This window comes from Leptodactylus fuscus, chromosome 2 (genome assembly GCF_031893055.1).
Source record: "Leptodactylus fuscus isolate aLepFus1 chromosome 2, aLepFus1.hap2, whole genome shotgun sequence".
NCBI lineage: Eukaryota > Metazoa > Chordata > Amphibia > Anura > Leptodactylidae > Leptodactylus > Leptodactylus fuscus.
Window position 1 is genome coordinate 171,522,825 of NC_134266.1, and position 61,174 is coordinate 171,583,998.

General features: G+C 41.8%; 1 protein-coding gene across 1 annotated transcript; it reads left to right on the forward strand.

Annotated features, from left to right (window-relative positions):
* Window positions 1–13,193: 13,193 nt before the first annotated feature.
* Window positions 13,194–50,445, forward strand: LOC142195401 (interleukin-1 receptor type 1-like). The gene is made up of 12 exons (XM_075265159.1): window positions 13,194–13,323; window positions 25,713–25,777; window positions 29,930–30,008; window positions 31,884–32,127; window positions 39,302–39,485; window positions 40,866–41,028; window positions 42,025–42,090; window positions 44,190–44,313; window positions 45,414–45,562; window positions 47,876–48,019; window positions 48,781–48,948; window positions 49,323–50,445. Exons 3-12 carry the CDS (start codon window positions 29,939–29,941, stop codon window positions 49,682–49,684), a joined length of 1,674 nt encoding a protein of 557 aa, XP_075121260.1. The 5' UTR covers window positions 13,194–13,323; window positions 25,713–25,777; window positions 29,930–29,938; the 3' UTR covers window positions 49,685–50,445.
* Window positions 50,446–61,174: the final 10,729 nt, after the last annotated feature.

Sequence of the window (61,174 nt, forward strand, 5' to 3'; positions counted from 1 at the left end):
CATCCCTCTGAAACATAAGAAACGTATTGTTATTCTGCTAACAGCATCTACAGCACTATGGGAGTGGTTTAAAGTAGCTGGGGCAAGTGATAGACTTCCTATAAGAGCTGGCTGCATTGTGCAAACTGTAAATAAGAAGAGATAATGCTATGGGGTTGTTTTTCAGGGGTTGGCCTAGGGCACAAAGTTTCAGGAAAGGGAAATCTTAATACTTCAGCATATCAAAACTTTTTAGATAATTACAAGCTTCCAACTTCATGAGAACATATTTGGGAAGATGCTTTTCTGTTTGAGCATGAATGTGCTCCAGTGCATAAAGCCAGGTCTATAGAGGCATATTTGGGTGAGTTTGGTGTGGAAGAACTTGATTGGCCTGCAAAGAGTTCTGACCTCAGCCAAATGGGACTCCTTTGTGATCAACTAGAATGGAGTTGGCAAAAGAGGCCCACTCGTCCAGTATTAGTATCTGACTTCACAAATGTTCTTGAGGATGAATAGATAGAAATCTCCACCGACACACTTCAAAATCTTGTAGAATGTTTTTCCAGAAGAGTGAAAGGTGAAAGCTGTTTTAGCATCCTATGGATTTTGAATGGGATGCCATAATTAAGGCAGACAAGGCCGGCGGACCCGATGGGATAAGCGCAAGAGTTCTTAAAATGTGCAGTGACCAGCTGTGTGGTATTATTACGCACATGTACAATATGAGTCTGAAGCTGGGAGTGGTACCTCAACTGTGGAAAACATCTTGTGTGGTACCAGTCCCAAAGAAACCCAACCCGATGGACTACAATGACTACAGACCTGTAGCACTGACATCCCACCTGATGAAGGTCCTAGAGAGACTGGTCCTGACACACCTACGCCCCCTAGTGAGCTCCGCTCTGGACCCCCTCCAGTTTGCCTACCGGCCGGGCATTGGGGGTAGATGACGCCATCATCCACCTTCTTCATAGAGCTCTCTCTCACCTGGAGAAACCAGGGAACACTGTGAGAATAATGTTCTTTGATTTCTCCAGTGCGTTCAACGCCATTCAGCCAGGGCTACTGAGGGAGAAGCTGAACCTTGGTGGAGTGGACCACCACCTGTCCAACTGGATCCTAGACTACCTGACAAACCGCCCTCAGTATGTGAGAGCCCAGGACTGTGTGTCTGACACTGTGATCTGTAGTACGGGGGCACCACAAGGTACAGTTCTTGCCCCATTTCTCTTCACACTGTACACTGCTGACTTTAGGCACAACTCCTCCAGCTGTTACTTACAGAAGTACTCCGATGACTCTGCTATAGTCGGCCTTATCACTGATGGCGACGATAGGGAATACAGAGACTTAAATCGGGATTTTGTTGAATGGTGCCAGCAGAACCAGCTCAGGATTAATGCTGGGAAGACCAAGGAGATGGTGGTGGACTTTAGTAAACGGAGAGGTGCTCCGACCCTGGTGGAGATCCAGGGGACATGTATTGAGATAGTCAGGACCTATAAGTATCTGGGTGTGCTCCTCAATAATAAACTAGACTGGGCTGATCACCTGGAGGCGCTGCATAGAAAGGGCCACAGCAGACTCTACCTGCTCAGGAGGCTGAGGGCCTTCGGAGTCCAGGGGACACTTCTTAGGGCCTTCTTCAACTCTGTGGTTGCCTCAGCCATCTTTTTCGGTGTAGCCTGCTGGGGGAGCAGTATATCAACCAGGGACAGAAATAGACTTGACAGGCTTATCAGGAGGGCCAGCTCTGTGCTGGGGAGCCCCTTGGACCCAGTACAGGTGGTGGGTGACAGAAGGATACTGTCTGTGGTGACCTCCATGCGGGAGAACAAATCCCACCCCATGTATGGGACCCTGATGGGACTTGGCAGCACTGTAAGTTACCGTCTGCTTCACCCCAAGTGTGAGAAGGAGCGCTATCGCAAGTCCTTCCTTCCAACCGCGACCAGGCTGTATAATCTACATCAGACCAAGCAAAGATCACTCTGCACAGAGAACTAATGATTATGAATGTCCTCCTTCTTTCTTCTCTGTTCCTAAGCTGCTATGGACTCCTAGTATACAGCCCTATGAAAAAGTTTGGGCACCCCTATTAATCTTAATCATTTTTAGTTCTAAATATTTCGGTGTTTGCAACAGCCATTTCAGTTTGATATATCTAATAACTGATGGACACAGTAATATTTCAGGATTGAAATGAGGTTTATTGTACTAACAGAAAATGCGCAATATGCATTAAACCAAAATTTGACCGGTGCAAAAATATGGGCACCTCAACAGAAAAGTGACATTAATATTTAGTAGATCCTCCTTTTGCAAAGATAACAGCCTCTAGTCGCTTCCTGTAGCTTTTAATCAGTTCCTGGATCCTGGATGAAGGTATTTTGGACCATTTCTTTCTACAAAACAATTCAAGTTCAGTTAAGTTTGATGGTCGCCGAACATGGACAGCCCGCTCTCAAATGATCTGAAAACAAAGATTGTTCAACATAGTTGTTCAGGGGAAGGATACAAAACGTTGTCTCAGAGATTTAACCTGTCAGTTTCCACTGTGAGGACCATAGTAAGGAGATGGAAGACCACAGGGACAGTTCTTGTTAAGCCCAGAAGTGGCAGGCCAAGAAAAATATCAGAAAGGCAGAGAAGAAGAATGGTGAGAACAGTCAAGGACAATCCACAGACCACCTCCAAAGAGCTGCAGCATCATCTTGCTGCAGATGGTGTCACTGTGCATCGGTCAACAATACGGCGCACTTTGCACAAATAGAAGCTGTATGGGAGAGTGATGAGAAAGAAGCCGTTTCTGCACGTACGCCACAAATAGAGTTGCCTGAGGTATGCAAAAGCACATTTGGAGAAGCCAACTCCATTTTGGAAACAAAGATTGAGTTGTTTGGTTATAAAAAAGGCATTATGCATGGCGTCCAAAAAGAAACAGCATTCCAAGAAAAACACTTGCTACCCACTGTAAAATTTGGTGGAGGTTCCAACATGCTTTGGGGCTGTGTGGCCAATGCCGGCACCGGGAATCTTGTTAAAGTTGAGGGTCGCATGGATTCCACTCAGTATCAGCAGATTCTTGAGAATAATGTTCAAGAATCAGTGACGAAGTTGAAGTTACGCCGGGGATGGATATTTCAGCAAGACAATGATCCAAAACACTGCTCCAGATCGACTCAGGCATTCATGCAGAGGAACAATTACAATGTTCTGGAATGGCCATCCCAGTCCACAGACCTGAATATCATTGAACATCTGTGGGATGATTTGAAGCGGGCTGTCCATGCTCGGCGACCATCTAACTTAACTGAACTTGAATTGTTTGTCCAAAATACCTTTATCCAGGATCCAGGAACTGATTAAAAGCTACAGGAAGCGACTAGAGGCTGTTATCTTTGCAAAAGGAGGATCTACTAAATATTAATGTCACTTTTCTGTTGAGGTGCCCATACTTTTGCACCGGTCAAATTTTGGTTTAATGCATATTGCACATTTTCTGTTAGTACAATAAACCTCATTTCAATCCTGAAGTATTACTGTGTCCATCAGTTATTAGATATATCAAACTGAAATGGCTGTTGCAAATACCAAAATATTTAGAACTAAAAATGATTAAGATTAATAGGGGTGCCCAAACTTTTTCATAGGACTGTATCTTTCTCAGCATATGTGTGTCTAATTCTGTAATATATTACTGTGTATTATCCTGTATCTGTATTACTATGCAGCTGAAACATACTGAAATTTCCCCACTGTGGGACTATTAAAGGATTATCTTATCTTAAAATTTCCTGTAGGTGTAATGAGTAGGTGCCCCAATACTTTTGTCCATAGAGTATGTACACGGCAAAAACAATGTGCAGCTGTCTTAAAATCTTTTTGTTTTTGTAAATGAATAGTTCTAGTGAATATAAGAAGCTTTGTAATATATCTTGTCAGAGGTAAATGCTTCCATCTGCTACTATCAACTCCTCTCCTGCCTGCTAAACTGTTTAACTCACTGCTCAGTGCTGTCTTTACAGAAGAATCAGTGCCATTTATAGAACTCTTTGGAGAGAGGAGGAGGAAGTGCAGTGAGAAGCAGAGAGAAAGAGGCCCAGACCTCCTGAAAAAGATGCATCAAGGTTTCTATCCCACCAGAGCTGTATTCACATCTGTACTTCCTGATCTGTCTGTGAGTCTTTAGTTTAGATGGATTTCTCAGTGAATTGAGCAATTTTGCAGGAGATATTTTCCTCTGAAAATATATATTACAAAGATATATTATGGCTCCAACTTTCAAAGGACTGAAATAGGGACAGAATGTATCGTAAGACCACCCACTTCTGATACAGTATGCTCCCACATTATAATGTTACCCCTCAGTTGCCCCCACAATATATATATATATATATATATATATATATATATATATATATATATATATATATATATTAAAGGGATTCTACTAGAAATGAGCGAGTACTGTTTGGATCAGCCGATCCGAACAACACGCTCCATAGAAATGAATGGATGCACTTGGTACTTCCGCTTTGACGGCGGCTGGCCGCTTAACCCCCCGCGTGCTGGCTACGTCCATTCATTTCTATGCAAGCGTGCTGTTCGGATCAGCTGATCCGAACAGTACTCGCTCATCTCTAGATTCTACCATTAAACTACCTTTTTTTCTAATGAACACGTCGGAATAGCCTTAAGAAAGGCTATTCGTCTCCTACCTTTAGAAGTGGTCTCCGCCGCGCCGTTCCGTAGAAATACCGGTTTTAACCGGTATGCAAATGAGCTCTCCGCAGCAATGAGGGCGGGCCCCAGCGCTGAAACGCCGATGAGCGCGTCCCCATTGCTGCCCAGAGCTCTTTCCTGCGCTGCCTCCTTCTTCTGCAGCAACTCCGCCTTTTCTGGCTTCTCTTGCTCTTGTAGTTCTATACAAGAGCATAGAGAGGCCACCTCAAAATGGCTGCCGGCCAGCTCCTGTATTAAACTGCAAGAGCGGTTACCCCAAAATGGCCGGCGGAAACAGGAGTGGTCCCTTTAGATTGGAAAAGGGCAAATGTTGTCCCCATCTACAAAAAGGGGAAAAGGGATGATCCAGGAAATTACAGGCTGGTAAGTCTGACCTCGATAGCAGGAAAAATCTTTGAGCAAATTGTCAAGGAACATTTACTTCGGTACCTGGATGGGAAGGCATTAATTAACCAGAGCCAGCACGGCTTTAGGACCAATAAATCTTGTCAGACTAACCTGATTTCCTTCTACAACAAAATCACTGAATGGTTAGACCAAGGGAATGCCGTGGACATAGCATATCTTGACTTCAGTAAGGCATTTGATAAAGTATCACATAACCTTCTTATTGAAAAAATGATTAAGTATGGCTTTGACAAAAAATCAGTTAGGTGGATTCACAACTGGCTTAATGATCGGGCACAACGAGTAATACTAAATGGCTACACATCGAACTGGAAGAAAGTCAAAAGCGGGGTGCCGCAGGGCTCTATTTGGGCCCGGTACTTTTTAACATCTTTATAAATGATCTGGACGATGGAATTATTGGGGAACTCATAAAATTTGCAGATGATACGAAGATAGGCGGAATAGCCAACACTAGAGAGGAGAGAGAGTGTATTCAAAAGGACTTAGACACACTGGAACAATGGGCTGAGGCCAACAAAATGGTATTTAACAGGGACAAATGCAAAGTTCTACATCTGGGTAACAGAAATGTAAAAAACATATATAGTATGGGAGGAATAGAACTAAGTGATAGCATAGGGGAAAAGGACTTGGGCATAATAGTAGATCACAAATTCAACATGAGCCAACAGTTCGGTGCTGCTGCAAAAAAGGCTAATAAAATTCTGGGATGTATTAAGACAAGCATTGAATCTAGATCAAGAGAGGTCATTATTCCGCTGTACTCTTCCCTGGTCAGACCACACCTGGAATACTGTGTACAGTTCTGGGCGCCTCAATTCAAGAAAGACATCGATATATTGGAGCAAGTCCAGAGAAGAGCAACCAAAATGGTGGAAGGTCTGCAAACCATGTCCTATGAGGAGCGGCTAAAAGAACTGGGATTGTTTAGTTTGCAGAAGAGAAGACTGAGGGGAGATTTAATAGCAGTCTACAAATATCTGAAAGGTAGTCACAGTACAGAGGGATCTACCCTATTCTCATTAGCACAAGGAAGTACAAGAAGCAATGGGATGAAACTAAAGGGAAAGAGATACAGATTAGACATTAGGAAAAACTTTCTGACAGTGAGGGTAGTGAGAGAGTGGAATAGGCTGCCACGGGAGGTGGTGGGCGCTCCATCAATGGAAATCTTCAAGCGGAATCTGGATAAACATATAGCTGGGATGATTTAGGAAAACCTGCACTCGCAGAGGGTTGGACCCGATGGCCCTTGAGGTCCCTTCCAACTCTACCATAAGAATAAGAATAAGTAACAGAGATCCTGCTAGCCTGTTCTTGGGTAGGTCAGCATAAGAGGGACATAGAAGCATACCAACGTCATACAACCTGGTGGCATAGTTGATTGGTACCACAAATTTTACCCTTACATATGCATGATTGATGCATGATGATTAACATTAAGGCTTATACCTCGAATCATAAAATAACTTTTCATAAATGAATAAGACAAGTGAATACATGAAACTTTGCGATATATTTTATTAAAGAAAAGTGACTTTTTTCATTTATCAGGCTGCTTTTCTCTTCACTACCTGCCAGTGCACTAGTTTTCACTTGATATTTTCCAAGTTGTGGCGACCACTTGTGAAAATAAGTGCCCAAGCAGACACAACCAAGCCCTGTTTGGACCGAGCATCTCATTTGCATATGGATTAACCCCTACACGCACCAAGATGTACATGTACGTCCTGGTGCACTTTATTAAGTATGGCAGCCACTTTGCAGTAGAGCAGCTGCACTAACTTCTGGGTCTGTACAGTTTCATACAACAGGGATATGGTAGCATTGCCCATGATCAGAGATGACTGTAATAAAGGACATTTAACTACTCAGATGCTGTGGTCAAATACAACTACGGCATCTGACTGGTTATTTTCAATTTCAATTTCATGTTTGGTAACGGGACGGCCTTCCCACAGCGTAATTGTGGGAACCATTCCATTACCATGGCAGCAAGAAGCCTTATGAAGGCTCCCAGCCCTAGCCATAGTATTGTAACTACTACAGTAGTATTGCAGCCTATGGCACAGGTGATCGGAAGAACATATGTTCAAGCTCCTTAAAGGGGCTAAAAAAATAAGAAAACAGTTTTAAAAAAAATAAAATTAAAATAAAAAATATATTTTTTTTTTAAAATAAAAATGTAAATTACCCTCCTTTACCTAGATCACATATACATAAATAAAAGTAAACATAAACACGAGGCATCTCCAAGTCTGAAAATGTCCAAACTATTAAAATATGAAAACATTTGTTCCATACGGTAAATGCCGTAACAGGACAAAAAAATGAAAATAGCTGATTTAGCTTTTTTGGTCTATTTGCCTTCCTAAAAATGAAAACTACATATTGTCCTGGAAAAAAGACTCCATACACAGCTCCATACACTGAAATATAAAAAAAGTTACAGGTGTCAGAATATGGGGATTCTAAGGGGGCATTCACACGGACTAACACGGCACTGATTCTGGCACAATAACTTGTGTAAGAATCAGCACTGCAAAACAGAATCCCATTGAGTTCAATGGGTTCCGTTTAACGCATGTAACACATTGAAAGCAATGGGTTAAAAAGCCTCCCATTGATTTTAATGTGTTACGTGCATTAAACGGAACCCATTGAACTCGAGTTATCGTGCCAGAATCAGTGCCGCGTTAGTCCATGTGAATGCCCCCTAAGAATTTTTTTTCTTCAAAACCTAGAATTTTTGCAAAGCTAAAAAAAAACTATAGAAATTTGGTATCATTGTGATTGTACTGACCTCAAGAATAAAGCTAGCATAGCATTTTTACCGCAAAGTGGAAGATGTGAATAAAAAAACAAGAAAATGGTGGTACTGCGTTTTTGTCTCAGTTCCACCTCATTCTCAATTTTTTTTCCTGTTTCCCAATATATGGTAGAGAATAATAAATGATACTATTTTGAAGTACAACTTGTCACACAAAAATCAAGCCCTTGTGTGACTATGTAAACAGAAAAATGAGGAAGTTATGGCTTTTGGAATGTAGTCAGTAAAAAACAAAAACACAAACATGAAAAATGTCTTCATCATGTAAAGGTTAATGTTAAAAAAAAAAACCTACACTTTAACATCTGTCATAAGTCATCTGTCATTTTCAACAGACTCAAAATTCCTGCACCCCTTGTTATTATGTCTGGCAATATAACAGACGGATGATTTTGGTGAAATCGGACACTAATGGACAGATCAAATTCTATTGATATCAATGGGATTTTTGACAAATCTGTTAGGGTAAGTTCAGATGGGGTTTTTTGGTTCCGGTTCAAAAGCTGGGTAGCCGCGACTGAAAACCGGTGCACTGCAGTCCAGTCGCGCACTCCACTCCGAATTAAGCCCAATGAATGGGCCTAGTCCAGAGGAGGGCGTGTCTTCAGGCAGAATCGCGAGGTGACTCGGCCTGAAGAATGAGCACCTCACTTTTTCCGGGAGCCGGAAAAAACAGTTCCCGGAAAAAACTCCTGAGCGGCTCCCATTGATTTGATTTGACTTTTTTTTCATTCTCTTTTGTGTTTTTTCATTGCAAGCAAAATAAATGAAGATATTAATGCCAAAGAGTTTGTGCTTGCAATCATTTTCTGGAAGAAAATGAGTATTATCTGACAGAATTGCAGGGGTGCCAATACTTTTGGCCAACACTGTATATCCACAATAATAACAATAAAATGAAACAACACTTTAAGTGTAACAAACAATTAATAATTAACCCAGTGGCGTAACTAGGAATGGCGGGGCCCCGTGGCGAACTTTTGACATGGGGCCCCCCCGACACCGAAGATCTCGACCGAGTCCCTCCTACACATTCCTGCGCGCTCTATTATGTTCCATAGTGGCCCCTGCACACAGTATTATACAAAATAGTGGCCCCTGCACACAGTATTATGTCCCATAGTGGCCCCTGCACACAGTATTATACCCAATAGTGGCCCCTGCACACAGTATTATACCCAATAGTGGCCCCTGCACACAGTATTATACCCAATAGTGGCCCCTGCACACAGTATTATGTCCCTTAGTGGCCCCTACAGGACTAAATACTGTCACGTCACCCGCTGACCGCTATACCAGGACAAATTGTGGATAAAAAATCTGGCCCTGTGCATTACAATTTAGTAACTCCATGTGCCTCATATTAATAGCAGTTAACCCCATCATCTCCCTCACATTAACCCCTGTGTGCCTCACCATAAGAGTTACTGATATGTGAGAGACATGGAGGTAATAATAAAGTATCTTCATTATTATTACCCCCATATGTCTCACATATCAGTAACTCTTATGGTGAGGCAAACAGGGGTTAATGTGAGGGAGATGATGGGGTTAACTGCTATTAATATGAGGCACATGGAGTTACTAAAACACAAGTAATCACCCTAAATGCCTGACATTAATAAGTAACCCCAGTACGTACCTGTGTAGCTTTAGTTTCACTTTCCTTCTTCCTTTCTTCCTCCAGTGCAGACGGCAGGAGCTCGGCAGGGATAAGCCCCGCCTCCTCCTCTCATTGGTGGGCAGAGGACAGCAGAGAAAGGGAGGGGGGAGAGAGGGGGAGCAGCCTGAAGCACTGACAGGAGCCAGAGCTGCAGCTCCTGTGTCTCAGCCATTGCTGCAGCTTCGGGGCCCCCTGTTGGTGGAAAGTATTCCACCAACAGGGGGCCCCGATCATTATACTCGGGGGTCCGAAAAGACCTCCGAGAATAATGATAGCAGCGGTAACAGCTGTCACCGGGCCCCTAATGTCCCGGGCCCTGTGGCAGCTGCTACCGCTGCTATGGTGGTAGTTACGCCACTGAATTAACCCCTTCCCGACATGCGCCGTAATAGTACGGCGCATGTCGGGTCTGTAACTATGGCGACCGCCCGGGAGCCGGGCAGCCGCCATAGCCGCCGGGTGTCTACTGCTTTAAGCTTGGGTGGTGGGTGCCCGTCCCTGGTGATCTGCTTACAATCCTCTCCATGGGTGAGTGGTTATACTGGTTTGCCTTGTTGTATTTATAACATGTCTACTCCCTAAATCTATGCTGACTATTGGACCCTTGAGGGCAATATACGTGCTGTTTACTATATACAGGAAGTGAGATATGCTTTATTGATACTTACAAATATGTTGTCCTCCTAATGTATGTTGGTTACTGATCTTTGAGGGCAATGTGTGTGCCTCTTTTTTGCATATAGGAAGCAAGATATATTACAATAGAACCTATAGACCTTGATACTATATATATACTGTTCCCCTTTATGGGGCGAACAAATAGCATTGGGATTTAAAAAAAAGTCTATATCTAGGTTCTATATAACCATAATTGACGGTAACACTCACCTAGGTGGATTTTATTACATGATATGAGGGTATACGTTGCATTTTCTGATGTTTTTTGTGAGGAAAATCAGCAGTATCTAAAGGGACCACTATCAGCTGTGGCATCCCACTACACCCATTTTTTGTATGTGTACATCTGTTTTCTTGACATTGTCCTATTTTTGTATATGTGGTAAATTATTATAATAAAGATTTTTGATATTTTTATTAGTATTTTGTATATTTATGTCATACTTACCTTTCTTGCGGTTGTCAACAACAGTGTGTGCCAACCTTGTGAAGACTTACAGAAAACGTTTGACCTCTGTCATTGCCAACAAAGGATATATAACAAAGTATTGAGATGAAATTTTGTTACTGACCAAATGCTTATTTTCCACCATAATTTGCAAATAAATTCTTACAAAATCAGACAATGTGATTTTCTGGATTTGTTTTCTCATTTTTTCTCTCATAGTTGAGGTCTACCTATGATATAAATTACAGACGCCTCTCATCTTCTTAAGTGGTGGAACTTGCACTATTGGTGACTGACTAAATACTTTTTTGCCCCACTGTATGTGTGTATATACAGTATGCTATAATAATGTGTGAGTGTATGTATATATGTGAGTATATTTGGTATATATGGTATATGAATGTATATAAATGTGTATATGCTATGCTAATTATATATATATGTGTGTGAGTGAATGTATATGTATGAGTGTGTAGGTAACTGTTGCAGTTTTTGGAAATCGCAGCACTTATACCTTTGGAAACACCTACAGTGTCCCTATAGGTATAATGGAAGCAGAAAGTCCTCAGAGCAAACCTCTGTGGAGTTTCTGCAAAAAGCACTGCAGGAAAACTGATATGTTGCCGCCGGGGGTTTTCCCGCAGCGCTTTTTTGCTGCGGGACGCTGTGTTAGGTCTTATCCTTATAGTGTGATGTACCGTATATTGAGATGTTAAAGAGGACCTTTCACCTCCTGGGGGACATGCGGTTTTATATACCACTAGAAAGCCGACAGTGCGCTGAATTCAGTGCAGCTTTCCTGTTCTGTGCCCCCGGTGAAGAGCTATCGGTCGCAGTACCGTAGCTCTTCACTGTCAGAAGGGCGTTTCTGACAGTCAGTCAGGAACGTCCTTCTTCCCAGCAGCGCCTATTGTGCTGTACTATGAGATCGGGGAGGAACGCTCCCTCCCCTCCTGATAATGTTCGTCCATAGACGAGTACTGGGGGGAGGTGGCATTCCTCACCGCTCAGCGTCATCACTAGGCGGTAAGCAAAGCCCCCTCACACAGTACAGCGCAATAGACACTACTGTGAGGAAGGGTGTTACTGATTGACTGTCAGAAACGCCCTTCTGACAGTGAAGAGCTATGGTACCGGCACCAATAGCTCTTCACAGGGAGCACAGAACGTGAAAACTGCACTGAATTCAGCACACTGTCGGCTTTCTAGTGGTGTATTAAACCGCATGTGTCCCAAATGTTGAAAGGTCCTATTTAAGGATTAGGCGCAACAGTGAGACGCAGTGTTTTTCATTGAGCTTTTGTCCCCAGCACCCCGTTATCCTCCTGCCTGTGTCTGTTCAGTCTCATGGCCTCATTTCTGGAAATCTTGTATCTAATTGGTTTCAGTGGTCCCATGAGGTGCAGGACTCCCAGCAAAAAGGCGCTGGCACGAGACTAAATGGACACTGGCAGCGGACAATGGAGCAATGAGGACAGGTGAAGGCGCTTTTTATTTATTTTTTATTTTACACCTCCCTCCCAGCACATGGGTTGATCCAATTCCTGGACAAATCTTTAAAGGATTGATCCATCTTTATAATATTGATGGTCTGTCCTTAGGATAGGCCATCAATATTACATCTGTGATGATACAACAGCCAGGACCTCTGCAGATCAGCTCTTCCAGGACAGTGTGGCTACAGGTAATGGTAACATTTCTAGGAGCTGCTCTGTTCACTTTCCATACAGAGTGTAGCAGTAGCTTTAGGTAGTATGTTGTTGCACATTGTATGGTAGGTGAGCAGCATGGCTCCCAAGATGGTATTACCTTTAGCTGCCCTGTCTCGGTATCGCTGGTCTGCAGGGTCCTGGTGGTGGGCCCCTAGAAACAATTCCACTGGTGGGCCCTAGACACCCCAGTCCGACCCTGCACAGGGAACATGGAACCCCCATTATTTATACATAAACATATATTTTATCATCATATACCTATATATATTTTCATGGTAGTGTTTATTTCTATAATAAACTACAGATTTTAGTGATCACCTCAACAAGAGGCTTTGGCCCTATTCACACATCCACATTGCTATTACCCTATTATCATGATTTGTGGTAATACAGAATTCTATAAGGACTGATAAACAATTTACAGATAAGAAAGCAAATGACTCTCCTCTGCTAATGTCACCCAGTATTTACTATAGAAGTAAAAGAAATATTTCATGTATTAACTACCTTTATATTCCTGTTCTTGATTCTAATGGTTCGTCAGACCTCCTTTATATGACCTGTGGCAATAGGAAAGTTGTGGAAAGAGTTAATGAGGCAGACACTAGCTATTGGCAGCAGTACACAGTACAAGGGCTCGATCTGCTGGGAAATTATTCTGTACAAACATGCTATGAGATGTCGAAATCCTCAGCACCTCCTCCCTCATAGGAAAGGAAGTATTTCCAGCAGTGATACCGGACATGTAGACAGTGAGCTGGATAGGAGGTTCAGTACTGAGACACCCTGAGACTTCCAGCATTGCCAGGACTGGCAGCTGCCCAGACAGGGCACACATCACCCACATATAGAGGTACAGTTCTATTCATTGCACTATAAGTAGCTGACTATTAAAGGCACAGATCTGGGAAACTTAGAACTAATCTTTCTGTGCTCTCATAGTGAGGGCCGGGTACATTGCATTGTATGGCTGGTACATTGCTCTTCATATGTAGCCCAGTAATATAATGAGAACGTGTGACTGCTGAGAACAAGAGATGGGAGATTGGGGACATGATGTACTATCTGGTGGGGGCAGCATCACTGTGCACTTTGTTCTCCTCTCTATACATTTGCCTAGCTAGTATGAATGTACACTGACAGGTTTCCCTGACTCTCTATATGATTTATGTGATACTTGGAAAGAGAAAAAACTGTATAATTACTTATTTATTTTTCTTACTTGTATACACTTGTATACATCATATTCCGCAGCCCTTTATAGATGTCAGTGACTTTCCCATATAGGACTCACAATCTACTTTCCGTATCTGTAAGTCTTTGTAGTGTGGGAGAAAACCGGAATACCCGGAGGAAACATGGGGAGCACATACATGCAGATGTTGTCCTTGGCAGATTATCATTATTGTTATTTCTCCGTGTGGCGAATGCAGATATTGGGGTTCTATATGCACATACTATGCCTTATCCATGGAGGCAGTTTATATACTGCAGAATATTACAACTTTTCAGCAGATCTCCTGATGCCAATTCCTTTGTGAACCCCTTTATTTCAAGGCATTGCTGGAGGAAAATAGAGATAGCCATCTTGAAATGCTATTTTATAGATTATATATGTTCAATTCTTTTCACAATTCTGCTGGCAAAATAGCTGACATCCCCCACCATTCTTTGCCTGTTCAGCATTTGCACAGTGTGATTTATTTACTGGAAAGTATAGTTCTAACACCAGGCAATGTACCGTAATCTGGTGAATGCAATACTGACTACTGACTGCCCCTCTGCATTAGCTAAGCTGTCTGTATTCAAATTTGCAATTTCCAATAGCAACCAGCAGAACTGTAAATGCAACTTAGAGCCATAAAAGAGGTTGTAACTCCAGATAAGTTAGAAAGCAAGTCAGCTTTATGTCCTGAAGTATATTAATTTCCTATGTAATCTTTATAACAGACATATGGTATGTGCCATAGACACTCACACAGAAATAATGTAGATAAAGGTACAGGCTAGGACTTCATGTACACTACTCAATTGTACATGTTTAGTTTAAACAGTATATTTTATATTTTAATTACTACAAAAAAGGGCATTAACAGAGCAGAGTGGCCTCCAAAATTAGCAAATAGTGCAAAGTAGACTCACAGATCTGGTTCTAAACCCCAAGGAAAGTCATAGAAAGAAACAAAAGCAGCAGTTTTAGTTTCTGAGCAGTATAAATGTTTGTTTATCCATAATTTCAGATTTTAGCCCAAGTAAGAGTACAGTTTTCCTAAAATGGATTGTACATTGGGTAAATATTTTTTCTTCTACTTGGAATCATCTCTACTATCATATCATAGTTTATATCTTTGTCTATTATTATCCTTTTATTCTTTTGCAAAAGACACTGAAACTTCGACCTGCCATGTTTAATGTGAAATGTCTGTTCTGTCCCAGGGTTAAGGGGATATTGTCACTCCTTGGGGAGAGACCACCATATAGGTGTGTGGAGACTTATTAAGCCTTTAGCACTCCACTTCGCAAGGGACCATGGGAAGAATATGCAAATCTGTCTTCCCTGATGTAATTAGGAAGACAGAATTTCAGTGAAATAACCCAATAATGGTTTGCTCCCTTTAGCATCATGCTCGACCTTCCAAGAGGTCTTTGTTTTGCAATGACACTGGGATTATTACCAGGTATAGTCTCTCAATCGAGGACGGCCGTTTCGATGTACTTGCATCTCGTCAGCGTTGACGAGATGCAAGTACATCGAAATGGCCGTCCTTGCTTGTTTATAGGAGTATCAGAAAAAAATAATATATATATATATATATATATATATATATATATATACACAAAATATCACAAAAAACCCACCAAAACTCTTGTACAAATGCTGTTAAAAAAATCTAAAAATGATGATACATGATTTTTGTACAAGTGTATTGAAAAACTGAAAAAAAAGACTGTTAAAAAAAACAACCCTCACTAACAGTGACAAGTTTCATTACTGAAGGAGATCTGCTAGTATCCCAGATCAGAAACCTGTGTTTAGTTCTAGTCTTGACTAAAGAATATTTTTCACCATCTCCAACTCCACATTTGCTAGACACGGCTCCAATGATTCTGGTGCAGTTGAAATTTTTTCTCTAGCCCTCACCATTCCCAAGCAATAGTACCGCCCACCTAAAAGTATAGAGCCTAACTGACATATTGGATTCTGAAAATAATAGCACTGATTGCTCAAGAATGATGAGTGCTAAGGGGGCATTCACACTATGTAACGCGGTGTTGATTCTGACATGTAAACTCTTGTCAGAATCAGCGCTGCAAAATGGAATCCCATTGACTTCACATTGAAATCAATAGGAGGCTTTTTAACCCATTGATTTCAATGTGTTATGTGCGCTAAACGGAACTAGAGATGAGCGAGTACTGTTCGGATCAGCCGATCCGAACAGCACGCTCGCATAGAAATGAATGGACGTAGCCGGCACGCGGGGGGTTAAGCGGCCGGCCGACGTCAAAGCGGAAGTACCAGGTGCATCCATTCATTTCTATGGAGCGTGCTGTTCGGATCGGCTGATCCGAACAGTACTCGCTCATCTCTAAACGGAACCCATGATTCTGACATGAGTTTACGTGTCAGAATCAACACCGCGTTACATCGTATGAATGCCCCTTAACAAAAAACTCCTCTGTGGAATCAGTGGAGCAGCACTTATTGAAGGATGCAAAGAACTAGAGTAGATGGAGGTTGAGAAATATCCTCTTTAATAGAGATAATCTATTTAAGTATTATTTAAATAAAATTTAACATTCAATCTTAATCCATTGAACAAACAAAGCATACTGACAAATTAGTCATAGTGAAATCTGTGGATATACGCCTACACAATATCAAATCCGAATAGTTTGTGTGTGCCACTGCAATGAAAAGTTTTGATTGCCTATGTTACTTTCACAAACAAGCATAAGTAGGCTTTTATTACCAAGTACCCTACTGGTACATCATATACATTGTAGACCCAAAGCAGTTCCTGTAGGCTCTGAAGTACCAAAGACAAAGATAATTTTGGTGGCAATGAAGATCAAATACTAGGTATGAGTGGTGCCAAGTGAAGAAATACATGGGAGTCAGGATATACTGTATTTTTCGGACTATAAGACGCACTGGATTATAAGACGAGGCCACATTGACAGTTGACCCTGCAGCTGTACAGAGATCCATAGAGCATTTTTTTGCGGGGCCAGATGTACTTTTTAGTTAGACCATTTTGGGGAATGTCTATTGCTTAGATCACCTTTTATTTAAATCAGAGGCAAAATGGTGAAAAAAAAAAAAACCCACCGCGGTTTGAAAAATATCCAGGCATTTTTGGACACAGGGATTCTTAATGTGTATGTTTTTCACAGTAATTTTCTACTTTTATATGTATTCTAGGGAAAGGAGGTGATTTAGAAGTTGCATTTATTTTATTTTTTTTAAAGCTTTTTTTTTTTTTTTTTTTCACTATTTTACTGCCCCTTCCCTCTAGGTGGCTTGAACCTGTAATCATTTGATTGCAAGTCCCATAGACGGCAATAGAAGTTTATTGCCGTCTATGGGAGATTCTCTACATTATTATTACGCTGGTCATAGACCAACCGCAATAGTAATATAGCAGTGACAGGCTTGGGAGCCTTCAGTTTGCTCCTGGCTGTCACCAGAACAGGTCGGCTCCTGCGACCTCGCCGCGCAGGAGCAGGCCTGTAACTTTAAAGGTATGGGACCGGTAGGGACCAGCCTCGAGGGGTATTCTACACTATGGGGGGAAGGGGGGGTTAAGTTTTAATGCCCGCAATTAGAATGCATTCTAATTGCGGGCATTAGCTTTGGGCCTCCGCGTATAGCGGAGACCCGGTTGTTATGGCGACTGCTCTGCAGCAGAGCAGCTGCCATTATTCTTACAGACCCGGCATCCCGGCAATAGAACGGCGGATGTCAGGAAGGGGGTTTTAGATGCCGGCACAGGTGCTGGGGCCTGAAGCATTGCCACGCTCCTGTCGCTGCAGGAAGTCATTAGCGGCAGGAACATGGCGATAGTCCAATTCTCCACATTCGGACTATAAGACGCACAGTCATTTCCAATTTTCAGATTTGGGGGGGAAAAAGTGCGTCTTATAGTCTGAAAAATACGGTAAATATGGGTTCTAAATGTGGGAACTCTATCAGATGTTTATGGCATTTCCTGTAGCAGTTTTTGTTGGCAGGATGAGATTTGAATGAATCTGTTACATACATCAGAGGAAATTTGCACAGAATCTGCTGTGAATTGTAGTGTGGATATTGAGAATATGACCCTACAGGACGTCCTGCAGCAATAAAGCGCTGCAGGAAAAATCATGGAAGCAACAGATTGCGGTTCTTCCTTCAGCGATTTAAACAGAAAGTTCACAGAGTTTTCCTCTGCAGACTTTCTGTTACAATTATAATTGTAGGTATAATTGACATGCTACGATTTCCAAAACGGACGTGTTTTTTTGAAAAGCACATGGTGGTGGTTTTTACCTCAAAGTGGGCAGGAGATTCGCTAGAATCCCATCTACTTTGCCCATACTGTCTGCCGTGGGCAAATCGCACCATTTCCATCCCATGGGGCCCCAGCCTATATGTAAATTTTTGCTGCCGGTTTTACTGCATGTTTTCCCTTTGCAAATCTCCACAAAGTCGTAAAGAAATCTACACGTAACACTTACAGAGTTTGCAGCAGATTCCAAATTCCACTGTAATAATATGTCACAGGTAGATCTACCATTAGAAGTAGGTCTGAAAATTGAAAAGACTTTTACTCAAATTGTCTCCTTATTTGTCCTCTTTTACACTAAGGGTTTCTTGCACTGTTTTTTAATGCCACGTCACTTTCCAACATTAAGGTTTTAGACAGAGTGACCGGAGAAGCCATTTCCTCTGTATTGTTATACAAAGATATTCAATTTAAGTGCAAAAAAAGATCAGCTTGAAGGAGGAATGACTTTCTAGTGCAGAAAGTGAATTTGTTTTTCCTTTTCTATTAGTGATCTGAAACACCAGACATGAGTATGAGTATTCCTGGTCAAAACACTTTGCAGATTGGTATTTCATGTGCAGCATCCCGATGGTCACTGCTTCAATTGTCTTGTGTTTTATGTTATTGTAGATCAGGGGTAGGGAACCTTCGGCTCTCCAGCTGCTTTGAAACTTCAACTCCCAACATGCTCCATTCACTTCCATGGGAGTTCCAAGAATAGCAGAGCAAGTATGCATGCTGGGAGTTGTAGTTTTGTAACAGCTAGAGAGTCGTACGTTCCCTACGCCTGTTTTAGAATGTGCCACTGGATGTATACATGTATTTTGTCCGTGATTTTATGCTTGCATCTTCCCTAATGTATTTTCCTGTTATGTCCGTACCCGTTCGAACTTCTGCACCATCCTCTGGCCGCATTGTACGTGTTCAGGAGACAAGTTCAGCTATGATTCCTTGCTCTAGGTTCTTCCTGTATTGTCTGAACACTGTCCTATTCCCTCACCTCTGTAATTGACTTTTTACCACACCTATCTCCTTCACCTTGGTTTCCCTCTGCTCCTCTAATAGTTAATCTTAGCCCTACCTGTGTGATTGACTGTCTATCTGCTAATCAAGTCTGGGGCGGGATCTGGACTTCCTATAAGCAGGTCATTAGCTCACAGGTTTGCTTGCTATTGTGACTTTGTCCTGGCTAAGAGGTTCTCTTTGCTATTGTATTGAATTTACAGACTTCTGACCTTTGGATTTCCTTGTTAGTACTCTTTTGGATTTCGATTTCTTACTGTTTGTATCTTTGGTTTGACCTCAGCTTGCTGATTCTGCTTTTGTGTTGTTTTGTCTTGTCCTGTTCTGTGTAAATACTTATACAGAGAAGGGACTATCGCCCAGTTGCCCGCCACCACCTAGAGTAGTTGAGGCAATGGGCAGGGACAGGGACTGGGTCAAATTTTGAACTCACTGTCTCTGTCTCTCTCTTCCTTCCTGGTTTCATCAGCAGACACTGGGGAATTGCTCAACAGGCAATTCCTCAACATTTACCTTTTGATTTATCCTTCACTGTTTGCTACCCCTCTTACTTGTATGGCTTGGTACAGCCCTGGCCAAACCCAGACTAATGGGTGAGGCATGGAGACACTAGGTCCCTAGAACCGTTAGAGTCTCAGTCTCTGAATAGTGTGTACTGCACTGACAACTGAACTATGATGTGTTCTCAACCTCCACTGAGGGAGAAGAGAATATTGGCCCAAGACCAACACCAGACAGCCCTGAGACAGGGAAGATTTATCTGTTATCTTAAAAGAGACTGGGTGTTAGCATAAAGAGAAAGATAGGAGTCCTGTTTCCTAAGAAGCTGCATACCGGTACCCTTTTGTCACTCTGGTATTTGGGCCCCTGGGACTTCCTTGTATTCAGCTTATTACTAGTTTTGAGGGCAGTAAAAGGCATCACATCAACATCACAGTCTGGGTATCCCTCATCCCAAGCATGGGTGTAATCAACAAGTTGGAGACTACCACCCCTATCAGGAATCTGCATAAGTTGAGATTTACCTTTTATTCAGAGTAAAGTACACTTTGGTTAAGTTGCACCACTGCATCCTGAGTCATTTCTGAGCTTACCATCAGGGCCCTTCCAAACACCACCAAAAGGTTCAGGGTGAGAGAGGACCCCTATCTAACTGGAAGCACCCCAGGGGAACAACTACCACCACTATCAGGCACCGGCTCCTCAACGGCCCGGGAGCTGGGCTGGAGGGGTTCGGTTGACATTACCACTGTACTACTTCCATCCTCTGGTTCTCTTTGGTTTGCGGCACATGTGCCATGCCGGAATATACCACAAACTAATAAATTATTAATACAATTTTTGGTCCGGAATTTGACATGGAGGCTGTCTCAGATTCCATACCAAAAAACCACCTCCCATTGAAATCAATGGGAGCCGGGCATTTCCTTTTTGCAAGCGGTTTGTTCCTGCTCACAGAAAAAAGAAGCGACATGCCCTTTCTTCAGGAGGATTCACCTTGTGACACCTCCCTCCCGACTAGGCCCATTCATTTGGGCCTAATCCGTAGCGGAATGCTGCGACTGGATGCCCGTGCACTGCACAGTCACGGCTAGCCATTTTTTGGACCTGAATCTGAGACAGTCTCCACGTCAAATTCCGCTACAAAAAAACCCATGTGAACCTGGCCTAACTTTAGACTTTAAATTCCGGACAGGAGCTTCTTTGTGGTATTGTATGTTAAACACAGTGTACCAGAAAAATAAAATGGGTGAGTTGCCTTCACATAATGCCCAAAGGAGCCCCGCCTCCTGACACAGGTAAATAGCAGTCCAGAAAATGTAATACGACTTCTTCTACTAGACAGCCAATCACTGCATGCACATCAGTGATACAGCTGTTTTATAACTGAAATGCCTATGCTACTTGCCAGTCACAGGTACCATAGGTCTGTAGTGTCATTGCCATTGTGTGTTGTTTGTGATTTCATGTCCAGAAAAGACCACTGTATGTCCAAAGTGTTGCAATCTCAACTGTGTTGTGAATTATTACATGTTTATAGCATACTCCTAAACACTTGACAGGACATTTTAAACTCCACCTATGTTCTATCCGGTAATACTCTTAAAATGTTGGGGTTTTTTGCAGCCCAGTTTGTGAGATAGTCCTTTTTGATAAATAATATATATAGTTCAGCTTGTGGTTAAAACTATAAAAATAACTATGAAATCTAAAATGTCATGGAGATGTCTACAAACAAGTTCCTAGCAGCAACTACTCAGATGACATTAATATTTGTTTCCATGGAATATTTGAAGAAAAGAACACTGATGTCATTGGTTAATATAGGCAATGCTGCAATAAATTGTATTAAAGGGGTTGTCAGGGATAAAGTGATACATTAATACTAGACTAAACACCCTCCCTTGCCTAACTTCTAGCTTATTTACGTTATCAAAAATGTATTTACCCAGATCATGTGACCACCCCAGCCACATTTTCTGATTTTTTGGTCATGTTCAATTCTCCCATTTTTGGAAACGGAACCTCACCAATTTTATCTAATTCTATCTATCCCCCCCTTCCTCCTACCTTATCATACTTACCTGTCTTCGTGTCTGGATCTCCTTGGCACAAAACATCACTTACTTCAGGGGTTCTAGCTCCTCCTTTTCGTGACGTCTTCCAGCATGCACAATAGAGTCGGAGTGCTGACATGTTGGCAGTCCAGCTCTATTGCGCAGGTGCTGGCTGATGTGAAGAGGAGAAGAAGAAGCTGGCCTCCCCAGCCTGCATAGTAGAGTCAGAGCACTGGCATGCTGGCCCTCCAGCTCTATTGGACAGGCGGCAACACGGGTAGACATGAAGGGGAAAAGGACAGAACAAAGTGCTCTCTCATGCCCAGAAGATCTGAACAGGAAGCTGGGAAGGATGATGGGAGGGAGGTGTGGGAGGGGGTGGGCTGAGTTAGTTAGGTAGGGCTAGTAGTCCATGGGCAGCTAGGGAAACAGGGAGGGGGTGTGAGGGAGTAATAGAGGGAGTGACGGCCCCTTCACACAGAGTTTACGCTCCGTGTATTCTGTATATGCTCCGCTCATTTTGTTCATTTTAGACGTGTAAAAATACTTGTGTAAAATGTAGTTAGCCATTGAGTTCATGTTTAAGTTCATGTGCATGTTTGTATAACGCGCGTCTTTTTGCGCGTGCGTCTGCGCGCGCACAAAAAGACGTGTGTTATATGAATATGCCATTGAACTCAATGGCTAACTACATTTTATACGTGTATTTTTACACGTGTAAAATGTACAGAGTACACGGAGTGTAAACTCAGTGTGAAGGGACCCTGAGAGGAGGATCTGAGTGAAGAGTAATGCCTCATGATATTTGTAGGAAGAAAGAACAGATAGCTCCATCATATAAACAAATACAGAGGATGCCAGAAGCTCCCAGAGAAACCCAGAAATCCCTCAAAATACTGATAAAAGTATTTGGGTGCACTTATTAACCCATTAATAGCACCATCAGACCCTTTTTTTTAAAACCCATTCATCTCCTACAAAAGTCTTGGATATGCGGTGGCTACACAATACAAACAAGGTCTCCTTTACATGACTGTAGTGGTTGTTTTCTGCTTGCAAATGCAAATCTGCAAAAAACATGTCAGCATGTCATCCACAAACAGATCTGCAAAGAGACTTGAATGATCCCCTACACTTGTCTGTGCTGCAAATGTGGACAAAAATAGGACATGCTTCATTATTTTCAGTCCGTGTATATGACATAGACACACATAGCTGCAAAAAATGCAGTCATGTGTCTGGGCCCATAGAAATGCATTGTGTCCATAGTTTGATCTGAAATTGCAGATGAAAAGTATGGTGATGTGAAGGAGGCCTAACTAGCTAACCCTCCGCATATCTAGGGATTTATTCTAGAACAAAACTGAGATACTATGCAGATTATAGATAAAAGTTGTCACAGTTATAGGAATGCACACTATTAAAGCAACAGTTCTGGGAAATAGGATTAAAACCAGACGATTAGTAATTATTACATCTGACACTACTGTGTGATATCCTATAAGATAAAAGAAATATTACATCTGACCATTACTGGAAACACCACATTATACATTGCTGGCTACTATCAGATATCTTTATTCACCACTCACTCATATTTAGCCCTCACTTCTTACTACTGTTTCCTGTGAAAAGAACCATAGGATAAACTCCTAATTATCACTAAGGCCTGGGCCCCACGTGGCGCAAACATAGAGAAAAAAAACACAGTGCTTTAAGGCACTTTGTAATAAAAAATGCACTACGGACATGTGTCGATTTCCAAAACTGTTGCGGTTTGGGAAATCACAGCATGTCAATGATACCTATGGAAACAGCAGGGGTTTCCCTATAGGTATAATTGAAGCAGAAAGTCCATAGCGGAAACCTCTATGACCTTTCAGTCCAAAGCGCTGCTGGAGGAACTGTGATGTGTTGCTCCCACTGTTTTTCCCTCAGTGCTTTTTTGCTGCGGAACGCCACGTGAGACCTTAGCCTAAAATGGATATATTTTGCCTACTTCTACTCCAGGATCAATGATATTATTGGTGCGTTGATTATGAAGAAATATTTTATAAGATAACGTCCCACTCATGCAGGCAATATTGAGAGAGCCGCATATACTTTTCAGAGGGCTGCGGATTAGGGTGTGTATGATCTTGAGATCATCCAGAAAAGTTGGCTGAAGATGTGCAGAGTAGGACTGGCCCACAAGAGGGTCAAAGGATATTCTGGTGTATCCAACCTGTGACACAGTCATAACAGCCCAAAATATTTTAATTCAGGATTATTAGTATATCTGCGAGTTCTTATACTTCTCCCTTCTGCTTAATCCACTCCTGGTTTTGGCTTTAAAAACCACAGCAAAATCTGCAACAAAAAAAGCTCTTTTCTCAACGTGGGGCCTTAGCCTGACAGAGTTTTCCTTTGTGAACTTTCTGCCCCATCATACCTATGCAAGTATAATTGACATGCTTCGATTTGGAAAAACACAGCTTTTCCACAATGGATTTGTTTCTGCAATGTGTGAATGGGATTAATATGCAGCGTTTTCGCTGGCCTTTATTAAATATGGAAATTGCAGAATGGCTGTACCTAACACAATAAGCGATATAAACTTAGTGAAAGGTTAATAAAATACAGGGTGGAAGCTAAGCATAGTTTCTAAAAGGACACTTAAAAAATAAATAAATAAATAAATATATATATATGTATGTATATATATATATATATATATATATATATATATCACTATAAATCTACAGAACTAAACAGGTTATCTACTTGCAAGGTTGTCTGTATATAAGTAAGGCCGGGGCCCCACGGGACGTAAACGCCGCGATTGTCTTGCAGCAGGGACGCTGCGGGAAAAATCGCAGCGTTTTACAGTGCAAGCAAAGGGGGATGGGATTCATGCGAATCCCATGCCCACTTTGCGGAAAAAAACGCAGTGCGTCTTTGCAAATTGCAGCATGTCAATTATATCTATGGAAACGCCAGCGGCTTTCCCATAGATATAATTGTAACAGAAAGTCCGCGGAGGACCCGTGGGGCCTTAGCCTAAAGGTGGTATTACACCAAAAGATTTTTTTTACAATGAGTGCAGATTGGCTCCAAAGCCTGCTGATTAGTTCCCGTTCTGTCTGGTTACACAGACCGATGCAGAACACATACAGGAAGAAAAATGGCAACACCGAACATTCCCCCGGCATATACTTCGACTGTTTGCCAGTAGCATAGCCTTTATTACAAAGACTGATGTGCTGCTGACCAACAATGATATTTTTGTGTTGCTGAAAGTAACCAATCACCCAGTGTACAAGTAATCACTCATTCATGGGGTGACTGGCTGCACAATTATGTTGGATTTACTAAGCTCTTTTTAGGCCGGAGCCCCACAGGCTGGAAATGCTGTTAAGTCCTGCATGTCTGACTTTGTGTCCGGTTAAAAAAATGGTTTCCCCGTGGACAGGCCGCAGGCAGACACGGGTGGTCACCTTTATAAACACATTCAAGTAAATGGGTTTTTATAGCTGACAGCTGCGTTTCCGTCCCCTTCCAGTTTTGCTGGGGCTGAAGACGGAAACCTGGCGGAATGCACACACCGGACACTGGGCGCAAGTGTGAACAAACCATATGTTGCAAAAGCCTTTTGACTTGATAGGTTGCCATCAGATACAACTATGAATGAAAAAACTGTCTATTGTCTGGGACTTCTTAGAAATCTAGCCATGATTTCCTTATTGTGGCCAGGTTATCTTATTATACATGTAATGTCCCTTTCTGACAACCTGGCCACAGTAAGGAAATCACGGCTAGGTTTTAGACAAATTCAAGACCATTGCAAATTCCTGTATTCATGGTTAACAAATGTCACCACTAAAATGGTTAGAAAAAAATCTTTAAAATTCAACAACCATTTTTAAAGTGTATTTGTAAAAATGTTTAACTTTCAATTGTCTATAAATTTAAATATGATTATGTTTAGGCAAAATCCCTTTAAGCGAGGCCACCACCAATAATTCACTTTAGAATAGGTGTAATATTTCAGTACTGCTTTCATTGGTAGTCATAGTGATGTAACCATGGATGGGGGCGGGGGAGAACCTTTCTTAATTGCTGTAAATGACTGGAAAGTTTGTGTTTTACAGGTATCAAACAGTGCTGCTCAATCCCTGAGAGCTGGAGATGAGTTATTGAAGATTCTCTATGCTTGGTGAGTCCAATTGCAAAATGAGCTAATAATGTGATTGAAATCTGATCATTTTATCAGATGTTATTTTGTAGTATTAGGAGGAACTCTTCTGACATGCTTTAGCATCAATTTGTATTGTCTATAAAATAACAATTCTGGGTAATTTTTTTTAGCTCTCTGTTTTGTGTAGTTTCTCTATTATTCTGCTAATGCCTTGTTCACACTTGCACCTGCTGACTGTCCGTCGTGAATCTGCTGATATTGGAGAAAAACAGATTGGCAACGGTTTGCAAATGGTCTGTTTAAAAACCCATTTACTTCAATGGGTCTGTAAAGCAATTCGCAGGTGTCTGTTTGCTGCTTCTCCACTGTGAATCCACTTTTTTTGGACGGACACAAAGTCGGACATGCAGGACTTTGTGTCCATCCAAAAAGGATTCACGGCGGAGAGGCTGCAAATAGACACTTGCGGATTGCTTTACAGACCCATTGATGAGAACGGGTTTTTAAACGGAGCATTTGCAAACTGTTCCCAGTCTATTATTATGCAGTTTCAACGGATTCACGACGGACAAACAGCAGGCATAAGTGGGAACGCGCCTTAGATGTGAATAAATAAATTAACAACATAATCTGTATAAGGGTGCATTGGCACTGAGCATTCGCTTAGCTCATTCTGAAAGTATGCTCTTACCTGAATATACCCTAAATATAACAGGTCATCTCTAACAACTGTTATCTGATCAACAGCATTATGCATGCTGGTAATAGCAAAATGCAAGAATCTATTAATTCATGTCTGTAATAGATCTGGTTCCAGGATATGCTTGTTTTTAGGGATTTGTAGGCGTTAGATCTGACCACTAGTCTGGGTGTTAATTTGACATTTGAGAGTATCTGACCAACATTACTGTACAGACTTTCTCTTTTCTGGAGAAAGATCTATGTAGTATATATGAAAGTATATTTTTTTTATATATATAAGATGCACAGACGTTTTCTGGTTAATACAGAACCAGATTATATAACTTGCACTAAAATGTTTAAGGTTGACTCAACCAGGTTTCAGTATTACTTCATAGACCAAATGAAGCTTTTGAAGTAAATCTCTCTTTATTCTCTCAAGGACTATACTTGTAATTCTGAAACTATTGTGGATTTGAATAAGATATTTCGTATGAGATTTAGTCATTTTGACTGACTGAAAAGTCTGACTGCATAGTCTCAGGAATTTTTTCTTTCTTTTTTTTTTGATTGACGATCAACATTGAATATTTGTATCATAAGTTTTCTATGCTAGAAGCTCTCAGCACATTGAAGTAAATTTACTAGTAAAAATGTGTTAGAAAATTGGCACAATTAAACATTTTATTTTGAACATTTTCTCTAACCATGTTAGTGGTGACAGTCTTTTGTCTTGGAAGATGGCCGTGGATATGAAGAGGATACAAAGATGAACACATGAACTTTCTACACTCTGGCACTTATTAGAACATACACTCACCGGCCACTTTATTAGGTACACCTGTCCAACTGCTCGTTAACACTTAATTTCTAATCAGCCAATCACATGGCAGCAACTCATTGCATTTAGGCATGTAGACATGGTCAAGACAATCTCCTGCAGTTCAAACCGAGCATCAGTATGGGGAAGAAAGGTGATTTGAGTGCCTTTGAACGTGGCATGGTTGTTGGTGCCAGAAGGGCTGGTCTGAGTATTTCAGAAACTGCTAATCTACTGGGATTTTCACGCACAACCATCTCTAGGGTTTACAGAGAATGGTCCGAAAAAGAAAAAACATCCAGTGAGCGGCAGTTCTGTGGGCGGAAATTCGTTGTTGATGCCAGAGGTCAGAGGAGAATGGCCAGACTGGTTCGAGCTGATAGAAAGGCAACAGTGACTCAAATAGCCACCCGTTACAACCAAGGTAGCCAGAAGAGCATCTCTGAACGCACAGTACGTTGAACTTTGAGGCAGATGGGCTACAGCAGCAGAAGACCACACCGGGTGCCACTCCTTTCAGCTAAGAACAGGAAACTGAGGCTACAATTTGCACAAGCTCATCGAAATCGGACAATTGAAGATTGGAAAAACGTTGCCTGGTCTGATGAGTCTCGATTTCTGCTGCGACATTCGGATGGTAGGGTCAGAATTTGGCGTCAACAACATGAAAGCATGGATCCATCCTGCCTTGTATCAACGGTTCAGGTTAGTGGTGGTGGTGTCATGGTGTGGGGAATATTTTCTTGGCACTCTTTGGGCCTCTTGGTACCAATTGAGCATCGTTGCAACGCCAAAGCCTACCTGAGTATTGTTGCTGACCATGTCCATCCCTTTATGACCACAATGTACCCAACATCTGAAGGCTACTTTCAGCAGGATAATGCGCCATGTCATAAAGCTGGAATCATCTCAATCAACGGGAGATTCGCATCATGGATGTGCAGCCGACAAATCTGCGGCAACTGTGTGATGCCATCATGTCAATATGGACCAAAATCTCTGAGGAATGCTTCCAGCACCTTGTTGAATCTATGCCACAAAGAATTGAGGCAGTTCTGAAGGCAAAAGGGGGTCCAACCCGTTACTAGCATGGTGTACCTAATAAAGTGGCCGGTGAGTGTATTTTAACGGGGTTCTCATGTAGGAATACAGAAACAGGCAGGGACATTGATAACACATAATAATAAGGAGATCACGACAAGTGCCAGATCATAGAAAGTGCATTTCATGGTCATGTCCACTGAAAACCCATCAAGACACAAGACTGTCACCAATGAGATTATAACAGAAAATCCTAAATGCTATGACAAAAATGTTTAACTTTTAATACTGTACAAATTCAAACCTGATTATGTTTTCATGTCAACTCCTTTAGGCTGAGATCCCACGTTGCAGAAACGCAGATTTTTGTTGCAGATTTTGTTGTGGTTTTTTGAGCCAAAGCCAAGATTGACTTCAACAGTATTGAGTAATATATAGGGAGCTCTTATAATTCTATCTTTTGCTCAACCCACTACTGACTTTGGCTCAAAAAATCGTCAACAAATTCTGCAACAAAAAAAAAGGTACGTATTTGCAAGGTGGGGCCTCAGCCTAAGGGTATGCCATCAGCTTTAAGAACCTGTACAACCTGGCAGCTATCAGGTACTTACTTATGTTATATACAGGGGATATGCCTCATGAATGTTTAAGATGAGAATATTATTATTAATACAACTTATCAGTTGCACTAAAGTATACAGGCAGCAAACATGTTGCTTCACGGACAATGTAAAAGCTTTTTATCATGTTAAGAAAAAATGGTAGCCACTGCACTTCAGAATATAACAGGTAATTGTTTATTTAGCAGTTGCCATAAATCATGTTAATACCATACTTGAGCTATAGAAGAAATCTTTTAGGATCATACTAGATTGAAAGGAGATTCTGTGACTAGCATGTCACAAATTTGTTTCAGAATGCTGTATACCAGTGGGCAGATTTCTTTGTAATATAGTAATTGATAGGACCAGGAATTGTGTAGCTACCCTGCATTTTGCGATTTATTTGCTCCTGAGATGTCCATATAAGATGAAGTATATGGAGCTAAAGCTACATTCAGATGTGTACCGCTATCTTGCACCCAAGGGGCACCAGATTTCACGGATCCCCCATACATTTGAGTGTCAAAAATAGGCAAAATGGCCAAAAATAGGACATGACCTATATTATGAGGGTCTTTGACAATGGAAGATCAAAATAACGGTGAATAGCTCCCATTCACTGACATTGAATTTAACGCTGCTGTGTTATATCCTTTGAAAAAAACAGATGTCACATGGCCACTGTCGTGTGACTGTAGCTTAAGAAGATGACAGAGTCATCTTATCTTCTTCACTGTTGTTTCCTTAGAATAGAGCTACACGCAGCAAAAATAGAAGTAAAACTCTGGAGTTGGTGCCTGTATATTGCCCTCCGTGTGTTAGATACATGTTTCTCAATTATTCTCTATAAAAGTCAAATTTTATAAATAATATTCTGACAAACAGAACAGAAACAAGTAATAAACATATTTTAATTTTATGGAAATCTATACTTTAAAGAAAGAGTCTACTATTATGTTGTATGTAATGTACTGTTATCTTATAACCATAATTCTATTCATTGAATTCTACTGTATTTTTCTGCAGATCCATAAAATGCTGGGGCATTTGCTTGTTTTAACACTTCACATTCTGACTTTTACATGCCTGTCTGCAAGTATAGCTGGTAAGCGCAATATAACCTATTCATGGTTTGACATGGTTTATTATTATTACTGTTACCTCAACTCATTTAATATAGCACAGAAATAGCTCTGAAGAGCGATTGTAAAAAATTATCTGGGCCACATTAAAATAAATGAAAGCGTTTACTCACCAGAGAAATGTGCATTATAGAAAAGGAGGTCATATGTGAAGTTCATGCTCCTGTAATGTGGATGGATGATTCATTTTTCAAACTGAAAAAATATAAATGAAAAAGAAAGTAGCTGTCAGCTTTACAGAATCCCCGTAATTTTGTTTCTGCGTCATAAGCTGAACCACAAACACAGAAAAAAAGTACTTGAGGCCGGGGCCCCACATGTAGCAAATAACATGCACAAATTGCAGAAAAATGTGCACAGCTAAATGTAGCAGTTTCCAAAAACCTTGTGATTTTGGAAATTTCAGCATGTCAGTTATACATACGGAAACACACGGTTTTTACTGCAGCGCTTTTTTGCTGCAACTTGGTACGTGCATTGCAAAATAGCGGAGCTTCTATTGCAGGCTATCTAGCATAGTGTGTAATAGAAACAATAGAATGACAGCCTTCACAAGGCTCCCGGCTGTCATAGCAATGTGACGATGGCCCTGGAGCTTACTCCGGGTGTCAGCGATCACAAAGAAAATTGTGGAGCCCATGCGCCGCTGGGAAGATGGCGCCTCGGTCAGCTTTGACCGAGGCGCCGGAAGGGTTAATGCCTCCGATCGGTCCGTGCATCGATCGGAGGCATTAGCGCCGTTTGTCTACCCTTTGCTCAGTTTTGAGTATTTGCACCCTTTTGAGCTAGTACAGCCATGAGTCTTCTTGCGAATAATGCAACAAGTTTTTCAAATCTGGATTTGGGGATCCTCTGCCATTCTTCCTTGCAGATCTTCTCCAGTTCCATCAGGTTGGATGGTGAATGTTGGTGGACAGCCATTTTCAGCTCTTTCCAGAGATGCTACAGCTGTATCTGGGTATGCAGCGTGTCACCACCCGAAAATAAACACCCTAAGGCTGCCTTCACACGATGTAACATGCCGCGTGATCTGGCACGTATACGGCGTGTGAAAGTTTGCACGCCGTAAAAGCTCCCATTGATTTCAATGGGAGTTAGGATTGTATATGCCGTGTTATCTTGCGGCCGTGATTTTAATAAATCACGGCCGCAAAATAACGCGGCGTATGCGATCCTAACTCCCATTGAAATCAATGGGAGCGTATACAGCGCGCAAACTCTCACACGCCGTATACGTGCCAGATCACGCTTCACGTTACATGGTGTGAAGGCAGCCTAAGACTGAGGCCCCACATTGCGGAAATGCAGCTTTTTTTGTTGCAGATTTTGCTGCGTTTTTCTGAGCCAAAGCCAGAAGTGTATTGAGCAGAAGATAGAAGTACAAGGGATGTTCTTCAGAAAAATTCTTTGTTCCAAAACCAAATGAATTTATGATTTATAATTTGCAGGGCTAGTCTGTATTCTTTTTTTAATAACTTTTTATTGCTATTTTTTGGGGAAAGCGAGGTGACTAAAATACGTTAATATGCACATTGCGTTCTAGTTATTGTTTTATAGCAGTAACTATATGGAGTAAATAGGGCTATTTTTGGATAGTGTGGAATTTTACACACATGACCTGACAAGTTTTGTTATGTTAGGTGGGTTAGAAATTAAAAGGCGGGTTCTTTTAAACTTTTTATTGTTTGTTTATTTTTAAACTTTTCTTTAACTTTTTTTTTCTTCATTTTTCTGCCCAACAAGGGGACTTCAACCTGGGATATCTGATCCCCCAGTGTAATGTACTGCAATACAGCCAGGCGGCCATTTTCTTGACAAACGTTTGTTTTACCTTATAGAGGAATGTCTTGATTATGGTTCGGAGTTTGAATTAGAATATGCCGGTGTCGGGGAGCCTCTGTATGTTGTCTGCCCACTTGAATTCTTATTGGAAGGAAATAATTTTAATGTATCCTGGATAAGAAATGGTTCACAAACAGAAATCACCTCAGACAGACAAGCAAGAGTTCATCAAGATCAAAGCTACCTAAAGTTTATCCCGGCGGAATTACACGACAGTGGACCGTACCAATGTATTCTCAGGTGAGAGCTATTATTCGTGTTAATCCATAAAGGTATAAATATTCATAACGTCAGACAATAGATTTATGCAGCATGCTATATGCATGAACATCTATGGTTTGTTATACACACAAACAATAAAGTACTTAAAACACAAGAACATCTCAAGGAACATTGTGTGACAGGGCTTATACATCAGAAGAAGCTCACATTCCCTGCGATACAGTGTACAATTTACATACTTACAATATACAATATTACGCACCATAGTGGCCCCAGTACACAGTATTATGTCCCATAGGGGCCCCTATACACAGTATTTTGCCCCATTGTGAACAGCCATGAACAATTATTATACTCTGGGGTCTTTTCAGGCAACAGAGTATAATAATCGGAGACCGGAGGGGGGGGGGGGGGAACAACTTAAAAACGTAAAAAACACTGTCACTTACCTATCTCCGGCTCTGCTGCACTCCTCGGTGGTGTCAGCCATCTGAAAAGACCCCCAAGTATAATAATAGTGTTTGTGGGGCCCGCAGGGTCACTTACCTATCCCAGCCCCTGCCAGGATTGGTAAGTAAATAGTGTTATGTCAGTCCAAGTAGCTGCAACGGGGCTAAGGAATAGCAGTAGGGAATCTCGCCCTGCACTACTCCCACTAGCTATCCCGGTCCCTGCCTCACGGGTGTGGGTCGGCTGTTCTCAGGCTAAGCCTGACCCCGACAGCTCCTCTCTCACTGATACCGTAGGCCTAGAGGGAAGTGGGAGAAGGAATGCCCTATAAGAACTCTAGGGACTGGAGACTAAAGGGGTCACCCCTAACGAACAAGTGAAGCTGCTACTGACAGGGACTGACAAGGGTGTGCGCTGACTAACAACACAAGCAGCACACAGGAAAAATGTGGGAAAGGATTCCCCCAAACCAATATGGGAAGGAACCTTACACTAGGAAACAAACACAGGGAAACTGAGTAGAAATCAAAGGATAAGGCAATTCACTCACACAGTCAATAACACACAGAGGTAGGATTGGTGAACACAGAAGGGAAAACACACAAACCAACTTGTTCACTCAAACCTCCCAAAAACCAACCACGGAGCTTCCTCTATCCCAGATAACCACCTACTCCTCCTGCTAAGGCCTAGCTCTGTAAAAGCGACACTCAGCACAGAACCATGGGAGGCATGGGTTAAAATACAGAGTAGAGACCACTCCTCCCAGGTGCAAATGGGAGGACAGACTAATCAACCAGGTAATAAAGCTGCCTACCAACAGTGCGCGCGTGCAAGTCAGAAGGTGTGCACCAATACCCACGACAGGACAACCCCGCAAGCGCCAGGATGCCACCCCAGACACTGCGCAGCCAAAAACTCCCCAGGTAAGAAAAATAGAAATCAATGAACCTAAATACTCCTAACAGGATCCTCCCCTCAAGGAGAAGACTCTCTCTAGGAGCATCCTTCTTCGGGAACTCCTTGTGGAATTTCTCCACGAGTCTGGGGGCTGACATATCCGACTCCAGAACCCAAGAATTATCCTCAGGACCGTATCCCTTCCATGCCACCAGATACCGTAGCTTCCCCCGAACATATTTGCTATCCAGAACTCGGGATATCTCATACTCCCCGGACTCAGAAACTGGTGGAACCTTAACTGGAGACGTTCCCTTCTTGGCCTTCTTTAACAAGGAGACATGGAACACCCGGTTTATCTTCCACTTTTTAGGTAGTTGCAGCTGCGCCGCCACTTCATTTACCATCTTGATGATCTTAAAAGGACCCACAAACCTGGGACCCAGCTTCTTGCTAGGAACCTTCAACCTGATATTCTTGGTGGACAACCAAACCATCTCACCAGGGAAGAACTGCAACTCTCCTCTCTTCCTATCCGTCTGGACCTTAGCCTGGTGCGACGCCCGCACCAGATTCTCTCGGATACGGGACCATACCCCTTGCAGCTTTTTAGAAAATAGCTCCTCCTCCAGAACTGGGGAAGAAATGGAAGAAAATACTCCGAAAACAGGATGTCTACCACCGGAGCAAAAAAAAGGTGTGGTACCTGTGGCATTGGAATCATGGTTGTTTAGGGAAAATTCTGCCAGGGGGAGAAAGTCAGCCCAATTATTCTGGTTCTCTCGAACAAAACACCTCAAAAACTGTTCCACATCCTGATTCTTCCTCTCTGTTTGCCCGTTAGACTCCGGGTGAAACCCGGAGGAAAACGACAGTGTAACTCCCAGCCTGCTGCAAAAAGCCCGCCAGAATTTAGCCACAAATTGCGGACCCCTGTCCGAAACGATCTCCTCAGGAAGACCATGCAACCTTACAATTTCTTTAATAAACGCCTCTGATAGTGTCTTGGCACATGGCAGCCTGGAAAACGGGATCAAATGGCACATTTTCGTGAAGCGGTCAACGACTACCCAAATGACCGTGAAACCCTTAGACACCGGAAGGCCCGTGATGAAATCCATAGACAGATGAGTCCAAGGTGCCTTAGGAGGTTTCAATGGATGTAGAAGACCGTGGGGACGGGTATGCGACGCCTTGGCTCTTGCACAGACCGAACAATTTTGAACAAACTGCAAGACATCCTTACTCCACCCTGGCCACCAAAAATTCCTAGACACCAATCTCATGGTCTCTGAAACCCCCGGGTGACCAGCAAGAACCGACTCGTGACACTCCCTCAGGAGACTTTGTCGGAGAGTAGTTGGGACAAAAAGCTTGTTTCTAGGTATCTTGGAAGGTGCAGCGTGTTGCGCTTCGATCAAGGCCTTCTCCAATTTCGCGCCCAATACTGCTACCACCACTCCATCCCCAAGAATAGTGGCAGGCGCCTCTCGTTCCTCCTCAGTCGACATATACCGGGATAAAGCATCAGCCTTAACATTCTTCGAACCCGGCACATAAGTCACGGTAAAATGGAATCGCACAAAAAATAGAGCCCATCTGGCCTGCCGTGCATTTAATCTCTTCGCCGACCCAAGATAAACCAAATTCTTGTGGTCAGTAAATACCTGGACTGGCCTTCTGGCCCCCTCCAGGAAATGACGCCAATGTTCGAACGCTAGTTTTATTGCCAGTAGTTCCCTATCTCCGATGTCATAATTCCGTTCAGAGGCAGAGAATTTCTTAGAAAAGAAGGCACAGGGATGCGTACCCTCCTCGAACTCTTGAGAAAGTACTGCTCCCACCCCCACCGAGGAGGCATCCACCTCCACTCGGAAGGCCAACCTCTCATCCGGCTGTCTCAAAATGGGAGCGGACGAGAATCGCTTCTTCAATTCTTCAAACGCGACTAGCGCCTCTGGCGACCACTTAGCACAGTCAGCCCCCTTCTTAGTCAAGTCCGAGATAGGTTTCACAACCTCAGAAAATCCCTTGATAAACTGGCGATAATAGTTGGAGAACCCCAAGAACCGTTGGACCGCCTTTAAGTTCTCGGGTCGCGGCCACTCCAAGACTGCCCTGACCTTCTCAGGGTCCATCTCGAATCCCTTTTCCAATAGGATATAGCCAAGGAAACATAATTTATTGACCGCGAACACACATTTCTCCAGCTTAGCACTTAATTGGTTAACCCTCAGGAGATCTAAAACCTCTCTCACTCTCTCCCAATGAGTCTCCAAATCCGGGGTGTAAATGAGTATATCGTCCAGATAGACCACAACCCCCCTCCCTATGACGGCACTTAGTACATCATTAATAAAATTCTGAAAAAACGCAGGCGCATTGGTTAGACCGAAAGGCATCACAAGATTCTCAAAGTGTCCTAGGGGTGTGTTAAACGCTGTTTTCCACTCATTCCCCTTCTTGATTCTCAGCAAGTTATATGCCCCACGTAAATCTATTTTACTAAACCAGCGGGCTCCCGTAATCTGGCTGAATAGATCCGAGATCAACGGGATGGGATAGGGATTCCGCACCGTGATTTTGTTAATCTCCCTAAAATCCAAACAAGGGCGCAACCCTCCATCTTTCTTCTTTACAAAGAAAAATCCCACTGCTACTGGGGACTTAGATGGGCGAATATGCCCCACCTCTAGACTCCCCTCAATATACTCTTTGAGCGCCTCCCTCTCCGGAATAATGAGATTGTACAACCGTGTCTTGGGTAGCACTGCATTAGGTATAAATTTAATTGAGCAATCATAGGTGCGATGTGGTGGTAATGTCTTGGCTGCCCTTTCCTCAAAGACCTCCCTGAACTCACATATTTCTTGAGGCAAATTGTCTATAGACAAAGACATAACGGATATGGGCAGACATCGACCATTACACCCCTGCCCCCAAGAAACTACTGACTCGGTCTCCCAGTTGATAATAGGGTTATGCTGCTTCAGCCAGGGCCACCCCAACACTACTTGTGCTGGTAATTTAGACAACAAGAACAAGTCAATCTCTTCCCGGTGGCCACCCACAACAAACTCCAGACCCTCCACCTGTTTGGAGATGACAGCTTGCTGTAGAGGGGTCTTATCAATAGCCCACACTGGTATCTGAGACTTCAAGACCAAAGGACTCACCCTTAATTGCTCGCAAAACTCTGAGTCAATAAGGTTGACTGCCGAACCACAATCAACCAAAATCCGGCACTTCTGCCCATTTACCCATCCTTCAAGGGTCAACCCGGCAGTCTGAGTACAGGAAATATGCACACCTCCCTCCTTAGTAGGTTTTCTCCCTTTACCCTCAATAGACCTGGGGTTATTACTCTCCTTGGCGAACCATTCTCTGGAGGGGCATACCCTTGCTACATGTCCCATCCCTCCACACACAAAACAGCGTACTGTGCGGGACCCTTCACTCTTGGGTCTAGCACTTCGCACAGTGGCCCCAATCTGCATGGGTTGGTCCCCCGGGTCCTCTCTAAAAACAGAGAATTGAGGAGGGCTAACCCCCCTAGGACTCTTGTCTCCACGCTCCCGCAGGCGCCGTCCAACTCTAATTGCCAGCTGCATGGCCTCATCTAGATCTCCCGGAACAGGGTGAGAAACTAGATGGTCTTTAACCTGGTCCGAGAGCCCTGTCTCAAACTGACTAAGTAGAGCGGGGTCATTCCAGTGTACTTCTGCTGCCCACCTACGAAACTCTGTGCAATATTTCTCTATAGCGTGATCCCCTTGCACCAAACGTCGTAGGTTATACTCAGCCGTGCGTACCCTGTCTGGGTCGTCATACAGTAACCCCATTATGGAGAAAAACGCCTCTACAGTTAGTAAGCAAGCTGAGTCGGCTGGTAACGAATGTGCCCAGATGAGGGGATCATCTCTCAATAAAGTAATAATAATCCCAACTCTCTGTACCTCAGAACCGGAGGAAAACGGCCGTAGCCGGAAATACAAAAGACAGTCCTTTTGAAATCGGAAAAAATCTGACCTCTTACCTCGGAAGGGTTCAGGTAAGCTGACTTTTGGCTCCAGAGGCCGACCCACAGGGGCGCTACTCACCTGCCTCTGTATGCCCTCCACCTGAGAGGCTGTGTGTTGAGCCAACTGCTGTAACTGAGATACGCCAGAAGCTTGGATGGCATCCACTCGTAGCTTGATCCCCTCCATCTCAGTGGAAATCTGCTGCACCGCCTGGTACAACTGTTTCAGGTCCGTCATAATGCAAACGAACCTTTTTTTTTTTTTTTTTTTTTTTTTTACGGCTGAGTGTACTGTTATGTCAGTCCAGGTAGCTGCAACGGGGCTAAGGAATAGCAGTAGGGAATCTCGCCCTGCACTACTCCCACTAGCTATCCCGGTCCCTGCCTCACGGGTGTGGGTCGGCTGTTCTCAGGCTAAGCCTGACCCCGACAGCTCCTCTCTCACTGATACCGTAGGCCTAGAGGGAAGTGGGAGAAGGAATGCCCTATAAGAACTCTAGGGACTGGAGACTAAAGGGGTCACCCCTAACGAACAAGTGAAGCTGCTACTGACAGGAACTGACAAGGGTGTGCGCTGACTAACAACACAAGCAGCACACAGGAAAAATGTGGGAAAGGATTCCCCCAAACCAATATGGGAAGGAACCATACACTAGGAAACAAACACAGGGAAACTGAGTAGAAATCAAAGGATAAGGCAATTCACTCACACAGTCAATTATACACAGAGGGAGGATTGGTGAACACAGAAGGGAAAACACACAAACCAACTCGTTCACCCAAACCTCCCAAAAACCAACCACGGAGCTTCCTCTATCCCAGATAACCACCTACTCCTCCTGCTAAGGCCTAGCTCTGTAAAAGCGACACTCAGCACAGAACCATGGGAGGCATGGGTTAAAATACAGAGTAGAGACCACTCCTCCCAGGTGCAAATGGGAGGACAGACTAATCAACCAGGTAATAAAGCTGCCTACCAGCAGTGCGCGCGTGCAAGTCAGAAGGTGTGCACCAATACCCACGACAGGACAACCCCGCAAGCGCCAGGATGCCACCCCAGACACTGCGCAGCCAAAAACTCCCCAGGTAAGAAAAATAGAAAGCAATGAACCTAAATACTCCTAACAAATAGGGCCCGTTACCGGCTGGAGTAACTCCAGTCGGTAAGGGCCTATTAAGAAAAGAAATCGGCAGCGGTTGTCAACGGGCCCCTAATGTCCCGAGCCCTGTGGCAGCCTCTACCCCTGCTACCCCGGTAGTTAGGCCACTGATCAAAGATGTGCAAGTAGTTGTTTATTAAATTTACACAACCACTTTAAATATTCCCTGGGGCCTGTTTCATATGGTCAGGTTTGGTTCATGTGACTGCTGCATTTTCCGGCTTCAGCAATGTAGCACAATGATTTATGTTGTGAGTTCCAACCCTATGGTGGGTCTTGTGTCTTGTACTCACAGCGTCAATTTAGTACAGAACAGCAGACTCCAGTTGGGTTGGAGCTCACAGCATCATAGATCATTAGAGTAGTGGTCACTCCAGGGAATGTGGTAATTACATGGACCAAACACATCCATCTATGATCCAGAGCGAAGAGACATTCTTAGGATCAAACCATTTACATATTGCATGTAGATACTATATTTACAGTACAGTTAGAAAGTATATAGCTGTCAGCTGGGAGAGTAAGTGGCTGGTCTCTGAGTAATCTTTGTGAGCAACCTCTCATCTATTTACTTTTAATGAAACATTTAGGTGATGATAATCGTATGTTATAGTGTGTAGGGAGCTTTACTTTGCTACTCATTTTATCTTTTTACTTCCAGAAACTCCACATTCTGCATCAAGAAGATGAGCAGAGTAGACGTTTTTAACTATGATGATGGTCTCTGCTATAAAGATTCAGTGAAGTTTCTGAGAGAAGACCCCGCGGCATCATCACTTGTGATTCAATGTCCAAAACTAGACATTTATATTGATGACATGAACATGGAAGTCAAATGGTTTAAGGTACTAGAATTAGTTTTTCACATTTATTGCACCAAATTTTACTTCAACATGTAAACTACAAACCACCTATCTATTCCATCTATTCCTATCTGTCCAAGCTAAAGACTGCAGAGTAACTTCTCACTTCCCAGTTACTTAGTAGTATATGGAAAAAAATCCAATGAATTTAGAAATCTATAGCTTTCTTGAATAATTGCTTTTTGTTTTTAGCTTATAGCAGTGGTTCTTAACCAGGGTTCGATTGAACCCTAGGCCATATGCACGGTTCATTTTGTGTACCAGTAAAAAAACATATTTGATTTATCACTAAAGAAGGGTTCGGTGACTGTGCATATGAAACTGGTGGGTTCGGTACCTCAAACAAGGTTAAAAACCACTGACTTATAGCAACGGATAGTTTACATGTTTTATAGGTAGTTATGCAACCATAGTAAAGGTAGTGGGGCCCCCCCGGGGGAGTTTGTATGTGTAGCACTGGCGGGGGCCGTTGTTACGTGCTGCGGACGTGTACCGCTGTTGTGCATGGACGGGAGTGGCGGCCTTGGGTGCGGCACGGCGGTGAAACGGGCTCGGCGCTGCTGCGCATGCAGGGGGAAGGAGGACGGGTGCACGGGGGAGACTGGGGCCGCGTAGGAGGTCAGTCGCGCAGGGAGTGAGGGCGCCGCGGACAAAGTCGCGGTAATGCTAGAAATAATAATAATTGTTAATAGGACATCCACACTGGGGCATAATAGTTTGTGCAGGGGCCACTATGAAGCATAATACTGTGTTCAGGCGCAACTATGGCGCATAATACTATGTGCAGGGGCCACTATGGGGCATAATAGTGTGTGTAGGAATGCAGTTTGTGTGGGTGGGGGCCCAGCCACTCTTAGTTATGCCACTGGAGCCAGTGTTTGCTGTGGAAGATTGTGAGAGGTGTAACCCCCTCCCCCCATATTCACCCTTCTGTATCCTGTCTGTTCCCTTCTGTGTGATGTTCCCTTCTGGGTTTTTTTTGCCTGCCGTCCTCATAAATTCTTTTTCAACTTTCTCTGTGGTTTAATTCCCCTTGTGCTCCAGCTGTCTCAATCTGGTATAAAGAGGAGAGAAAAGGTAGAGGCTGAGGTTTATAGATTCCTGTTACTATAGTGCAGGAGTCAGCAATTCACAGCACCAGTATCGGCACCTTGGGCATATTTACTCCCACAGGGCTATCTGCTTTTCTGTTTTCCACTGATCCAGGCAGCAATTTCTCTCTTTTGGCCCAAGGTTCACACAGCTGAAAAGGATCATCTTTGCAAAAAATAGCCCTATACAATGATCACATTGAAGTGTAACTTTAATGAACTAATTCATTGTTTGTCATTATGGTTTCTTTGCATTTGTTTTTGTGTGCAGGAATGTCAGCCATTGGATCAGAAACGTTACGTAGTTTCAGGTGATACCCTGACAATTAGAGATCTGTCCAAGCAAGATAGTGGGAATTACACTTGTGAAGTGCCATTGGTGTACAATGGTGTAACATATAAAATTTCCCGCACAGTGTTGAGCACTGTTTCAGGTAATTACGACCAAGAAGTTTATTGGTGATAGATTGTTAATTTCATAATATGACAGTTATGTCTGCAAGAACCAATGAAAGATTGTTTAAGTATTTCATATATTTATTAAAATAGGATGCCTGATAAAAGGATGGTAAATGACTGGCAGTACATGCATTTTATTCAAGCCATGGACTTTTTTTTCAAATTGGAATTAAAGGGGTTATCTATGATTAGAAAACATGGCTGCTTTCTTCTTCTCAGGAAGTGACATCACGTTCATTTGTTAAAAGGCAATGTTACAGCTGAGTTCCATTCGCATTGAACATTATTACTTCGGAGCATTTTTTCCACACCTGCTGCAAACCTTTATACAGTATTGTATATGCAATATGCCACTACTGTATTTTAATGTTACATGCGCTATTTAATATCCTGCACTCTGTAATTTCTATACTCTAGCCTAATCCAAAAGTTGCTTCTAATATCAACTGACTGGTGTTAAAACAAAATGCAATGGATGGAAGCCATGTCAGGTCCTGGTGTTGGTGCACAATGCACTGAATTCTCTTGCTATGTAAACTTTGGTTGTAATAATTCAGTAGAGTAACCCACACTCTTAGAGTAAGTTCACACAGAGTTTTTTGGTCAGGATTTTGAGGCCGTATCTGCCTCAAAATCCTGACCAAAAAGACGGCTCTCATTGAAATCAATGGGAGCCGCTCAGGTCTCTTTTCTGGAAGCCAATTTGTTCCGGCTGCCAGAAAAAGAAGCGAGATACTCATTCTTCAGGCCTCCGCCTTAGGTTCCGGACCAAAAAACTCAGTGTGAACTTACCCTTATGTAATGCCACAGATTGTGGAAGCTTCCCATAGTAGTTTAATTAATTCATTGAAAAGATATTCCCATACAGCACAGGCTAGACTGTGCTCCTCTATGATTCTGGATGGACAATAGTGAATCCACATCAGTGCTGTTTTCAGACAAAATTGACAATACATCTTTTTATACATCAGATTTACCAGAAGATACGGAACCTGTGATGTTATTCCCAACAAATAACAACATAGATGTGGAATTAGGTGAGTTTTACTCTGCTTTAAAGTGTATTTATGTGCACAATAAGGTCTCATGCACATCTCTGTTTGGAACGGAGCCATAACAGGTTCTGCTGAGTGGTGAATGAGCTCTCTATTGTACTTCCATATACCTCAGATTTTATATGAAGACATATAAAAATTGTAGCATGCTTCATTAGAAATTACATCTGCCACGTATGGGCCGTGCTAGCACATAACGCAAGTGCAGCTGTCAGGGGCAACTCACTCCACTCACTCAATCTTGCACTCACTCTTTAGTGAGTGTAACTCACACCCCAACACAGTCCACCGACCTCAAATGCACGCTGCCACCACCATTGATTTGCTGGCTCAGCGGAAACCTCTCACACATACATGTGTCTCTCCAACAGTCAGACACAAACACACCTCAAAAAGGTAATGGGTTCATAGAGCAACACAAAATGCAAGCAGTATATAAAATAAATGGGATACTTAAAAGCTCTTGTCCCAGCAGCTTGGGAAATCTTCAGCTGTTAGCTGGCTCCACAGATGTGACATCAGTTCTTAGGTATTGTAGAATCTTTGAGTAGAGGGTTTAGCCACACCTCCCTGCCAGGGTGCCCTCCTCTTATTCCCTGAGGTGGGAGATGGCCAACTCATCTTTGCTTGGGAAAGAAGATTTTTTTTTTCTTTCAACTTGTAAAGCTGTCTCTGCTAACTCTGGAGGTCAGCCCAGGGGCATCCTTCTTCCTTCCTCAGGGTTAATAAACTCCTTTCTCTCTCTGTTTCTGGACCATGATGTTGTAAAACAATAAAACTGGTTTCCTGCCAGGCTGAGAGTATTTCCCCTACCGGGTAATGTACAGCAGAGTCCTGTAGCTAATGCCCACGATCAGAGTCCATTCTGATCACAGGCATTACCAACTTAAAGCTCCCCTAGAGTGTAAAAGTAGCCCCCCCCCCCCTTCCCCCGGGCCAAGTCCCCACTGACCTTATATCTTTCAAGTTCTAGACCGACTCCTGCACGGCAAATCCGCAGGAGCCAACCAATCTCTGTGACAGCTGGGACAGGATGACAGGCCTGTCATAGTAATATTACTATCTGGTCTATAACCAGCTCCTATAGTAACGTATAGAATATCCCATAGATTTCAATACAGTTGTAATGCAGTCTATGGGACTTTCAATCAAATGATTGTAGGTTCAAGCCCCATAGGGGGTCTAATAAAGTAGTAAAAAATAAATGTATAAAAGTTCTAAATCACTATTTCCTTAGAATACATATAAAAGTAGAAAATTACTGTGAAACACATACACATCAGGTATCCCTGTGTCTACAAACTTCTAAAAATACTTTTCCCGCAGGATGAACGTTTTATCAGGAAAAAAATCTAAAGGGCCAAATTGCAGGTTTTTTTTTTTTTTTGCTGTTTTGCCTATGAGTTGAATAAAAAGTGATTACAGCAATAGACGTTCCCTAAAATAATTTAACTAAAGAGTACACCTCACCCTGCAAAAAAAGACACCCTATACATCTCCATACAGCTGCAGGGGCACCTGTCAAAGCTGCTTTGCAGCTGTTGCAAAACTATAACACCTGTATATGAAATATTTTACCACATTTTTTTGCTTAAAATTTTTTTTCCTATTTTCCTCTACTAAATCTTAGTTGCATCTAATGGTCTAGTGCGACTTATAGTCCGAATAATAAGGTATATGACGATGACCATGAAGTCTTCCTCTTTCTCTTCCGTTTTTCCTTAGCTGCTATGGACTCCTAGTATATCTTCTCTTCTCAGCTTATGTGTGTCTACGTCTGTAATATATTACTGTGTATTATCCTGTACCTGTATTACTATGCTACTGTAACATGCTGAAATTTCCCCAATGTGGGACTATTAAAGGATTATCTTATCTTATCTTATATTGAGTAAAACTCAGTAAAACAACCAGCAATGGTATCCATATAAACGTGTCTTATAAAGTGTCATAGCATTTTGCTACCCATTAAGATGTGACTACCTAAGGCTATGCCTAGCTGTGGTATGACCATATTTTGATGAATCTTATTTGTGTCCACTTCTTGTAACCGAATGTCCTAACATGTAAGTTTTTTCCAGGAGAACCTATTACTCTTACCTGTGAGGTGTTATATAATGGAACCGTTTTTTTGACCTGGATTCACAATGAAACTGTTATGGTATTCTATGATGATTATACGAGAGTTATAATGGGAAAAATGATGTAAGTGCTGTCGTTACTTTTTTCAATATATGTTTTCTACATTTACAATTTTTAAAACTCCTTTACAAAAGGCCCATACTTTTACTGAACTGTATGTATGGTAAAGAAAACATATTCTGAGACTAGTTGATCTTAAGAAAGGGCATATTAGTAGCATCTGGTATATAGTAAATTGAGTAATATCACAAAAATATTCATCCAGTCTTCAAGTCATATCTAAAGGTACTCTCAAGACATTGATGACCTATCTCTATGGTCCACACCAATCACCACCACCAAATGCGAATGAATTTTACAATGTATAGCAATACAGCTGTATTACAGTATATTGTATGAGAGATCAGATCCCCCAACATTCAAGTCCTATAGTGGTTCCAAAAATAAGATTTTAAAATGAAAAAGTTTTATAAATATTTTTTAAAAAGTTAAACATGTCAAAATTTAAATCTCCCCCTTTCCCTAGATCAAATAAACATAAACACATCGTGCATTCCTCCTGTATATAAAAAATGCAAAAGCTATAAAAACACTATAGTGGGGAAAAACAAAATGACCAAATCACAGGGGTTTTTTTACCACCTCGTCTCCGAAAAAAATAAAATTTAATCAAAACAACAGACATTCCCCAAAATGGTATCAGTAAAAACAGATTTTTGTCACACCGTTTAGTATGATTTGGAAATGTTATGGGTGTCACAATATGTTCCCATTTTTCAAAGTATATAAATCTGGTGTTGCGGATATAGATGGTGATCACCACTGACCTGCACAAATATTGGTAATGTGTCAGTTATACTACACAGTAACCACTGTAAAAACAAAACTCATAAGAAAATGTTTTAATTACAGTTTTTCCAATTCCACCCAGTTCAGAATTTTTTTTCCAGCCCTAACCAGTACATTCATGGGTACATTCAACAGACCCCTTACAAAGCTATAAACGGAAAAATCAAAAAATTATTTCTCTTAAAATATGGGGAGTAGAGAAATCATAAATGAAAAAAAAAAATTGGCCATGTCCTGGAGGGGTTAATTTATTTATATGTGATGAATCTTTAATAAATTACAATATAATGATATTTTATTTTATCTTTCTTTAGTGAAACATCTACAAGAGATGGAAGAAAACACTCCATAACCCTTAATTTTACAAAAGTTGTTGAAGACGACTACAACAAACAGTTTTATTGTCATGTAGAAACGTTGACTTCAAAAAGTACAGAACTTTATGTTACATTAAAGAAGCCAGGTATGTATTGAGGTCTTCATTTGGTTGGTAAAATGTGTGGAGAAGTTGGGTTATCTTAGCCACAGTGGCTTTAAGGTCTTACACTAGCCATACACAAGTGATTCTAGATGGATGTTTAATGAACAACTTGTGTGGTAAAAATTACATTACTCTTATTCTGTGGGGGAGTAAAATTACAGCAATGACAAATGTGTATAAATTTTGTTTAAATGTTTTTTTCTCCATTTTTGACACCAATAGCTTTTTTTATATTTCTGTCAATGGAGCTGTGTAAGGGCTTGTTGGTACCATCATGGGGTTTATATGACCCTTTGATTATTTTTTGATTTTTGAGAGATGAAGAAACAAAACAAACTTTATTTTTAGCCCACTTAAAAGATTTGAACATGCAGGGATTGGAATTTAGGATGTAATAAAATAATCCTGCAGTCTATAATTATAGAATATTCCTGCAACCTACAACAATGTTATGTTCCTACTAAGCCCTGCCTGAGATAGGGATTAATGGAAACATTAAAGGGGTTGTCCCACGTCGCATACTCACCAGTCTTCGTTTCTTTGAAATCTTCTGTCTTCCGGCTTTGTTTCGTCATTGGTGGGTGGGGTCACATATGCAAAGCCAAGTGGCGAGATGCCGCCGGCCCTGTGTGCGCGCTCATAGACCAGTCTAGCCTTCACAATGCAAATACAGACCCGACAGGGTGCCGGGTCTGTATTCGCATTGTGAAGGCTAGACTGGTGTATGAGCGTGCACGCAGGGCCGGCAGCATCTCGCCGCTTGGCTTTGCATATGTGACCCCAGAGCGGAATAACAGCATCGCTTCTGCCGCTGCTGGCTTCATGCAGGGCAGAAGTATAGCAATGTTGCTGGCTTCACCTGTGCCGGCGTCTAACTGTCCCCGGCATCCACCTCTCTATTACAGCGGATGCAGGGGAGTGTAGACGCCGGCACAGGTGAAGCCAGCAACATCGCTATGCTTCTGCCCTGCATGAAGCCAGCAGCAACAGGAGCGATGCTGTTATTCCGCTCCTTCGCCCCCCCTCCCCCGGAATAGCAGCATCGCTTCTGCCGCCGCTGGCTTCATGCAGGGCAGAAGCATAGCGACGTTGCTGGCTTCACCTGTGCCAGCGTCTAACCCTGTGCCGGCGTCTAAACCTGCATTGGCGGCCCCTTCCCCCAAAGGGTAAACTACCCCCCCCCCCCCTCCAGGCTCGCTCCCGTGCACTTAGCCCCTCCTCCCTCCCCCTGAGAGCAGGCAGATACATCACTTGACTCAGGAGCAGCTAGGTCAGGGCTGTGGCCACAAAGAATTGAATAAAGTAAGATAGTGGACAAACAAAGCAGTTTTGCTGAAGCAGTGTATTTAGGAAAAGTCTTACATCCACATTAACCAGCAGTATAGATAGGATCCTTGTGATGGGACAACCCCTTTAAGTGTTACAAGTATGGGAGACCTTCACAAGGCTCCCAGCTATCATAGCAACCAAATGATCCTGTCATAGGGGAGGATGTCAGAGGTCGTTCCCTCCTTCTCAGTGACATCTCAAATGCTGTAGCTGAACATGGCATCTGAGAGGTTAAATGCTGATGGACTGAGCAATCTGCTGATAAATGTCTGCTGAGTAAACAGTAACCACCTGTAAGGCCTTATTCACTAAAATAAGATAATCCTTTAATAATCCCACCATAGGGACATTTCAGCAGCATGATAATATGGATACAGGATAATAACAGTAATATATTACAGAAGGAGACACACATAAGCTCAGAAAAGCAGATAGGAGAAAAATTCCACATACACATGGCATTTCAATTTTTTGTGGACGCCATACATACCCATTCATTTCAATAAATATATTCAGATGGTAGCGGGTTTTTTTGCAGACCATAGTAGACTTTTCCGGAGATTGCACCTATAATCAGCAGAGTGAAAGGTCATGCAAGGAGGACATTTCTTTCCACCAGTTTTTTACTGAGTAGTCTATGGGGTCCGCAGGTGTCTACAGGTAACCGCTTTTGAAGTGCACAGGCTCACACCAAAACGCTTGTGTGAACCTAACGTTAGTCAACAAGTAAGAGGTATAACTCTAGATTAGGAAGTGTAACGCAGCATGAGATTTATTATCTGGCACATTTGAAAACTATCTAGTTTACACTTGCAGATCTAAATCTGACCCTATATACTCCAATGTATGTTCAGGTACTCAAGAACCCTGAGGTACTATTTTTTAAACTGGAAAATTTCTGTATTAGCATCATAATGCCTTTACAAATATACTAAATTTCTAATTCTTTCTTTATTGTATTTGCAGATCCAAATTTCCAGGGATTCTTAATTGCGTTTTTCGTGTCACTGTTCTTGGTTATTGTTATATTTATTATTGGCATAAGAATTTTTAAAGTTGACATTGTACTTTGGTATCGAGAGTCATGTTTAGCTAACTCAAATCCAAAAGGTAAGTGTCATAGATAACGAACATAACCCTAGGCTTGCTCTGTTAATATATATGGATATCATAGACAGCGACTTGGGCCCCTATTGGTGAGTCAGAATGGACAGCCAATCTGTAAGAGCAAATACACCATGCATTATACAGATGGTTATTCATTTTGCATACATTAAGACTAAAGCCCCACATTGCTGAAAAGCTACAGTTTTGTTTCAGATTTTGCTGCTTTTTTAAAGCCAAAAGTTGCCTTCACACGGAGTTACGGTCCGCTCATTCTGATTGAAAAAAACACGTTCAGAATGAGCGCGTAAAAAGCAGCTCCCATTGACTTGAATGGGAGCCTGCATACGTGCGCTCCCGATTGAAATCAATGGGAGGCTTTTTTCCCTATTGCTTTCAATGTATTACGCGTGTATCACATTGAAACCAATAGGGAAAAAAACAGGCCATTCATTTCTATGGGGAGCGCACGTATGCTGGCTCCCATTGAAATAAATGGGATCTGCTTTGTACGCGCTGATTCTGAACGTGTTTTAACGTTCAGAATCAGTCAGCGTATACTCAGTGTGAATGCACCCAAAGACAGGAATGTCTTTTTTTTAATATGATTTGTTTTCTACAGGTATGTGATTAAAATTTACTATGCTGAAACAAACAATAGAACATTATCAAATTTGTAGGAGTCTTGGCCTGGTTGTAGAAATATTCAGGTCTTTTATTTTAGTGTGTGCCGGTTTAACAATTTTTTTTTATTCATTTCGATGTAGTTGCAGATGGAAAAATGTATGATGCTTACATAATATACCCAAAAAATTCCATGGTAACCAGCTCTTATGAAATGGATATATTTGTACTGAAAGTGCTGCCAGAAGTTCTAGAGAAGCAGTGTTCTTACCGATTGTTTATACTTGGACGAGATGATTTACCGGGACAAGGCAAGTATTTCCATTTCCAATAAAAAACAGTTTCGCGAAAAATATAGGGGTCCATACCAAGTCTGCAATAATATATGCTTATTTTTATTATTATTATTAGTCTAATGATAAAGTGGTTGTATATTTCATTTGAAAGAAAAAGTAAGTTAATTTTTGGAATTACCTGGATCTCTGTGAAGATTAATAATAATAATAATAATAATAATAATAATAATAATAATAATAATGTGGTCTCATTATTATTATCATCTGATTATTATAGACGAACACAATGTAACATAGTACACAAAAGGTGACTCATTTTTTTTCACAATAGAAGTCAATGGCAACAAAAAAAAAAGTTAAATTGTAAACTTGTTTTGATGTACTTTCAGCTATTATGGACCTTGTGGATGAGACTATTTCACAAAGCCGAAGAGTTATTATTGTCCTTGGGAATATGATCTGTGAAGAACGTGGTGATGATTTTGAACAGAAGATAGCCATGTATGATGCCCTCATTCGGAACAAAATCAAAGTCATCTTGATTGAAATGGAGAAGATAATAGACTACACAAATATGCCTGAATCCATCAAATACATCAAGCAGAAGCAAGGCGTTGTGCGATGGAAGGGAGAATTCACAGAAGCAGCTCTTTCACCAAACACAAGGTTCTGGAAAAATATCCGCTATCAGATGCCTCCAGCCCAGCGACATTCAGACAAGGAACTGCACTACATATATTCAGAAGACTGAAAGGAACTGAATATTAAAGACTTAGATACTATACAGTCCTTTACTTTTATCAGACATTACATTCTGTTCAAAAACACTAATTCCTTTGTTAGAGCTGTTTAAATGGACAAAAAGCACCAGCATACCATCACGCTATTCTCCATACCAATAATGTGACATTCTCCAATAATCCATTGGTATCTTGGTCAACTTTAACACAAATGGCACCATTTTAGATACTACCTCTTATTACTAAGATTTATGTCTGGCCCACTGCACTGTAGTTGACAACAACAGATAGCTGTCTTTTTCATCAGGTGTCAATTGTATACTTATATTTGTATGAGTTGACTTGATAGGATATATGCCTAGAACTGATTTACCCAATTGTGTACTGTGGTTTGTTGACTTAATGGGAACCATACATACTGTATTGGAGACATTATAAGGCCTGGTTCACATCTGCTTTCAGGCCATTCCGTTCTCCTATCCACATGAAATATGTAGAGAGAGAAGTCCTGAAAGCAGCACTTTTCTCTCCACAATTTTTGTGCGGATACCGAGCGGACCCCATTATGGTCTATGGAGTCCGCAGGTTTTCTTAGGTAACGCAGATGTGAAACGAGTTTCACAGATGTGTGCCTACTCCTACCTCAATAACATTTTGAAATGGTCTGTAAAGAGGTTTACACATACCTCAGATGAGAATGTCTATGCATTTGTATGGAATTAAAGTACAGAAAAAGGGACAATGATGCTATATAGATGTGACATATGTTGGAAACGCTCCCTTATCACTTGTAAATAGGAAAAGTGCAAACATTAAAAACTTTTGGTTATAAAAATACATTTATTTATTTAGTTTAGTCATCTGTCCAACATTATATTTTGCCTTTCATCTTCACATAACTGAAACTTATGAGAATCACTACTGGCTGGTGAGAATAAACTCTTAAACCTGCAGAAACCAAAATATCTAGTGAGACTTTTTAATTAAAGGGTTAATGATCCCCTGACAGGTTAGACGCTTGTCTGAGAGACCTCAAACAGAACAGGGGGAAGACTGGTGAGACATCAAAGACTTGTGTGAGGGACCCGTGCACCCCACCATGGTATATACACGTTTACAACGGTGCCTGGAAATTATTTGGGTAACAATGGCTGGTAATTATAGCTAGGGATGGTGACACACAATTATCTGGGGGGACTGTAGATGTAGATTATAAGGGTATCGTGAATAGCAAATATGTAAGAATTGTGGTTGGAAATTGTATAAGGAACTGTGGTTGAAAATCATGGGCGGAAATATGACTCACAGAAGAAGACCAGTGTTAATTTTAGGGGTACCCGTTGCTGCATATATGATGCAAATTGCATTTAGACAAGAATGGAAGATCCTGTGACTAATAATTATTAGTATAATAATAATAATAATAATAATAATAATAATTAGACATCCACGGGAACATCTTTGTGTCATTGTACCCTGTGTCATCTTATTCTTGTAATGGTATTAAATAATATACCCTGCTATACTATTAGGCACTGCAACCAGATTTTTGCTAATGTATGCCATTGATTTGCATACTTCTGTTTAGAAACTATCTGAAAAGAAAAAAAAAATCCCATTATCTAAAGGTAAAAAAGGTAAGGAAGTATTAAACAGATACTGAGAGCGTAAAAAAATGCATCCTTTTTTAACGGTATATGTGTAAAATAGTATGCCTTGGGTGCATTGTCTAAGCATTGTATGAACAGAGCCTTGAGTAGTACAATAGAGCTGTCATGTGTCATTGTAAAGTCTAGCTGTATTGCTGTGCAGCACAAAGGTGATAACTAACCTACTCAAGGCTAAGGCCTCATGTAGCAAGCCATTGCGAAAAAGCGTTGCAGGAAATACCATGGCAGAAATGCATTGTGTTTTCCCTGCCGCGCTTTTCACAAAAAGTCTGCAGATTTTTTCCTCTGAGGACACTCTGCTTCAATTATAACTATATGGAAAATGTTAGCGTTTCCGTAAGTATAATTGACATGTGCCTAAAACTGAAAGTTTGCCTATTATAAGAGCTCTGGTATTATTTTTTATGTATATATATAGGGACTTGAACTTGAAATGAGAAAAAACAGCAATAAGATAAAATAAGATAATCCTTTAATAGTCCCACCATAGAGAAATTCATCATGGATAATACAATAATAATATAAGAAAAAACCCACACAAAACTCAGAATAGAAGATAAAAAAGATAGTAGGGGTCATAACAAAAAGAAAAAGAATAACTTAAGAATCATTTAGTTCTCTGTGCGGAGTGATCTTCGCTTAGTGTGATGCTGATTATACTTTCTGCGATGTTTCTGCCGCGGGCAAATCGTGGCGTTTCCGGCCCTGGGGCCCCGGCCTAAAACTGATGAAAAAAGGATGACAGTCGGCTATCAAAAATAGAAAAATGGAACTAAGGTGAAACGTCCATTAAAAACTTGCATCAACTGTTTTACCCCATGGTTGTGTGAATCTAAGTTTGTTCTTGTAAAAATTGACACATGCCAAAATTTAAATCAGATGATCTCAGAAAAGATGGCAACAAATAACAAGACTATCAAACATTTGATTATGATATTGGTGACGGAAGTTCTGGGAACATATTTCATCAAACCATATTTCTTTCATCTTAGACATGTTGTAACAGAGGAAAACAGAAAAAAGATGACATGTATTTCTGCTAAACTGATTGTGTAGAGCAATAGAGTAAGATGGTAAGTGACTAATTCTGGACTTTACAATGTTATAGAGTGCAGTCAGAAATCTGCTGCCAACTGTCATTTTTATCAAGCTGTCTATTGTTTCATCACTAAGAAAACAAATGCTGTGATAAACCGTGCCCTAAATTAGGCTTTATTCATACTTATTCTAATTTTGCAACGTTTGTCGCATGATCGTTGATACATATTGATTGCAATACGTCTATTCACATGTTTGTTTATTTGACTGACCATTTTTAATGGTCGTCAAAAAAAAAACCTGGCATGCTCTATCTTTGTTTTCATCAGCACATGGATCAAATATAAATCAATGGAGCTGTTTTTAACTGATGTAAAACGGATTTACGTCCGATTTATGTTCATTAAAAGAGGATCAGTGGGTTGGGTCAAACAGGAAAGACCAATCAAATTTATCAGTTTTTCTTAATAACTGTTAAAAACTGATGCAAAACAGATGACTCTTGGCTATCAAAAATGGAACATTGGAACGGATGCAAAATGGCTGTATATTAGTTGTTTCCTAATGTTTGTTTGGCAGGGGTCATAACCACTGAGAAAATTTGCTTGCTTGACTATACTAAACATGAATACATATGAGTAGTTTAAGAAAAATAATCCCTGTCCAACTGATGGTTATTAACAGCTTAATGACCCGGCTTGAAAAACTCTTAATGACCAGACATTTCCTACTGTTTACGCAAATATTGCTTTAATGGCCCTAACTTTTTAAATTGTTGGGTTGCTAAAGTCATTTTTGTCTTTTTTTCACAACTTCTATCAGGTTAAGGGTGTATTGCCACCTTTAGGCGTGTGCTCTGCATCATTAATGAAGTTCACTTTGATCTTCTACAAGTGTGAGTGGGAGCAGAGAGAGTGGAAAATAAGAGCAGTCTCTGAAATAGAAAGTATCTTATGTGGGTTGCTTAGAGTTTGCTACAGTAACCAAATAAAACACACTTAAATGTTTGCACAATGTAAAAAACACTGAGCCTGAGCACAACAAACATGCATAATGGCACAAAGCCTGTATAGTCACTGCCCACACAGTATATTGACCTATTTACGCACTATAATGTTCCAAAGGGGCTAAGACAGTATAACATCCTAAAGCGGCCCCTGCACACAGTATAATGTCCCATAGCAGCCCCTCTGCATAGTATAAAGTCCCTTAGCAGCTCCTTCACAGTATAATGTACTATAGTGGCTCATCCACACAGTATAATGTCCCATATATGGCCCCCCCCGTACAGTATAATGTTCCACAGGGGTCCCTCCACACTGTATAATGTCCCACAGTGGCCCTTCACACAACATAATGTCCCATAGTGGCTCCTACGGTTCTTGTTACAGATATTTCAAAAATTTGAGGTTTGGCAGAACCTGAAATTTTGGGGGTACACCAACTTCAAACTATTATTATGCTCTGGGTTTTTCAAACCCCAGAATATAATAATCGGAAGCCCAGGGGATGTAATAAACATAAAAACCAGTACTACTCACCTCTCCTGGGCTCCTGCACAAATCTTCTTCAATGACATCACACACGTAGGATCCCCTGTTGTACAAGACCCTAGGGCAGGGGTGCTCACACTTTTTCAGCATGTGAGCTACTTTATAAACTGACCAAGGAATAAGATCTACTACCCACTTCTTCTGGGCGAGGCCTGGCGGAGCGTGAGAGCAGGAGACAGCTCTCCGGTGTCTGCTTGTTCACAGGGCAGGCTGAGAATCATCTCTGGACACTGGCAGGGTGGGGCTGCCGCAGGCCTGACTGCGTACGAGTGCAAGGCCCCGGCCTGCCAGTGTCCAGAGATGATACTCAGCCTGCTCTGAACAAGCAGCACCCCGGCTCCCTTTATCCCTAAGAGCGGGGAGCGTGTCATCCCCCGGAGCTGCTGCTGCCCAGCCTACAAGTTTCCGGAGTGCTTGTTCAGAGCGCAGGCTGAGAGTCATCTCTGGACACTTGCAGGCGGGGCCTGCAGACACCGGGGATCCCTGGCTGCATCCCGCGATCGACCCATACGTCCTTTGCGATCGACCGGTAGATCGCGATCAACGTATTGGGCACCCCTGCCCTAGGGGTGTAATAAAAAATGGAAAAAAAAGCCTAAAAAGAATTAAAAGTTGAAATCACCCCCTTTCCGTAGAATCCATATAACAGTTGAAAACTACTGTGAAACACATACACATTAGGTAATCCTGAGTGCAAAAATGCCCACTCTATAAACTTAGCAAAATATTTTTCTTGTATGGTGAACACCATAGCTGAAAAAGAAAATCAAAAGAGCCAAACTGCACTTTTTTCACTTTTTCGCCTCTGATATAAATTTAATAAAAAGGGGTCAAAGCAATAGACATTACCCAAATGGTATAACTAAAAAGTACACCTGGCCCTGCAAATAATACTATGCATATGATAATAATATAATAATATGGTGGCCATAAAATGATTAATAAGGGGGCGTTCACACTACCGTCAGTGTCCGACAGGTAGTGTCCGTTCCTAGTGTCCGCTCAAAATCTGTCACGGACATTAGGAGCGGACACTAGCTGTGTCCGTGACACCTGTCATTCATTTCAAAGGGCATCGGGTGCGTTCTTTTGCACTCCGTGCCCGTCCTTCCATGTCCGCAAGTGAAGATGTCCGACTTCTCAAGCGGACAGAAAAACCCTGCATGCATGCAGGGTTCTTCTGTCCGCTTGAGAAGTCGGATATCTTCACTTGTGGACAGGGAAGGACGGGCACGGAGTGCAAAAGAACGCACCTGATGCCCATTCAAGTGAATGACAGGTGTCACGGACACAACTAGTGTCCGCTCCTAATGTCCGTGACAGATTTTGAGCGGACACTAGGAGCGGACACTAACTGTCGGACACCGACGGTAGTGTGAACGCTCCCTAACAGCAGAAAAAAAAAAAAAAAAAACCTTAAGTTCTCGTAAATACTACTGAGTCTGCTAGAATGAAAAGACAGAGCCCATGGATTGCTGCCTGTAAATTGCTGTAGGGTAGGCAGGCATTGAGCGTTTGTGGTATTGTGCAATATTAGATACTTGCCTAACATGTCTCCTGACGTCTGCTCTGATTTCTACTGATGTGGTTTTAATATTGTAGGCGTTTAACTCCCCCTCTCAGATAAATCACATTATATTATTATTATTATTATTATTATTATTATTATCTGTAGTTTTGTTCCCTTTATTTAGGAATAAAGGTGCCATACACCAAATTTTTGTTTATGTAATCTTACAATTTATGTTAGAACATTTCTTCTAAAATTACGGTTTCCTCTTTGTATTGCATGTTGGTTACTGCTTGTTTATCTGAACAAATTTGTGGTTTACGATATGTTCTATTTCACAATTTATGGTGAACATAATACAGAATTGAAGCCAGCCCTCGACATTCGGCCGTAATCAATGTTTTGATTTCTTTTTTCTTTTGTTTTTCTTTGATTTTGAGTTTTGTTGAAAAATGAGTGTGTGACTGTTATTTCAAATCGACCATACCTCCTTGCCTAACCCTGTACATTAGCTCACATTAGTTTATTGTGTTACTGCCACCAAATGACCAAAATGACACACCGATCTGTCTGCATAAATATTGGTTTATTCCTTGCTTGTAATGGTGTGTGCCATATGATGGTGTCTGTCTTATGATCCTGCCAGCCAATTGCACCTGCTGATGCCTTTGAAGGTTCTAGAATCTGCTAGATTTGCCCCCTACCTCCTAGGGAGAGTGTGTGGTATCTTCAGTAGTGAGTTGGGACCTGTCCTAAGATAGGACAACATCACCTCACCATCTCTCCCCTCAGGGGATGAGCCCCTCAGACTACTACTCTGCACCTTAACTCCATTGTTCAGCTGTCAAGTCTTCTCCAATAGTCCCGGCTGAGGTGTTTTATAAAGAGGTTGCATCCAGAGGTCAAGCCTAGCCAAATCTGCTACCCACTGATCCTGAGGATGACCTGTGCTGGATTGCTGCTGTGTACAAGAGTCCTTTGTAATTCCTTGTAAGACTTGGGTAAGCGACTCTCCTGTCACCCAGTCCACGCCAGAAGAGCATCTTCCTCTCACAGGTATTTCTGAGCCAGAGGGGTTAATCCTATGTCCAGGGCCCCTTTGCCTGCTCCAGGCCTTTAATGGTACCGCAAGCCTGGACACTGTACAGTCTACAGCCACGTGTGTAGCTCCATCTCCACACTGATCCAAGGTGTGAAGGCTCTTTCTAGGCAGCAGCCTTGACTTTGTATTCCTTAATGGTCATCACCCCTAGCAACTGAATATATTGCCTGCTTCAAGCAGAAGTTACCATAGGAGAGTATAGGATGGCAATTGGGATCAAATGTATCCTTTGCTCAAAGAAAAACTTGACCCCCCTAGCCTGGCACGATTGTCATCTTTGGTTACCACTGCACCACACACTGCAAAGCAGCAAATATACAACCTTCTTAGGGTTAGTGGGTGCAGATCCAAGGAGACTGGCTAACCTAACTCAATGGTAGAAATCCAAATGGCAGCAGTCTAAATTTTGAAAGAACAAGTGAATCACTGTATTCCAGAGGTGATATGTATAGGGAGGGAACTAAGTTCTCTGTATGGCCTCAATTACACCCCCCCCCCATAACTTGATCACAGAACTAAGTGGCTGGCGGCACTTATGGCTGTCTTCCATGTCTTTCCTGGTGAAGATTGCGAGATTCCCGAAATTACTCTACCCCCTACAAACTATCCTGCTTTTACTTAAGCATTCTGATGTTAGATTGCTTTTTGGGATTATACTAGCTTTTATTTGGGCAGAAAAGCATCCAGGTATCACACATGATAAACTAGTGTTGCCTATTAGCAGCTGTACTTTGGTAAGCCTCTTCCCGACATGTTGTAGATTGGATATAACAGTCATCCTTCCAACCTGATCATAGCTTCACACTAGCGTTTGTGGACTTCGTCCCCTACTCCTCTTAAAATAGGCGAAGAGAAAAGTCCTGTAAGCAGGACTTTTCTCTCCACAGATTTCAGTATAAAATCACAGAAACCTGGAAGATCCCATTATAGTCTTTTTTAAAGTGATAGGAATTCCGTTTTTCAGGTCCCAAAGCGGACCCGAAAAATGGAAACACAAATGCCAGTGTGAACAACAGCTGGCAGGTCCTTGGTCGTTGACAGCACTGCTTAACACTAAGTATTCCTTTTTACCGCGTTATTCTAAGACTTCCTTAATAGTCAGTTCCACTGACATGGAAAGAAATCAGGAAAATGTATGGACTGTTGTATGGATCAGGAACATATGGAAGGTAACCGTCCTAGCTGACCCGCTATCAATAGTATTTCATTCCTCAAATGTGGGCTTGTCGGTCTCCCATGTGTTGGATAGAGCATTGGATGGTGGCCTTATATTGCTTGCTGATGAATTGGCTACAGCCCAAAGTACCAACTGGAGCCGAGGTCAATAGTCAGATACGACATTTTCTACATATGGACAGGATAGACACTGAAAGCTTCAGGAATAGGCAAACACATATTTTTTTTTCTAAAAATGTAAAATGTATATATCTGCTCCACCTATACACCTGAAGAGATAAAATCTCTGATGCTACCCTTTACATACACATCTTGGTATCTACTTGATTCTTTACAGGGCATGCTTGGAAGACTCCGTATTGCCTGATTGATTTCTGAGGATTACCTGCTGATGATAGTATTGTCTTATAGTCATCCAGGGTGGGAGGGGAATTTAGGGAAAGAGGGAGGTCTTTTTGTTATATTTTATTATCTTCTTTCTTGTTTTTATCTCTGCCATTTTAAGGGCAGGAGTCAATGCAGGAAAGAAGGAAAGTACTGTAGGGGTGGCACTGCTTATTATCCTGTTGAAGGAGGTCACTGCTTTTAAGGGTCTATTCACACCGAGGAAAATGGTGAGGAATTTGGTGTGGAATTTCAGCGCAGAAAAAAAAGCCTCCCATTGACTTCAATGGGTTCCTTTTCCTCTGTGTGAATGGACCCTAAGGAATACTTTTAAAATGAGTAGCTGATTATCCCTTTTAAATGAATGAGAATCACCTGTCTGTCCCACCATTCATTACCTAAGCATCCCTTACCTTACAAAGGCCCCTGAAAAGTGACCGTACAATAACTGACATATATGAAATATGACATATGCCACATAATTTTATGGTTATTGTTCTCTCTCCAATTACTTGTTTCTAGATTAGTGAAGCACAGCATAGTTTTCTGCCCATGTGTATTACATCCTCACAGCACTGTCTCGGTTGTGTCTTGTTACCAGAATGATAAATGTCTCTATGTTAATATCTAAAAGTGTTTATGGACCATTGAGCTGGAAAAATAAATTAGCCCATAAAACAACAGTTTCTCAGTAAATCCCTTGCTCTCACTCAGCAGAAGAGCTGCAGATGATGCCACAACAGAGCTCAGCAGCTGTTACAGTCCTAGATCACATGATTTGTATAAACTGTTGTCCATGTCTATATATATTTAGGCAGCAAATTATCTTTGAGTAATATCTGCTGACAGGTTTTTAGGGAGTCAACCTCAAAGCCATTGTATCATGACAGGTAGCATAAACTGTGACTACTTTGCTAACACTTTATTATTAGAGATGAGCGAATACTATTCGAAACTCCAGTTTCAAATACCTCACTTCCATAGGAATGAATGGGAGCGGGTGAACTACAAGGGGTTAAGAGCCAGTCGCCGGCCGGTGCACGGCTGCTCCCATTCATTCCTATGGAGCAAGGTATTCGAAACTGCAGTTTCAAATACTATTCGCTGATCTCTATTTATTATAAAATATTAATGGCCAGTGTTTCCCAACCTTTTCAGACTCAGGGCACTCCTGGAAAAAAAAAAAAACATTTCCCATGGGGCACCGCTAACAAATAATTTTTACCAAAAGATTAAAAAAAACTGTAGTTTTGATGTTTTGGTTTTTTTGTGCAGTTTTTGAAATGAATAATAATGTCCCCTGTGACCTCAGTCACCTAATAATGCTCCAAAGTGGCCCCCAGACAAGTATTAATACTTCCTAGTGGCCCCCAAGCAAGTAGTAATGATCTCCAGTAGCCCTCTGACAAGTAACAATGCCCCCCAGTGGGCCCCAGGCAAGAAATAATGTCCCCAGTGGCCTCCAGACCAGTAATAATGTCACCCAGACAGGTAATAATGTCCAAAAGTAGACCCCAGACAAGTAATAATAACACACGATGGCCTCCAGACCAGTAATAATGTCCCCCAGTGGCCCAGTGCAATATAAATAAAAAAAACAAACACCATTTACCCATCCGAAGCTCTGTGATCCTCCTCTGTAGATTGAAGCAGCAGGTCTTAAGGAGACATCACTAGCTGATGCTTGAGTAATAGAGCAAGAAGCTAAAGCCTTCCTGCTGCATCGTTCTGTTTAACCACATTGGGTACCTGGGTGCTGCGACACCTTGGTTGGGTATCGCTGCACTAGGTTATGTACCTCAACACACCATTTTTTGTGTCAGACCTCAAGAAAATGTATGTAGCAATTTACTCTACAGCTTGTTGTGATACCTTCTTGCTGTTTTTCCAAAGATTCATCATGACACTTTTTTCACACTCGGACCCCTTGCAGATGGTTGCGAGAGAGTTCAGTGTGCTATGTGTGTTTTTCCCAGAAAACACACTGACCCATTATTTTCTACTTGCCCACGCACATGACCATGTAGTACATGATTCTGTTTGCGAGCCTGTACTTTCGGCAGCAAAACTTAGGACATATCCTATTCCTGTCCATTTTTGGAGCCATGCTTCTGCGGCTCCTATTCATTGAATAGCTTATTCATTTATGAAATTGGGCTTCAACAAAAGTAGTCCCAAATGGGGCAAATACTGTGTCTACTAATTTATGATATCAGGCTTCAATGATTGTCCCAAAATGGGAACATTTGGCGTTACGAGCGCTCCCATTGAAGTGAATGGGAAGTGTTTGGGAGCCGTCCGCTGCGCTCGCGTGTACGGCTGTGAATGAGTATTTTTACAAGCCCGGCGTAACTCTGTGTGCATGCAGCCTCAGCTTTGAATTTTGCAAACACCTTCCCTTGTCCAATCTGCACGTGCAATTCTTGATATAAAAATTGTAAAAATGAAAACAACATTAAAAATATCATAAGTAACGCTGTGCATGCAAGAACATCTTATATGTGATTTAAAGAGATGTTTATCACTTTCCCCAAGTATATACAACTGCCACCACCGCAATACTGAGCACATATAGTAATAAATAACATACGTTCGTTATGTGTGTCACATTTGTGAATTTGGAGAAAAAACAATTTCAAGTCTTGTGCAAATGAGGCAGTTGGTGCACTGGGGAAGGGCTTTCAGCTCCCTTCGGCACAGCTCTTGCCACTCAGACCCCTACCACCTTAAGTCTGCATCACCCCATACAGTAAGACTTGACCCAGCCACTGCTATGACATCACCCATCCTACTTGATCATTGCTCCCAGGGCGCTCCCAGGGCTCCAACTGTCTCATTTGCAGTAGTTTTCTACAAATCTACAAAATATAAGACATAAGAAAGTTATGTTGTTTATCACTGTAATGTGCTCTGTAACATGGTGCTGGCAGTGGAATACAGTATTCCAAGGAGCTTAAAATTAGTATATGACATAAGGTAATATAATTATGTTATTCAGTGAAAGTTTCCTGTCTGATATTAAAATGAGCATTTTATCAGTCTGGCTAGAGATTAAGGACACTGCTCAG

Excerpts from the sequence above, each read along its gene's own strand:
- LOC142195401 (XM_075265159.1), top strand. The coding sequence starts at position 29,939 with ATGCTGGGGCATTTGCTTGTTTTAACACTTCACATTCTGACTTTTACA. Across the intron at positions 45,563-47,875 it reads TGTTACATTAAAGAAGCCAG|ATCCAAATTTCCAGGGATTC; the intron begins GTATGTATTGAG and ends TTGTATTTGCAG. Across the intron at positions 48,020-48,780 it reads AGCTAACTCAAATCCAAAAG|TTGCAGATGGAAAAATGTAT; the intron begins GTAAGTGTCATA and ends ATTTCGATGTAG.